This window comes from Cyprinus carpio, chromosome B25 (assembly GCF_018340385.1).
Source record: "Cyprinus carpio isolate SPL01 chromosome B25, ASM1834038v1, whole genome shotgun sequence".
NCBI classification, from domain to species: Eukaryota; Metazoa; Chordata; class Actinopteri; order Cypriniformes; family Cyprinidae; genus Cyprinus; species Cyprinus carpio.
Window position 1 is genome coordinate 12,334,311 of NC_056621.1, and position 68,928 is coordinate 12,403,238.

Below are 68,928 nucleotides of genomic sequence, written 5' to 3' on the forward strand. Positions count from 1 at the left end.
CTCACATCAGATAGGGGGATGAAACTCTAAAAGTGCTTATCTCCTTAGCTGGTAAAACAACTGTGTTGAATCAAATTTCAAATCAAATCAAATATATATATATATATATATATATATATATATATATATATATATATATATATATATATATATATATATATATATATATAGACAGACAGATAGTTTGTTTATTTTTATATATAAAAGTTATTTCGGTTGAGCAAAACAAAACTGGCACATCTTACCCCACTCTCCTCTACTGCAGAGTGAAAATCTCTCTGGTTTTGTTTATTATGTTTTACCTCTGAGTATTTCTTACAGAACAGTGTTCAGTGTCGACCTTTGACCAAACCCTTGCACTCTTCTCCTAAGAGAGTGTTATTTAATGGGTATGTCCGCTCTATGAACTAATGCAATGTCATACCTCTCTGATAATGATTTCATCTGTTATTACAGCGTTTTCCTCTTTCTCCTGCTCTCACCAGGCTGTCACGAGTTTCTCTTCACCTCCCCTCGTGTGCACTAGCATCTGTGTGTGTAGGAGGGCTAACTTAATCTGCTTTTATTTTCTTGATATTGATGTAACTTGAGAGGATCAGACAGAAGGCTAATTTTTCACTCCATGACAAACATTAATTTAATCAAACCGCTGAAATCTTGCAATTTCACTTCCTACAACACTCAAAATGCATCATCATTTGTCCCTCTCGAGCAAGTGCATTTCTAAGAAAACACAGGGGCTTCCAGACTCTTGAGAGACATCTTTTAGACCTCCAGGCCCTGATGACTGTCTGTCTAGTAATTTATGATTCCCACTAGAGCTCACTAAGCCTCTAGAACATGTGTAGGAAATTTTTCAGTGATTAGGAGGATATGTTCGTTTGTTGTAGGGTCACAAAAAAATGCAGAAAACGATAATAAATAAGAATGGCATGATAGTGTTTAGTGTTTTTTTTTTTACATTTTCAAATAAAAGTCTCTCCAAATATTCTATAAAATAGTGTGCAGATAATTTTCACTCAAAAATTGCTAGTAAATTTCACAAATAATTACAAAACAGCAAGTAACAGGTTAAGTAACAGAACAAATTAACATTTTACTAAACATAAACTTTAATGAACTTTTTTGATCCACTTCAAATATTGACTATATATATATGTATGTATCAGTGTAAATTAGTATTGAAATACTGTTATAGTTTTTATAAATATTTTGAATATTTTTTTTTTACATTTTTATTTTATTTTAGTTAAAATAGTTGTAATTTTGTTGTTTGTCTAGCATTTTTGTTAGTGTTTTTTATGTATTTACAATACATATATATATATATATATATATATATATATATATATACATATATATATATATATATATATATATATATATATTATATATATATATATATATATATATATATATATATATATATATATATATACGTATATATATATATATATATATATACGTATATATATATATATATATATATACGTATATATATATATATATATATATATATATATATATATATATATATATATATATATATATATATATATATATATATATATATATATATATATATATATATATATATATATATATATATATATATACTGTTGTGCTCATAAGTTTACACACCCCTTGCAGAATGTGCAAAATATAGGGCTGTCAAAAAAAAAAGGTAAATTGCTCAGTGCAAAGAAAGTGAAGTAATGGAAACCTGGTATTTGTTCTTTTTTTTCATGTGTCTAATAGACATGAAAAAGTTATTTGAAAAGCATTTATGGCCTTTGAAGCACTCTTCATGCTTTATGTTGAGTATGGTTTCACTAATAATAAACATACTTGTGAATTAGGCATCCATATTTGTCCATGTCCTTGTTGATTAGATTATTAAAAACTTGAAAAGTATTAATTTAAGGTACATTTAGAACAGATAAAAATGTGTGATTAAGTGATTAAGTTGCGATTAATCACGAGTTATCTCATGACAATCATGCAATTAATCATGATTACATATTTTAATCAGTTGACAACCCTAATATATATATATATATATATATATATATATATATATATATATATATATATATATATATATTATATATATATATATATATATATATATATATCACACAAGTAAATATATTTATTTTTTCTAACTTTATGTAAGAATATTTTCATATAACATATATAAATAGTTTCTAAACAAATTATTTGATGGAATATATATATATATATATATATATATATATATATATATATATATATATAGAGAGAGACGAGAGAGAGAGAGAGAGAGAGAGAGAGAGAGAGAGAGAGAGAGAGAGAGAGAGAGAGAGAGAGAGAGAGAGAGAGAGAGACACTTTTATTTGAAAAAAACATTAAGAAAGTATTTTTGGAGATGCTGGCCCTATTTTATGAGACCAAAGCCTCTCTTAAGCTACTGCATGTTCCCAGTAATACATCAGAATTTACTGCTATAAGCAATACCACATTTTGGGAGGGCTGGAGCAGGGTGTTACCGAAGAGGAGGAGAGCGCTGATAGACAAGGGCTGGTATGCACAGCACTGCTAGCAGCAGGAGCGGTTCTAGACCAAAGTAACTGGTGGGGGCAGACAGGGGCCACTTGTGCTTTTAGAGGGCACAATTTTAAAATTCATTTTAACCTATGATGATTAATCTAAAAGTATTATCATTCAGTCATTTTTTCTCCAAGTCATGTATCACTGCAATATCTAGAAGTAATCTATAACGATTTCAGCTAAAATGAATGTTAAATCATATTTCATTCATTTGACAAATAATTTTGTATTGTAGTGTCAGGGTTTTCTGGTGTGTGACATATTCCATTAGGATTTATTGGTTTTAACAAGCCACCAATAGAAAGAAACAAATTTCCAGTAGAGACCAACAGGGTCCATTACCAGTAAAACCAATACAAGTACCATTATAACCAGTAAAACCATTATAAATTTTCAAATTGTGTCTATTGTTTTTTTTTTTCAGCAAGGGTTTTATAAATTTTTTATTTTTATTCGAAATATTCGCAAAATATATCATGAAATATCTTGATTCTCAAATATGTGTAAGTAAATGCATTTTGCACCTTTATAAATTATGTAAGTTGATCTATAATGGGTGATGGGCAAAGTAGCCCATAATGTAATCTATAACTACTGTAAGTGTCTCTCCAAATCAGCGTAGTGCCATTTTGGCAATTCTGAGCAGTACGCAAGCAGCGTACGCTCTTCTGTGTCAGCCGCGTTGTGCCATTGCGCTGTTTGCTTTCAAACCAAAGCGTAAATACACGTAAAAAAAAGTATCCTTGTGGCGCGGCTGATACAGAAGAGAGTAAGTTGCATGCGTACTGCTCAGAATTGCCAAAATGGCACTACGCTGATTTGGAGAGACACAGAGGAGAGCTGAGCTGATGTGGAGTTATTTTTGTTTTCTTTGTGTACAAAAAGTATTCTCGTCGCTTCATAACATTATGGTTGAATCACTGATGGCAGATGGACTATTCTGACAATGTTTTTCATACTTTCCCGTACCTTGACAGTGTTATTTTTTTTGCCAGTCTATGGGACAGTCTCAAGCCTCCCTTTTTTCATCCAAAATATCTTAAATTGTTCCAAAGATGAACAAAGCTTTTACGGGTTTGGAATGACATGGGGGTAAGTGAATAATGAGAAAATTTTCATTTTGGGATGGAGTATCCCTTTAAACCGTGTGTATCTCTGGCTCTGTGCCAGCCAGGGAACACGGATATGAATTTTGCAGCTGGTGACGTTTTTCTTTTTTATATAAAGTTTATGGGATAAACTGCACATTTCACCCAAAATTTTTGGTGTGATATGATTCCAAATTTAGGGGGGCAAAGGGGGGGGCAAGCTTGTTGACGGGGGGCACTGGACTCCCGATAGAACCGACCCTGGCTAGCAGAACAACTAAATCTGACAGATACAAAACACAAGAAGATATAATCTGCTGCCCATCAATCTATGAGACATTTCATGAGAAGTTCATCAATGGAATCCACCCAAATAAAAATCCATATCCAACCGTCTGCTCCCAGGGCCTTTGCCATGTCAATTGGTGCACTGTTTCTGCTTCAAATATTGGGTCAAGATCAGAAATTCTTAGATTCGAGGCATAAAATAGAGAAACCGTCAGAACAACACTCCTCATTCATGACAAGAAATACAAAATAAGCGACAGACAACAGCAACACTGTCACCTCCAAGAATAATTCCCATCGTCTTTCCTCGAAAAAGAGGTCTCAACGAGTCAAACAATTTGCCAATTTATAACATTTCTAAGCAATAAAACTGAATATCCAAATCCAAAAAAACAACAGTTTTACTTGGTTCTTGCCGGCTTATTGTCGTACCTTAATTTACCAGTCTGTTTATTACATTGTTTACATTTTCAAACACACTGGTTGTGTGGCTGGTTTAATTTGGTTTGCATGATCCAAAAAAAAAAGTGATCACAAGTGCTCAAATTGATTTGTGTGAAGACCTCCCTTATCCACATAATGCAAGGCACCAGCATAAACCACTGATCATAAACTACTTTAATGACTCTATCTCTAGAGGAATAGGCTTATAGCAGGCAGTTAGTACATTTGGGGTGGTGTAGACACAAGAAACGCTTGATGGCAATACATGAAACACGCTATTACAGCTATTATACTGCGTATTGATACAAGCTTAGAAATATTTAGTTAAGCGAGCATCAGAATTTACCTACAGGTTTTTTTGTAGTAAGTGCCATAAAAACTAATTACAACCTACTATAAAGGTTGTGCACTGTTAAAAAACATCATTAGTGCTTAACTACATCAGTAATATAGTGGGAAGTTGTGGCCTAATGGATAGAGAGTTTGATTCCTAGCCCTAAGGTTGTGGGTTTGAGTCTCGGGCCGGCAATCCCAGACTTGAGCAAGGCAATGAACCCCCAACTGCTCCCCGGGCGCCGCAACATAAATGGCTGCCCACTGCTCCGGGTGTGTGTTCACTGCTGTATGTGTGCACTTTGGATGAGTTAAATGCAGAGTACGAATTCTGAGTATGGGTCACCAATCTTGGCAGTATGTCACTTCACTTCACTAACACTTACAATAATGAAAGGAAAAATTGATAATTAATTAAAGGGGTCATATGATGCGATTTCAAATTTTCCTTTCTCTTTGGAGTGTTACAAGCTCTTGGTGAATAAAGAAGATCTGTAAAGTTGCAAAGACTAAAGTCTCAAATCCAAAGAGATATTCTTTATAAAAGTTAACACTCCACGCCCCCCTGAAACGGCTGTGAAAGCGAAACTACTTTCTTTGGCCTTCCAGAAGAGGACGATATCCGCTTCGTCATGCCTGGAGCTGATCCATGCTGGTTGCTGAGGAAATACATCAACTTTGCACTGTGGATTGCTGAATCGGCTTTCACCGTGGACGAAGTGGTGTCCAGCCTGGGGTCGTTACATGTGGTTGCTGCAAGACCAAGGTACGCTCCTTCGTAGAATCCGCTTGCCACGCTGTTCTCAAGCCACCCACCTCTGCTCACTCAAGCCGGCCGCGGCTCACTCTAAACCGCGGCTCACTCTAGGCCTCCAGCCTCTGCTCACTCAAGCCGGCCGCGGCTCACTCTAAACCGCGGCTCACTCTAGGCCTCCAGCCTCTGCTCACTCAAGGCCACAGTGTGTGACGCTGTTTCGCTGTGAAAGCGAAAGTACTTTGTTTTTGCCTTCCAAAAGAAACACGACTAGAAATCATGTTTATATCACGTTTATAATGGGTTTTATGTTTTTTGTCTCATTGCTCCGCCCGGACAAGGCATCACAGTATGTTAAGAGGCGTAACATTTCCGTCACACGCTTGAAGGCATTCGGCCAATCACAGCACACCTCGCTTTTCAGAGGGATGATTTGTGAAAATCGATGCGTTTCAGAAGGTGGGGCATAGAGGAGAAACAATAATGTACAGTATGTGGAAAATAATGTGTTTTTTTTTTTAACCTTGAACTGCATAAACACATTTCATTACACCAAATACACAAAATAATGTTATTTTTAGCAGCATCATATGACCCCTTTAACTCTTACCAATAGGACTTTGTTTAGTGTAAGATTAAACCAGGGATATATCATTAATACCGTATCACCAATACCATAATTATTTTCATGTTAACTGCCGAAAAATTTCCAATATTAAATGTTATACTATTTGTTATACTATTTTTAAAATTAATTTCTACATTTTGTTTAGTATTTAACTAAAATATATAAGAACTAAAATACTATATATATATATATATATATATATATATATATATATATATATATATATATATATATATATAGTCATCAGTGTAAATTAGTATTGAGATACTATTAGTTTTTATAAATATTTTGAATTGTTTTTTTATTTTAATTAAAGTGTTAGTAAATTTGTCATTTTTATTTGTATTCATTTTATTTCAGTTTTAGTTTTAATGATCAATTTAAACTAAATGACGTATATAATTTAAAGCATATATGGCCTTAAACACATATTTAAAATATACCATCTTTATGTTGTTTCTATACATTAATATGGAGATTCAATGGAGTTATGAAAATATAAATATATTAATATGCAATTAATCACAATTAATTACAGAAGAATGTGTGATTAGTTATTTTAGATTATGTTTCATGTTAATACTATAATAAACATTATAATGTACAGTAGGAAAAATGCATATTTTGATTTTCTAAAGACTTGCATTTAACAGTGTTATTAAATGTATTATTAATATAAATGTATCAATAATTATTGCTTTTAATTGACTTTAAATGAGTATTAGATGACCCAAATTCCATCTTAACTGAAAAATAGCATTTAGCGTCACATTAAAAATCATTCAGAACACCTTAGTAACCGTATATGCCCTAGCAACAACCCAAATCACCCTAACGAGCTTTGCATGCAGGCACTGCTCTCATTTTCTTCAGAGAATGAAAAAAAATTTTAGTTTTAATTCAAATCATGCAACTCTAGACTTACAGTCATGTATAAACATTACATCTCATAAAAAGTGATGGATTTCTCTTTTTTTCAGATTTAATTATGCTATACTACTCTGCCAGCACCCAAAGCCACAAAATGAAGGATTAACTAAATCAAAATGACACTGAATTGAGAGATTCAGAACACTCACGCTATATCCTAACCAAATAAAGCAGTGGCCTCAGTTGAGCCAATAGAACATGGTAAAACAGATACAGTTCAACAGGTGTGCACCATGGACAAAACAATGTATGTGTTATTAACACCCTGGCCAAAAACAAAAACAACAACACCAACAACAATAATAATAACTGAAAAGAAGTGGTAATATCTGTACTTTATTACATGAAATATTTCCATGTACCTCCTGGAAGCTGCTTCCATACCCTGGTTGAAAATCACTGCACTACATCTTGTAAAGCTATACTGGAATGGGGCAACTGTGGTGTTCAACTCTTAACTGGATCACTTCACTGGCTGAATGAGTGCCAAACGCACTGTCCCATTTCAGGACACAAGCACCAGCTGGTGGCCATTTGGTCCTCTGGTGATAATTCAATATGATGTACCTTTGGCTAAAGCTGGATCAAGGGACTTATTGGAACAGGTACAAGGCAAGAGTCGCAACAATGTAGCTTTTAGTTTGCCTGGGGAAAATTTCTTGTTTCATGTTTTATGAGATTACTTAATAAGTCAATGGTGGGCCGTCAGGGTCAGCAGGGCCTTCTCTGTTGGCCCTATAAAAAATAAAATTGTGTGAAAAATGTAATTGTTATTATTATTATTATTATTATTATTATTATTATTTATGATTTAGCATTTTCATTTGTGTAATGTCCACAAAATGGCCTATGGTTAGTTTCGTTGAGGTTGAACTGGAATATCCTACATAAAAAAGTCTGGGCCAGCACTACAGATAGTGCTTCCCTTTTGTTCAAAGACGTCACATCTGATTTGTAAAGAACATTAGTGACAGAATCATCAGCCAATCAAATTTTGACGTTCAATGACAGCATGCCCTCTGGGTCTAGCGAAGTGCGCAGTGCAACCCCCCACCCAGGATTGCCAGGTTTTCTCGACAAAACCCGCCCAATCGCGTTTCGAGGGGGTCTCCCGTTAAAAATCGCGTTCCTGGAGTAAAATAAACGTTTTTGCCGGGGTTCCCCTGGCAAAATTCACATTCCATGGGCTAAATATAACATTACTGAGGTCGCTTCAAATCAGCGAACATGATAAACAACCTGCAGCAACAGTGTTTAAGTAGCCCAATCTGGCAACACTGCCCCCTGCGTTTAATTGGGAATTTCGAAGGTATGACAGTGAAATTAAACAAAAAGAAAATGACAGCTGCAGTCACTGGCGCCTACACCAGATCTTGTTGCCGATCTACTAAATGCCTTTTTCGAGGCGTTCCTTTGCAGACAAAAGAGGAATAACTGAGAAAGGATAAACTACTTAAACTGAATTCGCTAACAAAGGTTTTGTGCACTGTTATGAGCCCAAGTCATTTGTTCGTTGTTTCCATTCTGCCCTCTTGTGTTCTCTCTGTGTATGTTTGTGTTTCAGATGGGCGGGTTCCTTGAGATAATTTGCTGGAGGCTGCAATTGGTTCTCCTCTTCACCTGACCCAGATATAAGGACTGCCCCAAACAATCAATCGGGGTCATGATTGTGCCATCGTGTGTCACGCTGTAGTTTGCCTTTGTGCCTTGTTGTTGTTGTTTGTTTAAGTCTTTGAGTGTCTGACCAGAGAGATAGTGTGCTGGTGTTTAAGTTTGTGAGTGTAATTGTGTTCTGTTATAATTCTGTTATAGTGTTTTTTTGTCTCCATTCTGTGATATTCTTTGTTAACTTGACCCAAGCCTGATTGACTACGATTTTTGATTCTGATTGTAAATTGTTGGTTGTTAACTTGTATATATCTCTTGTAAATATCTTGTAAATCATTTTTGTTAAGTTGAGGGATGTAGGGGGTTAGCCACCATTTTATTTTGAAGTCACTTTTCACATTGTTTTTGGGAGTAAGGTAAGGTGAAACTGTATTTTTTTTGTTTGTTTTCTTTAATTTTGATTTAGGAAGTGTAGAGGGTTGAAAAAAGAGAATTTTGTTTGTTATTTTGGCCTTGTCGGCCTCCGGTTCTGAGACTCTCTTCTTTTTCCTGTTACGGCTGACCCCTAGTGGTTGTAACAGAAATTTGGGGCTCATCTTAAAAAAGAGTTTTCCCCCCATAAACCAATAAGAGTTTTGCGGTTGCGTGTTAGTGATAAACAAACTCATGAAATTTGCTTTGCATGTTTTTTTTTGCTAGTGTTTTCACTTTATGGGGAGAGAATTCGGTATGTCCTCAATTTGAATTGGAAAAGTTCGCAATTCAGCCTACTGCTGAACAATTGGATATGTCACAAAGATGATCTGTTTTCAGTTGCTGATTTATATCAAATTACAGTTCCTCATGGTGCAGTGAAACGAAAGATTGGGGATGTGATCTATAAGCATTTGGTAGAAAATGAAGTTTTGTCAGAGGTGAGTGAAGTGGGTGTTGCAGACCAGTTTCCATGGGTAAGGGGGCGGAGCATCCCAAACCCGAGGAGATGGCCAGCATGGATCCCGTCGATCTCCCTTTTCCGAACGATCCTCAGTTGGCAATCAAACTAAAAGAGTTAGAGGTGGAGTTGAGCAGGCAACAATATCAAAGTCAGCTGCGGCATGCTCGCACAGTTGAGCTTGAAACTAAGCGAGCAATAAAGCTCAAAGAATTGGATCACCTGTTCACCCCTCAGCTGCTGATGCACCTGGTGTGAGCGTGTCTGTGTCGTCACCCATCAGTGCTTCCACTCCAAGTCCCATTCCTGCACCTCGACGCAACCCACAAGTCAACCGGAATTTGATGTTAGCCGCCAAATTGCACTAGTACCACTGATTTGAAAGAGTGAGGTTGACACTTATTTCATCGTGTTTGAGCGAATCGCTGCCACATTAAAATGGCCACGTAATGTTTGGCCATTGTTGTTGCAATGCAAGCTCATCGGTAAAGCCCAAGAAGTCTGCTCAACCTTGACACTTGAGCAGAGCTAGGATTATGATGTAATGAAGAATTCCATTTTGCGTGCTTATGAGCTAGTTCCTGAAGCATACCGGCAAAAGTTTCGCAGTCTTGTGAAAACCCCTAGTCAAACGTTTGTTGAATTTGCGAGAGACAAAGCAAATTTGAATGATAAGTGGTGCACCGCGAACAAGGTAGACATGTTTGAACAGCTTAAAGAGTTATTACTGTTGGAGGAGTTTAAGAATTGCTTACCAGAGAAAATTGTGGTTTACTTAAATAAGCAGAAAGTGTAATCTCTTTCTGAGGTTGCCATTTTTTCTGATGAATTTGTACTTGCGCACAAAGTAGTGTTTTCACCCACAAAGCGTAATTTCCCTGATCAAGTTCGTAGTTCTAAGGATGCCACAGTGGCACCAAAGAACATTTCGAGTGCAGACAGTGGTGATAACCATGAATGCTTTTATTGTAATGAGTTTGGGCACCTCATTGCAAATTGTCCCACCTTGGAACAAAAAGTTAGTAGAAAAGCAAACCCTTCGCAAAGTGTTGCGTTGATTGAAAGACAGGTTTTGTCACCTGAACAAAATGTGTCTCTGAATTCAGTGGTTGAGTCTACTTTTGAACCCTTCATTTGGGATGGTGTAGTATCATTGGGTGAAGCTGAGTCTGAGATGAAGCATATTCGCTTCCTCCGTGATACTGGTGCTGCCCAATCGTTTATCCTACAAAATGTGTTGCCATTCTCTGAACAGTCAAGCTGTGGTTTCAATGTGCTGATGCAAGGTATTGATCTCACAGTAGTTAAAGTTCCTTTACACCAAGTGTTTCTACGCTCTGGGATCATTTCTGGGAAGGTTAAACTGGCAGTCCAAGCTCAGTTACCTGTTAAAGGTGTGTCGCTCATTCTTGGGAATGATCTGTCTGCCTGAGGTAATAGATACTCCTATTGTGGACGAGGGTAATGTGCTGCAGGAAGAGTTTCCTGATTTGTTTGGTACATGCATAGTGACCTGATCTCAAGCTCGCAAATTTAGGGATACTGTTGATCTGTCTGATTCATTTATGTGTGCTGACAATGCTGTTAATGCAAAGGAGGTTAGTACAGTTAAGGTAGAGGTGTGTGCACTTCCAGGTTTTAATTTACCCATTGGTAAACCCATGTTAATTGAGGCACAACATGCTGATCAAACTTTGACTCATTGTGTAGAAGCCGTTGTTGAGCTGACTGATTTGTCAGAGCATCCTGTTGCTTACTACTTTGAGGATGATGTATTGATGCGTAAGTGGTCTCCACGTCACACCAACTATGATTGGAGTACTGTTTTCCAAGTTGTTGTCCCGAAGCCTTACAGAGAGCAGGTACTGAGTGTTGCGCATGATCATGAGCTTTCTGGCCATTTTGGCATTCGTAAAACTTATGATCATTTGATGAAGCATTTCTTTTGGCCTTTCATGAAGTCAAATGTAGCCAAATTTTGCATATTCTGCCATGCGTGCCAAATAGCGGGCAAACCAAATCAGGTGGTTCCTCCAGCTCCATTGAAACCTATACCTGTATTAGGTGAACCGTTTGAGTGAATTCTGATTGACTGTGTAGGGCCGTTGCCCAAAACTAAGTCTGGAAATTCTTATCTAGTAACATTAATGTGTGTCAACTGGGTTTCCTGAGGCAATACCGCTGCGTTCCCTCAAAGCTCATGCAATTATCAAGGCAATTGTAAAGTTCTGCACTACTTTTGGAATGCCAAAATACATTCAGTCTGACCAAGGCACCAATTTTATGTCCAAAGTGTTTGCAAAGGTAATGAAACAGTTAAACATCAAACATCAGGTATCCAGTGCATACCACCCTCAGTCACAAGGCGCTATCGAACGTTTTCATCAAACCCTAAAGTCGATACTCTTTTGCGTGGAACATGAAAAAGAATGGGATGAACACATCCCGCTCTTGTTATTTGCAGTACGTAATACCACTCAAGCATCCCTTGGATTTAGTTAATTTTTGGGCACACTGTTTGTGGTCAACTGAAAATTTTGCAAGAGGAAATTCTTTTGTCTAGTCATTTGTCTTCAACTACCAATGTCTTGGATTATGTCAGTATGTTTCGCGAACACTTGCATACAGTATGGAAGTTAGCAAAACATTTGCTCAGTTCGCTCAGCCAAATGAAGTCTCACTATGACCAGAAAGCTGTATCGCGATCATTTCAGACTGGAGATAAAGTCCTTATCTTACTTCAAGTGCCAGGTTTAGCACTCCAAGCCAAGTTCACTGCTCCTTACAGTATCAAGGAGAAGCTAGGAGACACTGACCATGTAGTTGATACCCCTGACCGAAGAAGAAAGTCACGCGTCTGTCACATTAATATGCTTAAAGCATATGTGTCACGTTCTGATTCTGAAGTTAGTATTCTCGTTGCTACTGTTGTACCAGTTACTCTGTCACTGTCAGATTATTCACCCGAAAGTGATGGTTTGGAAATTAATAGTGCTTCATTCTTGTCAGCTCGTTTGCCAAAATCTGAGACTGTTGAATTTGTCAGAAAAGTTCCCATTTGCCTGTGTCCGCTCAGGTGGATATTTCCAGTCTTATTAATAAGTACCTGACTTTGTTTAATGACGTCCCTTCAACTACCTATATAATAGAACACGACATAGATGTTGGTTCACATGCCCCAGTTAAACAGAATGCCTATTGTGTTAACCCAGTTAAAAGAGAACTAATGAAGCTGGAAACGCAGTACTTACTAGAACACAATTTAGCAGTCCCTGGTGTTCACCATGTCTACTTGTCCCTAATCCAGATGTGACCTCCAGGTTTTGTACTGACTATTGTAAAGTTAACGCTTTAACTAAAGCTGACTCTTTTCTGCTTCCTTGTATGGAAGATTGTATTGATCGGGTAGGTAACGCTAAATTCATGACTAAACTAGATCTGCTAAAAGGATACGCAGAGCAAGCGTGTGAGATCTCTGCTTTTACCACCCCTGACGTATTTTTGCAGTACCGTGTTATGGCTTTTGGCCTTCGAAATGCTGGAGCTACCTTTCAGCAAATGATGTCCACAGTGTTGTCTGATGTGTCCAATTGTGAGGCTTATTTGGATGATGTGGTGTGCTATGCTGACACTTGGAAAGACCATCTCAAAACTTTGGATGATGTCTTCAAATGCTTGAGAAATGCTAACCTAACCTTGAATTGATCAAAGTGTGAATTCGGTTGAGCCACTGTCACATACTTGAGAAAGGAGGTTGGGAATGGTCAAGTTCGTCTTCTTAATTCCAAGATACAAGCCATCTTTGATTTCCCAGTTCCTAAAATAGGAAAGGACTCCATCGATTTTTTGGAATGATTGGCTATTACCGATGTTTTTGTAAGAATTTTTCAGATGTTGCCAGTCCTCTCACTGAACTTTTATGTAAAGCAGTCTCATTTAAGTGGTCTTCGGAATGTCATTCCGCCTTTGAAGCCTTGAAAACTTTGCTTTGTAGTGCCCCTGTGCTCGCTGCCCCCTGTTTCGAAAAGCCATTCTTTCCTGCTGTCCTGTTTCAAACAGATGCTGCTGGCTTGAATCACCCAATAAGTTTCTTTTCGAAAAAGTTCAACAACAAATTAACTACAGTACCATAGAAAAAGAAGCCCTTGCCTTAATTCTCGCTCTTCAACACTTTGAAGCCTATGTTGGCTCCAGTTCTAAACCCGTTATGGTTTATAGTGGCCATAACCCTCTTGTATTTCTCCAACGCATGTTTAATGCTAATCATCGTCTTATGTGCTGGTCACTAATCTGCCAAAGTTACAACTTGGTGATCTGTCATAAAAAGGGTATTGACAATGTGATTGCTGATTCACTGTCTCATGTTAATCAGTAAAACAGGATGTTTTATTTTGTGGGTGGGGGTGTTATGAGCCCAAGTCATTTGTTCATTGTTTCCATTCTGCCCTCTTGTGTTCTCTTTGTGTATGTTTGTGTTTCAGATGGGCGGTTCCTTGAGAAAATTTGCTGGAGGCTGCGACTAGTTCTCCTCTTCACCTGATCCAGATATAAGGACTGCCCCAAATCTTTCAATCGGGGTCATGATTGTGCCATCGCGTATGACTCTGTAGTTTGCCTTTGTGCCTTGCTGTCGTTGTTTGACTGAAACCCCACGGTACACTACTGTAATAAGTCATACAGGTTTGGAATGACATGAGAGTAAGTAATAAATGACGATTTTCATTTTTGGCTGAAGCATCCCTAATTAAGTCATAAAAGTGAAACATTCAAAGAAAGGGTGCCAATCCTCTATTGAACCTGTAAACCTCTTGGCAGGTGGGGAGAAACTTTCATTAATACACAGTTCAAGGCCTAGCAGGTGATTTGTTGCTTAGTCAGCCTATACATCTGTTAATGTAATCCACCTTTTAAATCCAACTCAGATTAGGAAACTGAGTTGTAATGCTGTTAGATTTATGCCAGTACTGCTGAGAGTCAAATTACCACACTGGCTTCCCTTTAAGAGTGAACATAACACAGTTACAACTAGAGGTGTCATATATATACCAGTATATTTCTCTCTCTCTATATACAGAAAAATAAAATCAGTTTACAGCAGTTTTATAAAAGTATATATTAAAAGATGACTAATTTCATTAAAATTTTTTGATTATAAATCGGACAGTGTTCAGTAGGGAAAATATTTTTTTTGATCCCCTGCTTATTTTGTAAATTTGCCCACTTACAAAGAAATGAAGGGTCTGTAATTTTTAGGTTTATTTTAATGGATAGAGAAAGAATACAAACCAAAAAAAAAAAAAAAAAATCCAGAAAAAAACATATTATATAAAGGTTAGAAATTGATTTGCATTTCAGTGAGTGAAATAAGTATTAGATCCCCAAGCAAAACATGACTTAGTACTTGGTGCAGAAACCCTTGCGTTAATATGTTTTTTGTAGTTGGTCACCAGGTTTGCACACATCGCAGGAGGGATTTTGGTCCACTCCTCGTTACAGATCCTCTCTAAATCCTTAAGGTTTCTTGGCTGTCATTTGGCAACTCGAAGTTTCAGGTCCCTCCACAGATTTTCTATAGGATTGAGGTCTGGAGACTGGCTAGGCAACTCCATGACCTTAATGTGCTTCTTCTTGAGCCTCCTTTGTTGCCTTGGCGGTATGTTTTGGGTCATTTTCATGCATCTTCGGTGTTCTGGCTGAGGGAAGGAGGTTCTCGTCCAAGAATTTAAAGTACATGGCCCCATCCATTTTCCCCTCAAGATCATTAACAAGCTCCTCCCATGTAGTTTTGGGCTGATCCCTCACCTTTCTCATGATCATGCATACCCCATGAGGTAAGATCTTGCACGGAGCTCTAGACCGAAGCCGATTGATGGTTGTTTTGTATTTCTTCCATTTCCGAATAATCGCACCAACAGTTGTCTCCTTCTCACTAAGCTTCTTGCTGATGGTCTTGTAGCCCATTCCAGCCTTGTGCAGATCTGTGGGAGCCAGAATTCTTGCTGGTTGGTAGGGGATCAAATACTTATTTCACTCACTGAAATGCAAATCAATTTCTAATCTTTATATAATGTGTGTTTTTTTTTCTGGATTTTTTGGTTGATATTCTATCTCTATCTGTTGAAATAAACCTACCATAAAAATGAAAGACCCTTCATTTCTTTGTAAGTGGACAAACTTCAAATAAATATTTTCACCACTGCATGTGTTATTAACTCCCTGTCGAATAAAAAACAAATAATAACATAAAATGAACAAGATAAAGAAAAGCAAAGGTTATTCTGAGTAATTATTTTTATTTTTGGACCTTTTTATATGTTCTGCTACAAGGATCATCCATAAAAATAAAATAACAAAATAAATAAATTAATATTATATATTATATTTTATATATTTTTTTTTTTTTTATTTATATGTTTTGTTATTAATGGTATGGTTGATTGTGTGTTATATGGGGATGGATTGATGGATTCATTAAGAGAAAGCATTCCATTGCTAATATGATTTTCATTTGAGCATTTTCTCTGCATCTATTCCAGGAAGACCCATATCTTGATCAAGTCAGTAAACCGATGACGTCCCCAGTCAGGCCAACTGATATCAGCTGAGAGGCCACGTGAATGATTGAGTGAGCGAGCTGAAAGAGCAGAAGCCAGTTTTTAGCCAGGTCCCATATTAATGGTTTTTAATAGATTTATGAGGTTTTTTTTGCCTGGAGGCTATTCATAAGAATTTCAGCAGAATGTGTATACGTGGGTGAAACTGGAAGCTGAATGGCACGCAATACTTAAATATTTGACTGACAAAATTTGTATTCATGCACACACACGTTGATTAGACATTGGCTCCGGATGTGGCCTGCCTTTCACGTATGGTTGTTTCAGAGACTAGAAAGTTTTTTTTTTTTTTTTGCCTTATAATGGCACTAAACTAAATTGTGTTATAAAAAAAAAAAAACTCAAACATACATAACAGTAAACTCATTCCATCCAATTTTATATACGGCATATGAGATATTTGTGATTAATTGAGGGTGACTTTGAATTTGTTGCTTGTTTTAGTTGTTTAGTCAAGCGTGGCCTCCCAAAGTCATGTTAAACAAATGTTGTTGGATGAATTCCCTTGAAAAAGGGAATGAGAACTGGCAGTGCTATAATTTCATTTGGCACAACTAAAATGTCATGGCAAACTCTGTCTTTCTGTTTACTGATACTTTGACGCAACTACCCTATATCAAGGAATCAAGATGGCTCTTAGGTAAGTGAGCTAAATATTGTGGTGCCGAGGAGTCAAGATGCACTAGTGACCAGCATTCATCCACTTATCTAAAATGCTTTAGGCCGCAGTTTATTATCCACCAGTTCTCATTTCTAGACTTTTCTTCATTCTTATCTATCTTAAAGTGACAGTTCACCCAAAAAATGTATATTCTGTCATTACTTACTCACACCCATGTCGTTCTAAACCTGTGTAGAATAAAAAAAGATGATAATATAAAGAACTAAAACAATATTGGACTTAGGTACTTGAATTTAGGCATTTTTCAAAAGGAGTAATAATATTAGTTTCCAAGATAAAAACATAAATAAAAATTAGGGATGCACCGAATCCAGGATTCGGCTTGATAGTGGTTTTTTTTAGGGTGTTCGTTTTATTTTTTTTCTTAGGTTTTTTTTCCTAGGATTGGAATACTATGGTCGACGTCATGCGGCCGTTGATTACGTGAAGGTGTTTACCAGTGTTGGGGAAAGTTACTTTTAAAAGTAATGCCTTACAATATTGGCGTTACTCCCTAAAAAAGAGTAAACTAAATATGTTACTTAGTTACTTTTTATGGGAAAGTAATGTGTTACATTACTTTTTGCGTTACTTTCACGTTACTTTTTAAATATGAGCAGGGCTTGATTGTTTTTAATATAAGAAGTTCTATTTATAGCAAATGTAAAAAGCCCTTTCACACCAAAAAAGTGTAATGAATAAACCTCAGGCTGAAGGAAAAGTAAATTCTCACTCTGTACAGTAGAACACAGGAGAAGAAGGTTCAACACTCTTCAGCAATAAAAAAAAACAATGAAGCACAATTTTTAATTTATCTAAAGTCATTTTTGATTATTAGTATGGTTGGACACTGGATCAGTAAAGGTCAGCAGCAAAGACACTGTTAATAAATGGGAATAGATACATTTGTGTTATTTAATATATTTAGTTTATTGCAGGTTTGCGTCATATTCTGAGTTTTGCATTTCACTTTTTTGAATAATTTTTGATGAATACTAAATCTGTTTTGTTTTTTGTTTTTTTTGTGAGTGGGGGGATGAATTAATGCACATTCACATTTAGTCTAGAACTACAGTAACATCATGTTCGGGGGCTCCACAGCGCACACAACGCCTCCATACTTCCGATTTCTCACAATATGCGAACAGGAGGCTTGTCAGTCAAAAATGGGAATACAAAGTAACCTGGCGTTACTTTTTTTTGAAAAAGTAACTCAGATATTTTCTTGTAAATTAAAAAGTATTTCCTTGCGTTACTTTACTAGTTACTTGAAAAAAGTAATCTGATTACGTAACTCGCGTTACTTGTAATGCATTCCCCCCCCAACACTGGTGTTTTACATGTGGACAGTTCGAATGTATTAGGCTGTGAGAATCTGTTTGGCAGTACTTTCAACCAAAAGAAGGCGATTCAAGTCGAGCTACATGTTCAATTTGCAAATGCCGATTTGTCTCGTTGTGGCAAGGACCCTAAGCAGGTACACAACATCGTCACTGTTAAAAACATTTGCGTCTAAAACATCCAAAACGAATATGAGTTGTACATGAAAGGAATCTACAGACAGCAGCCAAAATGCAGTCAAATTCAGGTACGGCAGAGGAAGGACAGTCACAGCTAAAAACGTGTGCTAAACCAGACGATCCATTACTAGCTTTGCAGTTAAAATAAAATAAAATGAAAATACACTGCTGTGGACGTTGTTTACTTTCATTACTTGTGTGTTTTACTGTGTTAATGGAATAAGGATGCGAATAGTATTCGGTTTCGGATTCGGCCGAATCTTAAACAGTGGATTCGGTATTCGGCCAAACCCAAAAAATCTGGATTAGGTGCATCCCTAATAAAAATACAATAAAACTTAATATAAAACTACAAAATAACTGGAAGACAAGTCATTTATTTTTGGGTACCAATGTAAAACTACATCCTCTGTGTCAAGGAAGATGAAACCACACTGAATGTTTTTATTCACAGGCTTTCTTGTCTTTGAACGATAAATTCAGATTGGAAAAGGACATGTAGCTTTTGTCTTTTTTTAGCACACAGTCATTTAAATGCAGCAACTTCAGGTATGGCAGAGGAAGGACAGTCACAGCTAAAAACGTGTGCAAAATAATAGACACACTTGCATTTGAGGAAAGGAGTCCTGCTGAAATGTTATAAGTCTGTTTATATGCACAGACAGGTAAAAATATATTAATCATTACATTAATCATAAAACTACTTTTAAATGTATTTAATTATTTATATTACTTCAATATTGTGCACAAAATCACAACTCTAATATAAAATGCATCTAAAAATGGATTCACATTGCTATAATTGTGTAAATATTAATCAGGATAAAAGGTGTGCGTGCCCTGAGGTGACATGTTATTTTACCTGCTACAAATAATGAGCGCGACTGGATTTCACTTACGCAAAAGGGTTCATTTTGATTTATTATCAGTATTGTGAACTTTTTGAAATCTAAATCTTAGCGTAGGACTCAGTACGTCACTGAAAAGTGATATACAGGCATCATGATTACATGCTCAAGAACTCAAATAACACAAGCTGCCTAGATTTGCCAAAATGGAAGCCAAAGGGTTTTCAATTGTATTTGTCGATAACTTAAAGGATTAGTTTACCTCCAGAATAAAAATATGCTGGTATTTAATTCACCCCCATGTCATCCAAGATGTTCATGTCTTTCTCTCTTCACTTGAAAAGAAATTAACATTTTTGAGGAAAACATACCAGTTGAGGAATAAGGGTATATGCAATAATTTTATTAAAAAAATCTATTCAATTTTATTAGTTTTATGAGAATTTTTATAATTTTTAACTACTTTTTTGTGTTTAGTTTGATATGACCCTTGCTTATTCCTCGGCTGGGATCATGTAGAGCCCTTTGAAGCTGCACTGAATCTGCAACTTGGACCTTCAACATGTTTTGAAGTCCACTAGAAAAATCCTGAAATGTTCTCCTCAAAATCCTTATTTTCTTTTCGACCGAAGAAAGAAAGACATGAACAAAAAGTAATGTATGAATAAAAGTAATGTGTTACTTATTTGAAAAAGTAACTTTGATTTTATGGTTTAAATTTACCAATAGGTTACATAATGAAGTTTGTAAAGCTGAATGATTTCCAAGAAAAATAGCAGCAATGTAATGGTTTATTTCATTCAAATATAAAAGCTGTTCTTTTGCTGCTATGATAATAAGCATGTAGGCGGAGTTGCTGAATGTTAGACTGGTGACGTGTATTTGAGAGCCTTCATGAACCGCCTTCCTCCAGCTCCATATTCCTCTTTCTTCTTCTGTTCCTAAGAAAAAAACATGATTTTTATTAACTATACCAACACTGCACTGACACAACTAGAAGACAAAGCAGATATTTAAATCTTATGACCAGGAAATGCATTCACTGAAAAACATTTCAGCCAAATAATATGAACTTTTAAAAATTAAAGGTGTTTTATTTGCTTTGATGGTTGCAAGAGGAACCATCCAATGAACCTTTCCATTGTTCTTCACATTAAAAAAAAAAAAGGTTATTTTAAGAACTGATCACTGGAAAGTTCTTTGAGGAATCAAAATTGCTTCTGTAAAAAAAAAAAAAAAAAAAACCTGTTGGAAACTTTTTTTTTTTTTTTATAAGGTGCCTTATGTAATAAATGTAATAAAAATGTCTGTTTTTGTTTTAGTCTGTGTGATTCCACCCATAAGCATAGCATACTGCAGCCATGAAAGCCAGCAAATGAATTGGGTCAGAGATCGCAGATTCTACCTGACCTAAAATTCCTCAGCATCCATATGAAAAGCTCCATGACTGGAGGCTAATTAAAATAGATAAATTAAAGAGATAGTTCACCCAAAAATTTAAATTACTGACTAAAATTAATGATTTACTCACCATCAAGCCATCCTAGGTGTATATGACTTTCTTCTTTCAGACAAATACAATCAGATAAACTGTCATTTCTAGCCTTTTGCTAATTGTCATACGCTCGTTCACGAGAGAGTGGCGTTCCAGCAGATGATGGAGAATGTAGGCATAGCGTAAGCTCTGGTGAGAATATGCTAGTCTCTCGAGAACCCAGTTTTGTTTACAGCAAAGGAAAATCAGTCTCCTTTTGGCTTTTATCAACAATTTTCCTTTATAAATCCTCATTTTGTACTTCGTCACTTCTTACCAGAGCCTACGCTATGCATACATCCTACAGCATCTGCTGGAACACCACTCTCTCACGTCTGACAGTTAGCAGAAGCTAAAAATTATGGTTTATAAAGTTTTAAATATGGATATTTTCTTACACAAATGCATAGATCTGTGTGGAGTACTTTTTACGTTGGATGGATGCACTTTATTGGACTTCAAAATCTTGACCCCCATTCCCTGCCATTATAAAGCTTGGAGAAGCCAGAATATTTTTAATACAACTCATACGTGAAAGTCATACGTGACCCTGGACCACAAAACCAGTCATAAGGGTAAATTTTTCAAAATTGAGATTTATACATCATCTAATAAATAATAAAGCTTTCCATTGATAATAAGCTTTCCATTGATGTATGGTTTGTTAGGATAGGAAAATATTTGGCTGAGATACAACTATTTGAATATTTGGAATCTGAGGGTGCAAAAAAATCAAAATATTGAGAAAATCTCCTTTAAAATTGTCCAAATGAAATTCTTAGTGATGCATATTACTAATCAAAAATTAAGTTTTGATATATTTACAGTAGATAATTTACAAAATATCTTTCATGGAACATGATCTTTACTTAATATCCTAATGATTTTTGGCATTAAAGAAAAATCTATAATTTTGACCCATACAATGTATTTTTGGCTATTGCTACAAATATACCCCAGCGACTTAAGACTGGTTTTGTGGTCCAGGGTCACATATACACCTGGCTTGAGACCCAGTAAATCATGGGGTAATTTTCACTTCTGGGTGAACTATCCCTTTAACTCATTAACTTACAGTGTAAGGCTTGTCGCCTTCCATTGCCTCAGTCTGTCAACCCACGTGAATGTCGAGTCTGAGGAGGAGGGGGCAGAAGAGACAATTCTCTTCAATATTTGTTGAATTTGGACCACAGTACCTCAGTACTGTCAATATTACACACTGCACCTTCAAGAGAGTATATTCCTTAGCATTTCCAGTTATGTTCACAGATGTACAGTATATTGAATAACGACTTTCATATGGCTTCCAAAAAGTCGTACAAAGAGCTTTTGACCATGAAGCCTCAAGTATACATCATTTTTTTACACGTACGCTAGCATATGCATACAGTCGAATGTGTAGCCTTTCAAAGTATACTCCATTTGATTTTGTGCACAAATGAGGGCGGTTGACATGTGCTCTCATACCCATGCAGACACATGCAGTCTCCTACCCTCTCAGGCACAAGTGCTTGTCAATGAGGCTGTCTGTTGTTTTTGCAGTCGTTCCGTCACTTTAGTTATGTTTTCTACTGTGCAACAAAGGCCCGGGACAGTGTTGCCACCTTGTGGAACAACTGATTAGTGCAAAACAAATTCAATGCACATGTGCGGTTACAAAAATCAGGCGGTGCACGTACAATACACGCATACTGTTCTGATGATGAAATTTGCATCATGCACACTGTACGCTGTCCCTCGCGAACGCGTGAAAAGTGAAGTATACTTTGGGATTAACGTGCCCCTGCAGATTAACATGCCCAACAGTCATGCGTTTATATGACTTACCTGGTATTGTGTTGTCCAAAACAAACCCAAAGAATCCACCAGTGAACATGTGGGTGGTGAAGAAAATCATTATGAGCTGATCCAGCTCTTTAATGCCTGTTGACAGATATAAAACCATTCGGATCACAAAGAACCGGGCGGACAGTGACAGATGTCCAACGCATGCATATAGATGTAAAGCAACGGGTGGGCGTAAAACTCTTGGTATAAGATATCTTATGATTATGTCTTAAGAGGGTGGATGTTCTAGGGCCAATTAACGTCCATCTGACGAGACCCACAGAGCAAGCATTGGTCAAGAGTTCAATGTGTCAGCTTAAAACACAAATTCCTGAAAGCCTGTCAATTAACTGCTTAAAAGAGCCCCTGATAAAGCACTACTGGACTTTTGTTGATGGGAAAGCCCCCTCATTTTAAGCAGTGCTAACAGATAACTTGGAACAAGATAAGGACAAAGTTCATCCAAAGGGTGCACTAGCCTGAATGTCGAAGGAGCTCTGTTGGTTTTTACATGAAGAGGGTTGCACTGAAGTAAAGGGAGGAGATTACAGCAGAGTCAAATGGAGACTTGTAAAGAGGATTGGCAGATAAGTCGCCCTAACCTCAGGAGTCCAGACAATGCTTTTTGCCAATGTAGATAAGCTTGGGATGTGCCACTTGCACTGATTGACCTCCCACATAGCATATCTCAAACAACTACTGTTTCTTGTCCTGTTCATTTGCTGAAGCAACATTTGCATCTAATGCACAGCAAAAGAGTTCAGCCTGGAATTGTTCTTTTAATATCTTTGTTCTGTTATTTTTTGTTCCGGATTTTTTTTACAATGAAGCGATGTAATAGCAATAGTTCATTTGCTGAAGCAACTATGATATAATGTGATTATGAAGTGATTTTGATTGATTTTATTTCATGTTATTTTTATTTGTTTATATATGTTTAGAAAATGTTTGAAATTATTTATTATAAGACCTTTTGGAAATAGCACTTCCCTGAAGACGTTAAATAATGGATGTTTAAACATTCCTCAAAAAATCACATTAATGTCATGTGTTGCTTCTTCAAGAATTAATGATGGCTTGAAGCTGCTCGTAATAGATGTGGATGAGTCCCTCAATTGTCCTAAATGGGTAAGAGTTCAAAAGTGCAGAGGATGCTGAGAAACCAGAAGAATTTACAGGACCTGGAGGATTTTTAGAACAGTGGACACCTTCAACGCTCAGGACTCATGCACAGGAACGATCACAAAAGGTACAAATAGTCATTGATGTTTGAGAAGGCAAAACTCAATGTTAAGATCCCAAACAGCCTGAACTTTAAAACATGTTATCTCCAGGATGATTTGCAGATTCTTTAGGGTAGAAACATTTTTAACTGAATTAATTATAATTAATTGATCTTTTACTTCTCTCTCATTTTTCTGAAGTGAAACATTATGATTTTGGTTATCTGGAATATATGTTATTCCAAATTGTCAGTATTCATTCCTTTACAAATGTTTTTCTTATTGCTTTGATAACAGTGCTTTTGGGAAACATGTTATATAGCATTCTATATAGTTAAATCTTGGCTGCATGATTATTTATATTGTTGCAAAATGCAAAATATATTAATCACACAGCTAAGTTGGATATAAGTAGCTTATATCCACCTTTATCTGCATGCATGTAGTATACTCACATAAAGCTCATAATATATAGCAAATCTCAACTGCTTGATTGTTTATAGTCACAAAACGTTGCTTTTCTGGTCATGCTTTTTTTTTTAAGCACATTTTACCAATTACAAACCACAGTTAATAGTTTATAATTTATATGTGATTTGTAATTGTAGTTTGGGTGTGGAAGTGTAATTATCCTTATATTCAGGTGTGCAGAATTATTAGGCATGTTTTTTTTATTTTTTATATATGAGCCAAAAAAGAGGTTTAACTATAATAATAATAAAAAATACTATTAAATAAAATAAAACTGACTTTTCAGTCTGAGTTAAACTGAGTTAAAGTTTTTTTTGGCTCATTTTATATGTAAAAGAAAGATTATACCTGTAATCTCATACCATCTTGATAGAAAAATACAAAGACTAAGAAACTATATTTCATTCATTGTTAGTAACAACATGAAGTGCATTAAACATTAAGTTATGTAGAAGTTTCAAACACTTATTAAAGTCAATCAAACACTTATTAAAAAATATATTTCATTTGTTTGCCTGCATGTCATATGACCATTAACCAGAGAGCTATGAACATGCAAATGTGATACTTAATTATTAAAGTATTTATTTTAAAATCTCACCGTACTTTAAGTAAATATATCAGGTGAAAGAGGCTCAGAGAAAAAGGGAATCTCTGCATTACATGTGCATCAGAAATATCATGAATTTGTGCATTTTAATGTGTTTGAAAGACAAAAGCCTTCCAAAGACATAGTAATACATAGTTAAGTAATCTACTGAGTGATAATTTAAATAAAAATGAATGTGTTTATCAGTATGATGCAATGTTGAAACGCTTCTTAAACCTGAAATTATTTTTGTAAATCCGTTGGTCAAATGCTGTGTAATATGTAATCATGTAATCAGTAAAAAGTAACTGTAGTCTGATTACGAGTATTTTAAAACGTAATCTAATCTAATTACAAGTACTTCATTTTTGAAATCTGATTATGTAATCCAGATCACATGTAATGAGTTTCTACCAGCTCTGCTAGACATGCAGTATGGATGACTACTACACTACCAGACAAGAAAAAAAAAAAAATATATATATAAAAAAAATTATATACAGTATATATTTATACTCACAATATTAGAGTTTTACTGTATTTGTGATCAAACAAATACAGTCTTAGTGAGCATAAGAGACTTCTTTCAAAAAGAAAATTATGTGTGACTTCAGGAGAGTGAAAGTTTTAGTTGAATAGCAGCATAAAAGTGTTGAAATAAATAATGTGCTTTGTTAATGTACAACAGAACTGAATTTGAACAAGGTATTGGTGGCAAGCAACAACAATGAAGATAGTTATATGTATTATTATCAAAACAGACAAATCCTACCCTTGCAATTCCCAGAGTGGCGATATTCTGACTGTAGGAGGTGGTGCCATTACCACTACCCCACAGGCCAGCCAAGATGCAGCCAATGCCTTCCACCGCAATGCCACGGTTAATAGCATGAGTGGGTGGTGGAGGCGCTCCAGAGAGATGAGCGCATGCATAATAGTCTCCAATGGATTCCATTGTTGAAGCCAGTACTCCAGCCATCATGCCCAGTACAGACGACACACTCACAGTCGGCAAACCCCATTGTCCTAAAAAAAGCAAGAGTTAAGAGTTCCTTCGCAACAGTAAGATGTTCGTTATTATACTTTATGATGGAAATAAAAATGATAAGTATTTAGTTTTTATACTGGCATGCTGAGACTAAATACAGAACTACATGTTTATGAGGTTACGTGTAGGAAAATCATTTTTCAATCCACTTAAACTCAAGAAACATTTGGATTGATTTGTTTTTCTTTTGTTATAGTGTCACGGAGGTATGTTTACTTTGACTCCTATCCAAAATTGTACAAGATTTTAATCAGCCTTTCTAAGTAATATAAAAGTGTGTTTTTCAAGGCTGTAAATGACTTTAGTAATTAGAAATTAGAAATTAGTTATTAGTCAAAGCCAAATTTAAGGAAACGTTATAGAGGGTCCATTTGACAAATGCAAAAAGTGTGCTTGTATATTATATATTTCAAATAAATGCTGTTCTTTTGAAATTTCTATTCATTAAATAATCCTAAAAAAATTCATCATGGTTTCTACAAAAATATTAAGCAGCACAACTGTTTTCAACATTGATTATAATAAATGTTTCTTGAGCACCAAGTCAGCATATTAGAATGATTTCTGTTTGATCATGTGACACTGAAGAGCAGAGAATTTATGCTTTGCCATCACAGGAATAAATTACATTTTGAAATATATTAAAATAGAAAACAGTTCTTTTAAAAACATTTAAAAACAAACATACTACAAATAAAAAAAATCTACACTATTCAGTATATTCAATAGAACAATGTATTGCCAAAGGATGGCTTCAAAAGACATCTGCTATCGTTCAAAGTGGATGGTTGAGAGGGCCATAATGTGGAACATGCACATAGTAAAATGAGGCCCATGCTTCTGTATTATCATATATCAGCCCGAAGCACATAGATGTCTCAAGGGATTTAAGTGGGTCAGGCGAAACGATGAATTCTCCTCAGTAACATTCAAACACTGATGCAGTCAAACCTGAATTAGCTATCTGAGGATTAAAATACCACATTCCCCAACATGAAAGCCTCCAGGCGTTACATCTTATTGGCTTTATCTAAAGAAGTCAAATGGGATGCTGTGCAAAGTAATGCTGGAAACCTTAAAGGGGTCATTGGATGCAAAATTCACTTTTACATGTTGTTTGAACTTAAATGTGTGTTGGCAGTGTGTACACAACCACCCTATAATGATAAAAATCCAACCAGTTGTTTTACACTACAATTGAAAATTTTAACCAAAGTATGTTATTGATTTTTCATTAAGACCCTAAAGAATCATATCAACTTGTGGAAAATGGGCATCTGATGACCCCTTTAAGCTGTTTCAAATACATTTATTTGCAAACTGATTCATAGCAGAGGGGCATGGGGTGTTGAAAGCATTTCTTAATTTCTTAACAGAGCTGTTACTGGGCAGAAAGCTGAAACAGGGGTGATGAATCATAAGTCTGACTGGCAGAGAATGATGCTTGTGAATGGGTGTTGTTTAATATTTCTGATTTGATGCATGTTAATGTCAGTTTTTGAATCTTCCCCATTCAAGAGACGTATCTCTCATCTGTGGATTCTGAAAGAAACACTGCCATTCAAGATGGCTCATTCTTTTTTAAACAGACATGTATTTTGATGGCAAATAGCACTTGGGAAACAGCTGTGACAGTACTGTTGAAACAGTTAACGTTCATGTTTGTTGACTATGAAAATCTTTCATGTGACATGTATTATTCATAAATGACAGACAGTTGACAAAATGTTTTTTTTTTATGAGTTCCAGGGAAACCATATATCTTTGAATCAAACTATTTGTCTTTTTGTTGTTGTAATTTATGATAAGATTCATTTGATTATTTCTTCTGTAATTTTTACAGTTAATAGATAATAGATGTGCATGATTTTTCAACTATGGGAATTTTTGGTTGTGTGGATTTTAGACAGTAAACTCTTTTAAAATATATTTGAAATCTCATTTCCACCACATCGCAACTTGTTTTTGTCAGATAGAATCTGTGAACATTTTAAACATTTTTGGAAAATGTTTTTGTAAAATTCCAGGAAAACAAAATTAAATAATATTTTCACACTTAATGGGGGAACATTGAGATATAAAATATTACCTATTACCTTTTTTATATATGTCATCTCAAAATCTTCAATGTTGAATGTGTATTATATTATTATATTGTATTGCATACATTTCTCATTATACATATATATATATATATAATGAGAAATGTATGCAACTCAAAATAATAATATAATACACATTTTTGGGGGTAATGCATTACAAGTAACACGAGTTACGTAATCAGATTACTTTTTCAAGTAACTAGTAAAGTGACGCATTACTTTTTAATTTACAAGAAAATATCTGAGTTACTGACTATGGTGGAAACTTGCAAATGCATCATATGCATATCAATGTTTAGTATACCATACCATATGTTTATATTGATCTATATTGATGATATAATCCATTTTAGTGATCCTGACAATTAAGTTTGACACCTCAAAATCACATTGGCACTTTTTAAAAAAAAAAAATCGTATTTAATCCTGGAAATTAAATTTTCAAAACATTTTAATCAATAAAAAGATAAAGAATAAAATGAATAAGATATTTTTGAGTAAGAAAGTTTCTGCACTATTTCTAGGTCACTGATTTTACTGAAGGACTCAAAAACATGAGTGCATGCAGTCACTAAAGTAAAATGAGAACATACCCAATTTTAAGAAATGTACATTTCAATTTATTTTTTCACTCAAATTGTTATGTTATTATATCACTTGTAATGACAATTTGAAAATGCAATACTGAACTCATTTTCTCTAGTGGTCTCAGACCTTTGGTTGCCACAGTAGATATACCTATGCAATTACATTATACAGACATAATCAACCCTCTATGGACACCTTTGCAAATGAATCAGCATTGGCTACTAAATTCTTTAGTTTACTCACCAGACTGATAAAAAAAAAAAAGTAAAATGGCATGTTTTTTTTTTTTTTTAATATCTGAAAGTATACTCTTAACGCCAGTCAGTCAAACATTATAATATGATAATCAATATTATTTAATGATAGAATTTAGTAATTAGAATTAAGACTTGATAACCATGTATGAATGCATTTTAGTAATTTTAACTAAATTTCGGACTGGTGGTGGTGCTTTTTTTGTCATTTAGTGTTTATGTATAAAAAAAAAATAAAAAATTGGTAAAAAAAACTAACAAAACTACTGATAAGATAATAATGATATGAATTCTATTAGTAAGTACAATATAAAACGCACTAAGGATTAATGAGCTGCTGGATTCATGAATATTAATCAGGTTGTGTACATTCACTCAAATTTATTTGCTGAAATCAAAACAGGGACAATAATAAGTGAGCGCCAGCCAATGAGATTGCCGTTTGCGCATTATTCCACCCACTACCGGAGAATGCGGCAGTTCTGAAGAATTCCAAAGGAACACTGTTATTTTGATAGGAAAATGCAACAAAGAATATCGTTTACATGTAGCGCGTCAATTCTCTCTCTATCTCTCTCTGTGTGTGTGTGTGTGAGACAAAGGGACGGCGATTCATGCACCTTCACACAAGAGTTTACAGTACGTTACATACAGGTGCGTTGCACATCCATTCAGATGAACTGAAAGATAGCACAGATCGCTAGACAGAGAGTGAAACTCTGAAGTGCTCAGTCAGAGTGTTCGGCGAGTTAAAAATATATCTGTGCTAAATTTATACTTAGCCTCCAACTCGTACACTGGTGAGTAAAATCTGATAATTTATTAGCCATTGACTAATATTAGACATCATTTAGTAGCCCAGAGTGAAGATTTAGTCACACATGCGAGTGATTTACTCACAATGTAGAGAGTTGATGATAAAAAATAATACAAATAAAATACACTCACAGAAAACAGTTTGAAGAGAGGGTACTGGAAGACTTTCCACTTCTTGTCCTTGTTAGCAATGAGAGGAAGGTTAACTTTGCTCAAATACTGGGAGAAGAGAAGGATCACGCAAACAGTTCTAGAGAAAGAAGACATCATTATAGACTTAAATAAATTGTACTTAATTAACATTATCATTCATGTTAATAAACTCACCAATATAAATTAATACCATAGGTGACAAAAAAAACTAAATATCCCAGTACAAAATATACACACAACTTGATGACAAAAACGATATGTGTGATATAAAAGTAAAAGATATATAGTGCAGTGCATAGATACATCTGTAGATGCGCTGGGACACAATCATCAGTGAAGTTTCCTGTGATCATTGGGTTTTTCGGGTCTTTCAACATCAGACACCCTCCCTCGGGCGACCCAGCTAGGGTTGATCAGGCTCCAACTTGTGTCCCAGCAGTGCTAACCCACTCCTCTGACCTTTTAATCCAAATCCACCTCGAGGCTCTTTCTGCGGCTTCTGTGATAGACTTAATAGCTCTCCTCTTTGCAGCTCCTGTGATGCTGAGCAGGGTGAAGCTCTTACACAAGGAGCGGGCAAACATGCCCCCATCCAATCTCAATGGGTTCACAGTGAGCCCTCCAACCCCTCCTCCGGCACTCCTCTATGAGCTCCTGATACTTAAGCTGCTTGCGCTCATTGGCCTCTTCCATACGGTCCCCCCAAGGGACTGTCAGTTCCAACAAGAGAACCTGCTTAGACAAAGCAGATGTCAGCACCACATCTTGTCTTGAACAGGTCGATGTTACAAAATCTGAGATCTTGAGCTGCTTACCCAAGTCAACCCGCAGTTCTCAGTCTGGTGCTGATGAGAGCAAGCTGGCTACTAGTGTTATCTGCGGTCATGGCTGCTCTCCACCCTTTACAAAAACAATTCTCCTCTGGCTGCAGACATGTTTATTATTGGCCACTGCACTGGAAATAGCCTCTGCCACAGACTTCAGGGCCTTGTCATGTCACCAGCGATAGCGACCCTCTCCAAGGGCTGACGGGCAGCTGCTCAGAATGTGTTCCAGGCTCCCTCTCCCAGGTCGGCGAGGACAAGTTGGAATGTCACTCTTGCCCCAGACATACAGGTTAACTGGACTGGGGAGCACATCATAGACAGCTTGAATCATGAACTTAATACATTGTGGCTCTGCCTTCCAGATGTCATTCAAGGTCAGTTTCTTCTCCAGTGCTCCTTCCCACCTTGTCCACGCCTGCTGCTAACGCAGGCTTACCATCCTGCTGGTCCTCACCTCCTCTGTGCCTGCTCGCACCTCCTGCAGGACCAGATGACACCTGTCCTTGCTGCATGTCCCAGCCCTGCTTACCCCCTGCCACCGTTCCCACAAGCACTCTGTATCTCTGTCGGCACTCCGCCATCTCTAGCCCCTCTTTTGCTCTCCACTTCCTACCCATCCATACCTCAATGCCCGCTGACGCCACTGTGGAGTCTCTGGAGCCTTGGTAAACCAGTGCCTCTCTTATGCGAGAGACCTTGAACTCCACCTCCAGACTGCTGATAGGAAGCTGGAGCTTATTGCTTCTGCCATAAAGCGCTGCACTAGTAAGTCTCTACTGTTGACATTGTCACCTCATATGCCAACAAGGGCCAAAGAATACGGGGCAAACTGCCATGCTGGTATAACCATGCCTTGAACCTGCCAGGTAGGCCAGATTTGTCCACTGCTGACAACCAAGCTTCGAGCCTCTTGATGGTTGTTTGGACTGACTCTGTAACACTTAGGCTACAGTCAAAAACCTTGCCTAGACTAGTAACAGGTTTCTCAGTGATACTGTAGATGGTATTAATGTGCCATCCACAGCAAAGCAAAATGTATCCACCACTTTCCCTCTCTTCAGGACCATTGACCTAGATTTTGTTGCTTTAAAGCTCATTCTAGCCCAAGAAATGAGCTTTACTAGGCCCTGAAGGATCCACCTGCAACCAGGCACTGATGTAGTGGTGACTGTAAGCTCGTCCATAAAGGCTCTGATGGGGGAGCTGCCGGGTTCCAGACTTGGACAGGGGGCCTCTGCACTCCACCTCAGCAACCTTTACCAACATATTCATGGAGAGGGAGAAAAGGATCACCGAGATTATACAGCCAGTTATGATCCCTTTCTCGAGCTGGTGCCAGTTCGATGTTATGCTCCTGATGTAACTCTCAGCCTGAAATTCCCATAATAGTCCAGGATGAGATTCTTGATTTTACAGGGTATGTAGTTTCAGTCTAGGGTGGTCTTAAACAGTTTGTGGGGCATCGACCCATATGCATTGGCAAGGTCCAACCAAAGCACTGCTATGTCTCCATTTCCCTCTCGTGCCTCCCTGATCAGTTGTGTGACCACTCCCATATGTTCCAGACACCCTGGCACTCCAGGAATACCCCTCTTCTGTACAGACTTCAGTAGGAATTCTGTCATCCTTCTGGCTAGGATGCTAAAGAAGAACTCTCCACACTTAGGAGTGAGATAGATCGAAACTGCTCCAGCTTAGCTGAATTCTCCTCTTTGGGGATCCAGACTCCCTTTGCCTGCCTCAATTGTTCTGCGATGGTCCCTCTACACCAAACCAGCAACTTCCAAAGAATTCCGCAGAGCCCTGGGCAGCGCTTGTACACCTTATAGAGTACTTGACTAGGCCTTGGAGTAGAACTGGCTCTGGCTGCTGTCACCACCTCCTGAACTTCCTTCCAGGTGGGTTCTGAGATGTTAAACTCCACCATGGGTGCTGGTACAACTAGGAGAGCTGTCTGTGGTCCTAGCTCTTGCTCTCTGTCTGGATCACTCAGGGTGTTGTGCAGGAAGTGATCTACCTCTTCCTTAGAGCAGTCCAGACGCTCTCTAATAGCCGCTTCGTAAGGCCAAAGGGGTCGCCTAAAAAGGAGGTTTGCCTCCTAGCTCTCTCAATCCTGCGTCTCCTGAGCCATTCAGCCCTTCGCAGGGTCATGAGCTTTTTCTTGATGGTATATCGAAGCTGAGAGGTGGCTGTTCCTCTTCAGCTGCTGCCTTGAACTGCTTCGTCAGCATCCGCAGCTCTTTTGGAAAATGCTGGATTTTATCTGCCTTGCGGTTCTTCGTGTAGGTAGGCTTGCTGGACTTACACATATACACATATATATACACATATACAGTGCCTTGCGAAAGTATTCATACCCCTTCATTTTTTTGTTATGTTGCTGCCTTATGTTAAACTACTTTAAATGACTTTTTTCTCCACATCAATCTACACTCCATCCACCATAATGACAAAGCAAAAACAAAAATATCACTTTGTAAATTTATTAAAAATAAAAAACTAAAATAAGAACATTGCATAAGTATTCATACCCTTAACTCAGTACTTAGCTGAAGCACATTTACAGCCTCAAGTCTTTTTGGGATGATGCAACAAGCTTTGCACATGTGCATTTGGCAATTATCTGCCATTTTTCTCCTCACCTCTTCACCTCTTAAGCTCTGTCAGGTTGGATGGGGGCATGTTTGTCCAGAAATATTTGACTGGGTTCAAGCCCAGGCTCTGGCTGGGCCACTCAAGGACACTGACATAGTTGTCTATACTCTGCAGGTGATGAGCAGTGCCTGGTTTCCTTCAAACATGTTGCTTGGAATTGAGGTCCATCAGACCAGAGAATCTTTTTTTCTAATTGTCTGAGGGTCCCTTAGGTGCTTTTTTGCTTTTTGCTTTCACGTGTCTTCACTGAGGAGAGAACTGAGTCTTGTCACACCACCATAAAGGCATTGTGTTTTGTGTGTTTAGGTTATTTTTGTTGTTGTGTGGGTTTCTCCCATCTCCACATACTGTATGGTCATGGAGCTCAACTAGAGTGACCATCAGCTTCTTGGTCACCACTCTAACCAAAGCACTTCTCCATTAATTCCTCAGTTTGGCTAGGAGGCCAGCTCTAGGAAGATAGCTGGTTGTTTCATATTTCTTCCATTAAGGGTAATGGAGACTAAATGCCTCTGTGAACCTTCAGTTCAGCAGATTTTATTTTGGACTCTGCAATCTTGTTTCTGAGCTCTAAAGGCAGTTTTAGACCTCAGGGCTTTGTTATTGCTCTGATATGCACTTTCAGCTGTTAAACCCTTTATTAAGACGTGTGCCTTTTCAAATCTAACTCATTCAATTGAATTTGACACAGGTTAACTTCACTCGAAGTGTAGTAACATCTTCAAGCAATATGAATGCTCCTAAGCTAAATTTCAACTGTCCCAAACAAGGGCATGTATACTTATGAAATGGAATCAAGTTTTTTATTTTTAATAAATCTGCAAAGATGTTAAAAACCTGGTATTTGTTTTGTGTAGACTGATGTCGAAAAAGGGCACCTATTATGCAAAATGCACTTTTACATGGTGTTTGAACATAAATGTGTGTTGGCAGTGTGTGTACACATCCACCATATAATGATAAAAATCCACCCAGTGCTTTTATTTAAATCCCTGTAAGCATGGCCGCGTTATCCTTACGGGCAACTTGGGCTGCAACCTAGGGCCCCAAACACTAGGGGGCCCCTGAGACAATTCTCTTTTGTGTCTTAAATAGGGTTGACAACCATTGCGTATAATATGGAATCATCTGTATTTAAGGCATCAGAGAAGTGTTCTGTGTGAAAGCTAAACGGAACGCAGTTTGTCCCGTATTTGCAGGCATACGCCGAATGACCTCCTAGACCATACAAATAACAAATTAATTATTATTTTTACAAACCATTGTTTAAATTGCAAACGGAGCTCTTCCAGGAAGGCTTTAAAGGGATACTCCACCCAGAATTAAAATTTTGTCATTAATCACTTACCCCCATGTCATTCCAAACTCGTAAAAGCTTTGTTCATCTTCAGAACACAGTTTATTCAACAATTCATCTCCTCTGTGTCTTTCCGCATCACCGTAGCGCAATTTTGAAGACTATGAGCTGAACGCTGGCAGAGTATTCTCTTCTGTGTCAGCCGCGCCACAAGGATACATTTTGATAAATTGTTGAATAAAATCGTTACTTTTGTTTTCTTCGTGTACAAAACATATTCTCATCACTTCATAATGTTATGGTTGAACCACTGATGGCAGATGGACTATTCTGACGATGCTTTTCTTACTTTTCTGGACCTTGGCATTGTAATTTACTTGGCAGTCTATGGGACAGTCACAAGCTTCCCGGTTTTCATCCAAAATATCTTAAATTGTGTTCCGAAGACGAACTAAGCTTTTATGGGTTTGGAACGACATGGGGATAAGTGATTAATGACAAAATGTAATTTTTTGGGGTGGAGTTACCCTTTAAGACCACGCAGAATCCTCTGCCACCGGCTTAGACGCTCCCGCTTCACAGTGAGTGGGATTTCTGCAAATCAGTTTGGGCGAATGCAGAGATGTGATTATTAATCCTAAGCACAACGTCCAGCAGCAAAACATACAATCTACGTAAGGGAAGACGTCTTCCACTTTTGTAAGTGAATGTTGTTAAATAGAGAAACAAAACCTATACATTTTTTTTTTAAAAATTTACTTCTAGTGTATTAGCTATTTAACTTGGACCTCATTATTGAAAAACAAATTCAAGCACTAAAAGCAGCCCACACTCTATGTGTTCTCTTTCATTAAAATAAATTTTAATTTTCATGCATACATTTATTTATTTATGTATTTCTATATTTATTTCTTCATATATTTATTTATCTATGTATTTCTACATTTATTTATTTATTTCTGCATTTATGTATTTTTACATACTTTTCTTCTCCTTTTTTAAGCATCTCTTCTCTTGTACATTAGTTAATGCTGCTAGGAGCCACAACCTGAATCTAATTTACACAGTTTAGGATGAGACGTTTACTATGAGTCCTAATGATTCTCTGACACACATATGTGCCTTAAACCTTTGGCAGAAGCACATGGATAGGGAGGGTCTGAGGGGCTAGACACTTGAACCTTATCAACATTAACGTATTTTCATAGGAATGCTTGAGAATGAGTAATGAACAACATTTTTCAACAAAGCATCTGAGTGATAAAGAGGATTCATCTCTACAAATATACACTCAACCCTGAGGGACGTTTTGTTTTTAAAGGGTCCTTGCATTGCATAGTTTTCAGAAGACATACAAGACCAGAAATACAAATTACTGTGTGGACTCGGCTCTTAAATTTACCCATAACTCCACAGTAAATCACAAAGCTGCAATTCCCCAGTGGGCTCCTGACTTCTGCACTGCCTGGATGAAGAGCGACAGTCCAGTGAGGTTGATGGTGGGAGCAATGCCCAGCGGCCTGATGAACCTCAGCACTAGTCCCACGAGACACGACAGACCCAGAACAAGCTGAAGCACTGAGGCCACTAGAATGGCCCCCTGGATCTATGAAAAGACAAGGTCAGAATGTTCTGAGAAAATGCATGAAAATGTTTCAGTTTTAGTCATTAAACAAGGTAAATAAAAACATTTTTTTTAACTCTAATATATTTTCTGCTCTAAAACAATAATATATATATATATATATATATATATATATATGTGTGTGTGTGTGTGTGTGTGTGTGTGTGTGTGTGTGTGTGTGTGTGTGTGTTATAATTTAGAGACGTGCAAATATTTTGAATCCTTTTTATGAATTTTATTGTATTTACCGTAAATTAAATCAATATGTTTAATACAATTTTTTTGCTCTACTGTGTACATAAATCAACAGTGTATGCATAAATTGATGACAAAAGCATCCACCAATGCATAAATGTAGAACTTCAATGAGAGTATCGTTGAGGATTAAACTTGCTCGTAAAGCTTCCAGCAATTTCAGGCTTCGTGAAGATATGCAAGTCTCTAAAACTCACAAAAATTTTGCACCTTCCATATGCATATGAATGAGATCACCCTGTATAAATTGAGCACAAAGTGGATCATTATCGTCTATCGGTCGCTGGTGACTCAGAGTTCCTTCTGACACATGACTCACAGCCACACTTGTTTCAAACTCCAGCACAAAGTGAACGCTGCAATTATTTTGATCAGCTTTGAAATTACATTTCCTACATTACCTCACGGATGTGGGCTTTCCACAACTCATGGCCATCCACGAGCAGGCATCAAGCCTATTTTATGTTTTATCGTAAAAGCATTGGCAGTAGTCATAGAAAACAATGTAATATTCCTTTCATTGACTTATAGAATAAAATCATTAAAAGCAAATGTTCTGGCTGAAAAACACCAGAGCCAGAATGATTTTAAGGTACTCGTGTTAATATTCTGTCATTATTTACTCACTCTCATGTCGTTTCAAACCTGTATGACCTGTCTTCTTTAGAGCTGCTTTATAGCTAGATAAAATATGTTTCGTAATATTGACACTGCAATTGAACTGACTTGACCTGAATAATGACAGATGTCTTCTGTAGAGCAGAAATTATACATTTATGCATTTGGCAGACACTTAAATCTCATTTACTTTACACACTGCTTTTCCTGGGAATCAAACCCATGACCTTGGCATTGCTAATGCCAGGCTGGGCTGTTTGAGTTAAAGACGTATTAGAATTGAACCTGAAATGTTACACCACTGCTGTTTTCCTGTTTATTTCTGTGACGTTGCTATGAAACATTCTGTATTGTATAATGCAGCATTGCTATAAAATAAATGTGACTTGATGTGACTAAAGACCTTTTTTGTCCATACAATGAAAGTCAGTGGGGCTCAATGTTTAAGACCTTTTTTGTCCATACAATGAAAGTCAGTGGGTTTAGGTTGTGTATTAATCAAATCAGTTCCATTACAATGAAAGTCAGTGGGGCTCAATGTTTGTGAAACATTCCTGAAAATCAGGCAGAATAATTATCAACTAACTGTACATTTCTGCACTTTTTCTTCTGGCAATGTATATAATTCACACTCTGAGGAATGTTTATCCCAGTACCTGGTCCCAAGGGTGGTCTGTAGCAAAGTGCTCATGCCTGAGACGAAGAAGATGGTGGAGATGAGCTGACTTTTAAGTGGCTCCGCTAAGATGAGAGGAATTGCCAGGATGCCACCGAACGCCAGTATATAATGCTGTGTGACGCAAGAAACAGGAATGAATAGCTAACATGATGACACTGGGCTTAGGTTCATCACAGACAACCCCATAGACATGAGGGAAGACAGATGATCACAAAAAATTTAGCAAATCTTAAATGTGGCCTGACTGAGCCAGGGAGACGTGCGAAAAATGGAAGACAGATGTTGGCCTATCTGTTGTGAATTGATAGCCCCTTTTTACTCTCAGCAGTAAGCTTCATAAATTTGTCGGGTTCGGAAAAAGTAAAACTTGGCTGAACGCTTAGCATCTTTGACAAGAGATTACGGGGCGGATATGGAGACTATGCACAGGAGAGAATTTACACAGCAGGAGAAGCAGGGAAATAAACTTGTTTGCCCACACTTAAATTCCTGTTGTTTTATTGTTCTGGTTTATGCCTTCACAGCTGCCTTTTCCCAGAAGTCAAGTAGAGCCAGCAAAACAGTTTTGAATTGAATGTATTTTCATAAGCCTAGAAGGATTGTATTAGTGTAAAAACGGTGGTAATGAAAGCAGAAACGAGTTGGGGGCTCTTGGGGAGTCCGCGCTGACATGAAATACCAGGTCTCTCCCTGCTTTTTCCTCCCCTCTGTGAAGCCGGAGAGATGAAAGCGAGTGTGCTGTAGGAATGAGGCTTCTTTTTTGTACTTTGCGCTCGGCACATAATCTTAACTCACATGTCGATGCAAGTCCCTAGTGTACCTTACTGCTCTTTTTCTCCCCACACCCAGCTGCCTTTGATCTCTATGTGCATTCCGGACGAAAATTGTAACACTCATGTTCCTCTCATCTTAAACATCAGATTCATATAATAAGGAATAACACTGTCTAGAGAGCCAGCAAAGCCTTGATGTGCTCACAGATATCATGATGATTTTCAAAGCAACCAGAAGTCATTCATTTTACTGAGAATTGGCGATTTTGAGTGAAAAAGATCATTGGATGCAACAAAGTTGTAAAACGCAAACTGTAAAAGTCAAGAGTGATTACTATAAACAAAAAGTTTTCAAAATCGCTCCAACTCTAAAGGGACAGTCATCAACGACATTTGCTGTTGTTTGGCAAAATTTTGTGGGTGAAATGCGGTCATTTAAATAAGAATCTGCACAATTGGGAGATTCTGGAAAAGTTCCTCATGCAGAGTTCACTAGTTTTTACATCTCATGAATTTGCTACGCTGACCAAGAGAAAACTGTGAGATATCAGGTGTGTCCAAGCATCAGGGCAGCATTCCTGGGTATTAATAAGTTAAACTTTATCTTTAGTGACCCTGATCGTGCTCTTCAAGGCAACTCTAAAATCAAAATATAAAAAAGTTGCACACATCCCACGAACCCACACAGGGCTCAGGTGCAGGACAAAAAAAGTCAAACTATAACAAACTATAGTCAAACACATGCACAGTGTGTGGACAATACGTTTGTTTTTTTTGCTTCAAGGCAATTCACCCGGATGATTACACATCCACTTTTTGTAGGCATGCTAAGTAGAACTCTAGCCTCAAGCTGTCAGTTTAACCCTAAAAGCCCATTAAAGATCCCCTGTGTCAGTAGTTCAAATCAGGAAAGACCTGTCCACTTAGGAGATGTGTGCTTTAAGACTCTTCATATGTTGTTAAGCCGCATTTGTTGCATGCCGTCTCTCACCTGGAAACCCAGAAGAATGCAGAGGTACCACGGTGGGTGATCGTTGATGGAATAGAAAAGGTAGCCTTTAGGCCTCGAGTCCAGATCCTCTTCCAGACTGTTGGCATGGGGGTCAGCAATGACGACCTTCTCAGGATCATGGCTGCAATCTGAAATCTGAGGGTAGTGAAGATTATTCCAACATATTCTAAGAGACTGTGGAAAGGACAGTGACCATTAAATCCTTCTAAGAAACAAGATACGGAGACCTGCAATGTCTAAAGCTCTGTTCCAAAACCTAGGGGGTTTCTTTGTTCCCTACATAGGCAGCTGCCTTCTAAGGAACTATCTGAACCATTATGGAAACACCATTTTGGTGAACCTTTTGGAACACTACATGGCAGCAGTTTTGTTTTTTCAGTTTTTTTAAGTGTGTTATTCCTCATCCTCATTTGTATTGAAATCTCTTGTGAACATCTAAATTAACTGGTTTTATTCCACTCAAAAATATTATTTAATATGGACAAATGACCCTAAAATAAATTTATTTATACAAACAAAACACATTTTTATGGGTTAAATCAGGTAGAAATAACTCTTTAAGGTAACAGTTGCAAGTTAGCACTTTTCACAATACACAATACTAATAAGCATAAATATACTTTGATAAATTTATGTAAAAACTGTCCATTTTTTAATTTACTCAAATTTTTTTTTTTAAATAAATAAATATTGATATAAATATACTTCTAATTAACATTTCTCATAATCTTCTCAGGATTATGTTCTATTTGATGTTTCAACAAGCAACCATGCACTACCAATAAAACATTTTTCTTTTTTCTTAAAATATTAATTAAAATCAAGTCACAGTGAAGTCTCATTAAACTGAACACTAGCTACACTGGATGAAATAGCTACAATAATACAGATCATATTTCATCTGTTACTTCTAACTATTGTGACAGGAATATTACAGGAAACATTTAATTAAACAATTTGAGGGCTCGCTTACAGTAATTTCAAGATAACTGCAATTCAGACATGACAGTTCGGTCTGTGATTAGATCTGTCCAGTTCCAAAAGTTTGGCCCATTAAGGCTGATTTGCGGTGGATGTTAACATGATAAGCCAACGTAATCCTGCTCACACTGTAATCAGCCAATAAAAGTGAAATGGCCGCACCTTTCACCAGTTTTTTTGCGGTTTACAAAAGAGATACAACCTCTCTTTGACAGTATATACACTTGTGTCATTTCAGAGAAATGTGTCATCTTTTTTTTTTTATCTTTTTTTTTTTTTTTTTAAGGTGGCACGTGTTTCTTTCTATCTTTATTTCTCTTATATCTCTTCTCTTATATCTCCTATATCTTTATATTTTTTTTCCAAATACTTACTTTCTTACATGACTCGGTCAAGTCAATGAGTTTCCCAGTCACTCTTTTTTTCTTGTGCTTCATTCTCATTGTGAAGTTCATTCAAATAATCACTTATCAGCCAATAATGGGCCTGTTAAAAAGTGTTCGGTGTGTGGTTGATCTGCTGTTAAGAAAAACCAGGACAGAGCACCTCACGGGGGATATACAGTACAATATAACAAACAAGTGATTCGTTATAACGCGTTATGGTCCAGCGCATATGTAAGCATGAACAATTTTCTTTTCATAAGCAACATGCCCTCAGCTTAAATTCAATACATAGTGTTTATTTAAAATGAGGGAATCAGGATTCATTCATGCACGAACAAAAAAGCCATTATGATCATGTGAGATTGATGATATATTAAAGGGATAGTTAACCAAAAACGAAACTTCTGTCATCAATTATTCACCCTCATGTCATTCCAAACCTGTATGGCCTTCTGTTTTTTTTGGAACACAAAAGATGATTTTGACAGAATGACACTGTCAGTCACCATTTCGGTTACTGAATAGAGAGAAAAAAATGCATCGACAGTAAATGGTGACTGAGGCTGTTTGAATAACAACATCTTTTTGTGTTTTCCACGGAAGACATAGGGATTAAAAACAACATCAGTGTGAGTAAATGATGACAGATGAATTTCCAGCTTTTACAGAATTGACAGACAGACTGACAGACAGACAGACAGATGGACAGACAGACAGATGATAGATAGATAGATAGATAGATAGATAGAAAATAGACAACTAGATAGAAACCTAGATAGCTGAATAGACAGACAGCTAACTTAGCTACAGTAGCAACATACAGATGGACAGACAGATAGATAGACAGATAGCTAGACAGACAGACAGATAGACAGGTAGATAGATAGATAGATAGATAGATAGATAGATAGATAGATAGATATTTTAAAGACCTAATTAATGTCATACACGTGCCCAAATGATTTTACAGGAATGTATCAGCATGTATTTTGGCAAACATATGATACATCTAGTCACTATAATTCCTGTCAAGCGAATAACTTTGATAAGGAACTGCAAATATGTATGCAAATGTTTTCAAAACTGTTTCAGTGAGAAGATATGTGGTTTAAGAATTGATATTCAAATTCACCTAGTAAACATACCAGTTTCCTTCTGTTTACGGTCAAGGGCGTGAAATTGGTAAGAACTCTGCTGAACTCATCAAATGAAAAGCAACGCCGCCTCAGGCTCTCGACAGACACGCGAGCCTTTTCTGAACGGTACAGACTGCCACCTACTGCTTCTTATCAACAAGAAGCTACCGCCTTCTATTCGGAATCACTTCTAGCTGGCTCATGGATTGATCCGTCTTGGTGAACTTGACTTGGATACCTCTTCTGGCTTAGTCTAGAAGAAATTTGTGTGCTAGTTTTACTAAGTATAACACTAAATTAAGTCATTTGTGTTATTTCACAGCCAGAGACTCGCAACTAGCTACATGCTGTTATGCACTATTGGTTACTAATGCTGCATTTAGGTTTGCAGATTTTATGCAAATGTTAAATCAAGGGTTTAGTTACTCATGACATGAAATTCCACATGCTAGTGACTGATCTTTCATAAAACTCAGTATATCAGCAAAATATTAAAAGCTGGTTGAGGGAGGAGGGTTTGTTGTTGTTGGGCTATGGTGGCTATTTTTGCACTTAAAGAAGTAAACAGAGAAGAGGATGCAGTGAGAAATGGTGTGTTTCCCCGAAGCCATTTGACCTTTATAAATCTGTTTTCAGTTTGTAATTAAATTACTCTGGTGGTCTTTATCAGTCTTTTCCTCCACAGCATATGAAACAAAATGACAGGAAGGAGCTTATTCATATGTTATATATTTTATAAGATGTAATGTTATATAATATGTATGTTAAATAAATAAACATATTTAAATTATTATATATTCTCAGAGAATGAATGACTAAATAAATAAATAGGCTAGGTATGATAACTGATTCATTCTCAGAAAATATATCCTTAATTTTTAAATATATTTTTTCTTACCACAGCTTCGGATTTTATTTATAAAATGTATAATTTATTTAGTTCAATAAATGTGTGATATTCAGTAATAAAAAAATAGATTTTTCTGGTTTGCAATCAGACTTTATTTTTGAACATTTTCTCACCCTATCGGAAAGTTTTATTTGTAAAATGTATAAATTATTGAGGTTTATACTTCTTCTTCATAACTACTTCTATACTCTTACATCACATTGAAATCAGACTGTATAACATCTGATGCAGTTTCATTGCATTCGACATTTTTCTGATTTTGTGGTTATGTGTGTTTGGAAACTGGCACTGTAAAGCATATTAATAATGTGGTGGCAACAAGAATTTCACTAAAACTTACCATATGGGGCCTCTCAAGAATGTTATGTCTTATTAACTTCTCAGATTACTCGTACAGTGCTGCATAACTCCATAAAGACGAGATGGTTATGATGATTTGAAAATGATCCTTAGAAGTTTGGAATCCAGTTTGAACTACAACATTTGCATTCAGTTATGTAAAGTGTTGACGTTGTTGTTCAATAAGCATGACCACAGATGTATATTAACCCCTGTTAACCCATAATCCACCAGAAAACAATGCACACTAGTATTGTTTCACATTCAGATAACTAACTACTGACTATAACAGACAAAACAAGACCCATGGAACAATTCCAGGGCTTTCCGTTAAAACACGTGATGAAGAGAAACAGATAGCAATTGATAAGACTGTTTTGTTTTCCTCAGGATCGAGCTGTTTTTATTTAGAACAATTTTGGCACTTTTAAAGTTGAGTCTGTGGTGCCCTGGTTTCTCAACACTACGTCAAGCTTTTGGCCCTGTTGAGTGAGGTGCATAGCTGACCTGTAAGCAGTGCCACACTTCTGAGAAGTTGAGAGAGAGACACTGGCCTTTGCAGTCGACTGGTCAGGCATAGTCAAGGAAACCAGAGCCATACGTTACATATGCCTTGAACTCAGCATTTGTGTAATCGACAGCTTGACTGAGGGTTTTGGAGTCATGTGCCTGCCGCTGTGGACACTGATAGGGCTTGCGTGCTCCTAGTGTTTGCGTTGATTTCAGGCATATTAAAGCAAAGGAGGACCAGTGGAGCAGGAAACATGCTGACTAGAGCAGTGAAAATCATAAATCTAAGCTCCAATTTTAACCAGAAACCATGAGAATTTACCCAGCGTTTATCAAGTACTGAACAGCAGTCCTTATACCTACCTAAAGAAAACTTGTCTTCATAGCCAACAGCTCATTAACTGATATAATGTTAAAATATTAACGTGAACTACTTTAGTCTGCTTTGTGGTAAAATAGAACACAGGATGAATTAAAGTTCATCAGTATTTAAAGAATTTTTAGTCTTTAAATTATTATAATGATTTAAAACAGGCCTTTGAAGGGAAAACTGAAATATAATGTGATTTGCCATGCCAAGACTTCTGGGAACATCCTTATTTTTTTTTTCTTTATTTGTTTGTCTTTTAAATTATTTTAATCTAATCTATTTTAAATTAATTATTGAATCCTCATTACATGCATTTTGTGCGTAATGTCATTTTGATTATGACAGTTCAGACCACCTTTGCTTTAAATGCCTTTTCACTGTCACAAATCTGACTGATTAACAGTGTGTCATCAGGATCCCTCACAGCAGCTCATATTAAACTGTCTTGTCATTATGACTTATGAGTATGTGTCTTCTGGATTGATATGTGAAAGGATCAATCGATCTCTTTGACCCCTTTTTAGCAGACCTCATTTTTCCCCCTCATCAGCCAAATAAATAGGCTATTACCAATCAATAGATTGCATTCAACAAATCTTTATAAACTCATCAGAAGAGGTCGAATGACAGCCGCTCTGAGTTTGTCATCTTAACCTGGTGTAAAGAAACAGCAGCTCTGCTCACAGGGTCATTGTGATACATTAAAGTTTTAGGATGTGATTTGCATAACTTTTCGCCTGGAATTTTACTGTTTGTGTCTTTTGCTTTTTCAAGCGTGGTCAACAACCCCCTATGCCGAACAGCTGGACAGATGTCTAAATATACAGAACATTTTTTTCCTTGGTTAAAAACAAAAAATCTTCAAGGTTATGCTATTTAAACTTTTGTTAATAACTGCAAATCCTTCCTTTTCCCTTTTTGTTAATTTTTTCCAGAATTAGCTTTTTTAATTATTATAATATATGAAAATTCTCAATAAATTATTAATGATATAATATAAATTAATATATGAGCAATATCACATGAGTAGCAGTGTGATATGGCTGTATATTGGCACGGCTGTGATTCAGCCATAGGCACGAGGAGCTGCACAGTGAGTTCGTTGGCTGCGTCTTACTCTCCCTGCATTCCATTTGGAAGGGCACATCCCTATGCCCTAATCCCTTCAAAGGATTTACCCTCTGGAGTGAGAGCTTCGAAGGGTTGAAGGGTGTAGGGGACCAAACAACAGTTTCAATTGCCCTTCTGCATCATAATTGCATCTGCGCAAAGGATCATGGTAGCCCAAAGTGTCCATCAGTTGTACCCTTCAAAATCCTTCATTCCGATGGCCCCTTTGAATTTCCAGTTTTGAGAAGTTTTGAAGTGGCCAGTACAAGCCTGTTTCAATCTCTTTCAATATAAAAGTCTTTATTGCTGTCCCATTCTCTTGCCACCATCTAATGGTGGAACAATGCAACTAAAATCACCATCATGAACACCCATACCATTTCTCAATACTAAATACTATTAATAAATACTACTATTATTTATATAAATATTATTTATTCAACAACAGCCATCATAAAAGTTGCTAGTGAATTCTGTCTAAAGTACAAAGTCAGTACTCTGATATACAACATCACATAAGTTACATTAAATATAACGTGATTAAATTTTTCCCTCAGCCAAAAATATTTGCTCTTGAACAAATAATTGATTAATGAGACCAAAGACTACCTTCGAGATTTACCCAAAACTAATTATATCTCTAGTTTAATCCAATTGGTGGTGTATGTGCGCTTAACGGCCGCTGACATCCTGGAGCTCACATATCGTTAAAGCAAATTTTCAAATAGACGTTATCTTTATTAACAAACCACAAATCTGAAGTCTAAACAACTACATTCTCGCCTAAAAAACTCTTAAAACTACATTCCGTGACACAAAAACAGTATTATTTATACAATTATACTGGATTTAGGCATCTGCCATCACACTCACTGTGAGAAATAAAGCAAGCAGAGTGATACAAATGATGAAATGCTCGGAGTTCTGTTATCACTAGAATATCATACTCATCTCAGCCAATCACATTTGAGGACCAGAAAGAACTGTTGTATAAATATAAGTCACTTATGATCACAATGGCTGCATATATTTGGTCAAAATAAGTATATAGATAACTGTTTTCTAATATATTTTAAAATGTAATTTAAAATGGCTAGTAGAAAAAAAAAGGAGTCTAGCAATATGGTCTCGTGAGGGAATCATTTGACCAAAACAGAGTGGGGTTATGAAACAATGAGTAGACCACATCCATGAGTGCCGACCCTCAAAGAGAGAGTTCAATCAATTTAGACTCTGACGGGGCAGAAACACAGTTTATCACACAGAATGAAAGGTTCAGATCTCTTGTCATATAAGCATGATATAGTCATGCCTTATCAATGATCCTCTGTTCATTCGCAGAACATCTCAATTCGACATATAATAACTCACATGAAATACACATGACCTGACTGATATTTCAATACTATATAGAGTAAAATATAATATGAAATATATTAGATAACAAAAATAGATATGTAACACTCTATAAATACTCTAAGGAAGTTCTTTTCCACTCACTGGAGATCAGTGTGGTTTAAGAAGAAAACTAACATATCAAATAAGAACAAACATATTCCTCCTGTTTCATGCCATTCCATTTCCCCTTAAATGAACGTGATCTTAGCTGAAATGAAATACTGATGTTTTCTCATACAACTTGCCAGGAATGGTCAGAGTTTTCATATGGACAAGCTGTGATGGAGTTCAGAGGCCCCCAAGCTAAATGGGGTTGTGTGGGGAATTTAAGAAGTCAGTGAACTTGAGTAGAAAGGAAACGACAGAACGCTAGTACTAGTAATGCTATAATCCCCACAAACATGCTCAAATAATTTGCAGATGATTTATGGCATGTTTGTGGTGGAATTGTTTGCATGTAGTGATATGCGGGCCACAGTAGCCTAAACTATGCATCATAAATATAAGTTATTAATGTTTCAATGAACATATGTTTTAAACATTCATTGCATGTCCATATTGCTCCAGATCAGGTTTTACATGATTACGCTACATGATTCTACTAGGGTAATATAGGGGTTATATTCAGAATGAATATAATCCAACAACACAATATAGAATAATAAAGTATAACACTTTATGAAAATCTGTTCAGCTATTTAACTTTGGACATGAATCAGAAAAAAACAGAGACTTAAGGACAATGTTTTTAAGCCCCTCAAATTCCCATTGAAACAAATAAATTTTTTGTCATTTTGTTCCTGCTGGATTTTTAAAATATATTTTTATTTATTCGTATATTTTTTGTATATGCTCTTTGCTTTCACAGGCTGTTTTTTTAGTACTGTGATATTGTTCTGTAAAAACAGTTTTACAAAAAGTTCACACATTTAAAACATTATTATTAAATTATTAAAATCAGTTAAAATAATTACATTTTTTTAAATTAATCAATAATGGTTTAATCAAAACATTTTTCTATGCGTAAAAACTACATAACAGTACCTATGTCATGGGCAAATCTTGCAGGTAAAAATGAACACTGGATGTTTCAGCTTGAAGTTAGTAATTCCTTAAAGGTACAGTATCAGAAAGGTCAATGTAAAATGTCTCTGTTGTGTATGTAACCCTTGTTCCCTGATTAAGGAAATAGAGACGTTATGTTGTGATGACATTAGGGGTTTACTTGGGAGCCCATAATAATCTCTGACTGGCACCTCATGGAGGGAACGGAGACGTTATGTCCCCATGCCACAACCTTAAACCAAACGCCGGTTGCCAGGGAAACATTCTCGGCTCCTCAGCGTAAAACCTGAACGAGCGGATGCACCTGCTGCCTCTTTATACCCATATGCATGAGAAGTGGCTCAGCATGCAAAATCCACTAGCCAAATTTCATTGGCATTTTCTCTTAAAGCCAGAGATGATTGAGGCTTCCAAGTAAACCCCTAATATCATCACGACATAACTCATAGTGACTGACAGATGGGGAACTACATTAACATTTTTGCATTTTAGGTGATTATTTTCATGGAAAAGTTAATTTCAGTAATTCAACTCAAATTGTGAAACTTGCGTATTAAATAAATTCAATGCAAACAGACTGAAGTAGTTTAAGTCTTTGGTTCTTTTAATTGTGATGATTTTGGCTCACATTTAACAAAAACCCACCAATCTCAAAAATTTTTATTATGGTGACATGCCAATCAGCAAATCAACTCAAAACACCTGCAAAGGTTTTCTGAGCCTTCAAAATGGTCTCTCAGTTTGGTTCACTAGGCTACACAATCATGGGGAAGACTGCTGATCTGACAGTTGTCCAGAAGACAATCATTGATACCCTTCACAAGGAGGGTAAGCCACAAACATTCATTGCCAAAGAAGCTGGCTGTTCACAGAGTGTTGTATCCAAGCATGTTAACAGAAAGTTGAGTGGAAGGAAAAAGGAAAAAGATGCACAACTAACCGAGAGAACCGCAGCCGAGGATTGTCAAGCAAAATCGATTCAAGAATTTGAGTGAACTTCACAAGGAATGGACTGAGGCTGGGGTCAAGGCATCAAGAGCCACCACACTTAGACGTGTCAAGGAATTTGCTGAACCACAGACAAGGTCAGAGGCGTCTTACCTGGGCTAAGGAGAAGAAGAACTGGACTGTTGCCCAATAGTCCAAAGTCCTCTTTTCAGATGAGAGCAAGTTATGTATTTCATTTGGAAACCAAGGTCCTAGAGTCTGGAGGAAGGGTGGAGAAGCTCATAGCCCAAGTTGCTTGAAGTCCAGTGTTAAGTTTCCACAGTCTGTGATGATTTGGGGTGCAATGTCATCTGCTGGTGTTGGTTCATTGTGTTTTTTTGGAAAAAGTCACTGCACCCATTTACCAAGAAAATTTGGAGCACTCCATTCTTCCTTCTGCTGACCAGCTTTTTGAAGATGCTGATTTCATTTTCCAGCAGGATTTGGCACCTGCCCACACTGCCAAAAGCACCAAAAGTTGGTTAAATGACCATGGTGTTGGTGTGCTTGACTGGCCAGCAAACTCACCAGACCCGAACCCCAAAGAGAATCTATGAGGTATTGTCAAGAGTAAAATGAAAAACAAGAGACCAAAAAAATGCAGATGAGCTGAAGGCCACTGTCAAATAAACCTGGGCTTCCATACCACCTTAGCAGTGCCACAAACTGATCACCTCCATGCCACACCAAATTGAGGCAGTAATTAAAGCAAAAGAAGCCCCTACCAAGTATTGAGTACATGTACAGTAAATGAACATACTTTCCAGAAGGCCAACAATTCACTAAAAATATATTTTTTTATTGGTCTTATGAAGTATTCTAATTTGTTGAGATTGTGGGTTTTTGTTAAATATGAGCCAAAATCATCACAATTAAAAGAACCAAAGACTTAAGCTACTTCAGTCTGTGTGCACTGAATTTATTTAATACACGAGTTTCACAATTTGAGTTGAATTACTGAAATGAACTTTTCTACGACATTCTAATTTATTGAGATGAACCTGTATATTACTGTATCTACAATAGATTATTTGATTATTAAAATTTCAATTATAATTTAGATGATAAAAAAAAAAAAAATCCCAAAAAGTTCCATTGTTCCATAACTGATTTCAATTTCTTTCAACTGTACAGTAGTTTGACCTTATTTAATCACATAGTGCAGTTTGTCCAGCAGATGGCAGAATGTCTCTTCTTATGCACCAATGCAAACTCCTGACATCATCAACCTTGGGGTAGACATATCCATGGTAACCCATGAATGAATTCACAAGGCTGACTGTAATGAATGAAATGGACCAAAAGCTGAAGAAAATATGCAGCTCCTGTGAGAGACGTGTCACATGAACACTTAAACATTAGGATTTGCTCTTGGTGAATAATTAACATTATGTATAAAGCTCAAGATTTGCCTGGTTCATTGTCCAATTAGCCTCTGCTGGTAGATGCAGTAACTACACCATTCTGTCTTTCTCCAGGTCACCACAAAGACCTCTGAAAGAACACAACATCTGGGCTTAATCTCCAGTACGGTTATATGTCCAACAGGAAGAGGCCAATAACACGTCTGTTCAACCGAATCAGGCCAATTAGCTTCCTGTGAACACAGAGTGGACAGTCAATAGTGACATGGAGGGGTCACTGGCCACTGGCTTTTAGTGACATGCTGAAAGGAAGCGGGATTAGCGAGGGATGATGTCATCGCCCTGAATTACATTTCTACTACTCTGTGTTGGCTTATAAAGAAACACACTGCTGGTTTAATGTCACAGAGACACAGAGAATGAATGTTTGCAGGTGACGAAAAACGGAGGGGATACAGTGTGCTTTTCCTCTGAATTATTTGCTTATGAATCATACAGTGGATGGCTGAATTTATATTGCTTCATGCAGCAAGAATGCACAATTTGTTCAAGTCTCAGTACGACTTCTCAAAGACACAACAGATTCCAATACATCTGTGTTACATTACATCTGCATTAGATCACTGTATGGCTAGCCTTTTTTGGAAATCGGCATATTTAGCCCTGCACACAAAATTCACTACTTTTCTTATCCCAGCATAAATGAAAGCTTGGTTGCTGTAGAAACAGTTCTGTTTGTTGTTTTTATCAATGGGCATCTGGCTGAAAAGACTCGTTTCCAACCAAGAGCTATGGGGATATGTTTACATTAATATTAAAAGCATAGTTCACCCGAAAATGAAACCAAAACCTGTTTGTTTCTTTCTTCTACTGAACTCAAAAGAAGATATTTTGAAGAATGTTGGTAACCAAACAGTTGACGGAAGCCACTGATTTCCATAGTACATGAAAAATGGAAGTCAATGGCTAGCATCAACTGTTTAGTTTAGTGATGGATTTCTCATTGTCGGTGAAAAGCAATTTCAGAAAAGCACAGAGGATTTTTTTTTTTCAGCTGATGAACTAATAAACACATTAAAGGCCAGTACACAAAGATAACTATAATAACTATATATAAGCGTCCGCACCAACACACACAGTAATGTTCTGTTTCATAAGTGTGCGTTGTCTGTCGCTTTAAATGCTCAAGCTCTTTAAAAAAGTCGGATGGATTCTGATTGGCTGTCAATGTTTTTATTATTCATGAGTTGGAAAAAATCACTCTGAAAGTGATTCCAACAATATCGTTCCTCTGTGTCATTATCGTTGAAGTTGTGGTGTGGGCCTCCCTATTTTCATAGAATTAGAATAATTATTAAAACTTCATAATTATCATTATAATTATCAATCCTTGTTGTGGCCTTAATAGCCAATTAGAAATAAACTTTAAAAGGCTTTAAACAAAACTGCAGCATATTAATAAACAGAATTCTACTGTCTGTTGGTGTGAGTGCTAATATAATTATCATTATAATTATCGGCATAGTTATCATCCTTTTTATGATCTCCCTTTTATGGTCTGTTTTTTGCTCTGTCAACCAAAATTGTTCCAAGCAATGCCAATGCATGCCTCCGTGCAACACTGTAGTGGTGTTTTGTTTTTAAATGAATCGTTTTTGATTAAATCAGTTGAGTGAATGATTCAATGACTCACTCATAATGACAGTTTACTTGTTTCATTCCAGCGTTTTGAACAGATCAGTTGAGTGACTGATTTAATGACTCATTCAGTTGAGGGAATCAGCATTTTGCATGCTTTGGTTAAGTTAATAATCACTGACTGAATTAATAAATCACTCACTCTTAAAAAATAAGATTTGTTATTTGTCACCACAGAAAAGACTCACTGCAAAATCCCTGTTACTAATTTACATTGCGTGGCAAACCAAAATAAGGAATCGTTGTGTACTATTATGTAAAATGGACGTCATGACAGTGGAGTGCACATGGGGGGTGTGGGTGTCGAGCCCCTGCCCCTTTGAGGTTGAACGCTAAAGTGCTTTTGCGGTCCCGGTCTGCCCTCGGTCTGGAATTTCTGCCGTGGGTAGGATATTAATATATTTGATCGTGGATGATAAAAATGTCTCCACGATCTGCTTTTGAAGAAATACGTTGTATTGTGCTGCAGTGCACATTCTATCAGCTGCAGTTCTGGCACTGCCGAATTAATATACTGCGACATACATTAACATCAGTGTTAACTCAGCGGTAGAGTTACTATCAAGGGACACTGCACTTACTCACAAAATAATTTTTTTTTATGCATCTGCTTTAAAGCCTTACTGGTTATTTAAACGTTTCATTTGTGTGCTTTTCTTACGTGCGTTTTTTCTGAGCACACTCAAAGCGCGCACACGAAAGTGAAAAAGCCCGTCAGACTGTGCCTGATTACTGAACTAAGTTATGTTTTGTGCTAATGCTGTCAAAACACATAAGGTTTATTGGATATGTCTAAAATGAAAGTAAACAACTGAAAGAAACGGATGCATGTCTGTATATCAGATGTGTGCAGGTATTAAAGGGACAGTAGGCTACATGCTGCCGACTGTAATTAAAGGGATAGTTCAACCTAAAATTAATTTAATTAATTTAATTAAATTAAATTAATTTCTATCATTGTTTATTCCCTCACTTGTTGTCCCAAACCTATATTAACTTCTTCCTTGTGCTGAACACAAATTAAACCCCCGACCCCGGTCCGCAATTGTGCCCTCGTAACGCCATTTCGCCCCTGCCCCTCGGGAGGTCTGTGCATGCCACTGCATCATGATGTTTACTATCTATAAAAAGTAGTCATGATGGCTGATTCAGTCAGGACTAGAACTCAAAATCTGTCATTGTGTTTCATCCATCCATTTTCTTTTGTCTGCCTGCTTTCATTATTCATTATGCTTTCACTCATCGCTCGTTCTTTTGATTCGCCTGCCACACTCAATGCTAATATCTGCTGAATCCATTAGGTATTATTTTTAGCTCTGCTATACAAAGGAAGAAAACGTGGTCTAAATCTAGACACATTCTCTTTACACAGACTCTCTTTTTTCCGTTGGCTGGCTTCCTTTCAGTCATGAGTTGGAAATTGAGTTTGCATGCAACCACAGGTTATATATGTGTATGAGAACTTGACATTTCCTTCAATAAACTTCCAGATTCAAATTCCAGGGACAGTTCTGCATCCTCAATTTAAATTGGATTTAAATTAGTTCTCAATTCACTTGTGAATGGTGCACAACCCTGCCTCTCACACACACCTTTCCATTCACAATGCGACTCTCTCACACACATGCTGCGGTATATGAGCCACCCCTTCCCCCCTCGAGCTGGCTTTTTCCTGAATGGATGCTGAAGCTCAGGGACCTGCAGCCTCCACGCTGCGGATGTGGCTCAGAAAGGGAGGGATGCTGGAGAAATTAGTGGCTTCTGTCACCAATACATGTGCTGCAAGCTTGAAACATCCAGCCTCCCATTTGATGTAGAGGAAGAGGGGGGTGTAAGGGAACTCTGTCATTCACACTCACCCTGCCTGAGGATTACAGCACATAATCTGCACGGCAACAGCCCCGCTCTCGCTCTCTCTCACTGAGATGATGGAAGGAAAGAGGGAGGGGGGGTCAGATAGAAAGAAGAGATGAGATTAAGAATGGCTGCTGATTCATTCATAATTTCCTCTCTATTCACATTCCCGGCCTGCACCGAGGGGCAGCGAAAACTGAGCATCACTAAGATGAAGGAGGGCGAGTGAGGACGAGCAGAGCTTAATCCATCCACACCCCCATCTTCATCAGTGGTGAGGAAGAGGAGGGAGCTAATGACATCATTGCAAAGGCACCGCAGTAAAAAGGCAAAGTTCTGCGGGCTGCAATGAAATACAGACGTGCACTCGTTCTGCCAAAGATCCCACAAATTGACGCTGGTGTGCAGAAATAAATCTGAAGCACAATTCTGAAGTTGTGTGTTTGAATTGGCTGAGAATGGTTAAACGCATTTGTAGGATAATACTGTGGAAAGTCTTTCCATGCGCAAGATGTTTTTAGGACCGGTCGTTTCGGAAAAGGGGGGCAGAGCACATGCCAGTGCAGTGGCTCGGGCTTGACGTAAGCACGATGATGTCATTGATTCAGGGCGCAGAGAATCAGGTGCAGTCTTGATTTTTTTTTTCGCTGTAGTTGTCAGGACAGCAGTGCTAACAAAGAAAATTCTGGAAATGTGTATAAACTCCTACAGACAAAATGGTGTATACATGTGCTTGGCATTGCACTAAAAAATTTACTTTTTTATAATGTGATTAAAGACCTCTGTTAAGAATAGATCCACAGATGAGCAGGAAGTTCAACCATCAGTCAGAGAAAAGGATGAATTATGAATTCTAATGAAGCAGAGCTTGATGATCATAAAGCACTGGCTCTCAACCAATGGGTCAAGGTTTGACCTGTTGGTAGATGCCATAACTACATATTACAAAATCTTTCTCCATTGACAGATATCCAAAAGTAACTGTTTATCCTTCAGTAATGTGTTTTTTGCAAACAACCTACTGCATATTTCTTTATAGTATAGATTTTACTATTGTGTGATATCCTTTTTAGAGGGCTTTTGAAATACATTTATATTACTTAAAATATATAATATAATATTTAATTATTATTATTTAAATGATTAATTAAAATACACTACCTTTCAAGATATTGAGGTCAGTATTATTTGACTTTTGGTGTTTTGGTCTCTTAATATTATTAAGTATTATTACAATTTAAGAATTTTCAGCAGTTATTACTTCAGTCTTTAGTGTCACATAATTTTTCATATATGCCTATATGGTGCTCAAGAAACATTTCTTATTTTTAGCAATGTTGAAGACAGTTGTGCTGCTTAATATTTTTGTGGAAATACTGATCAGAATTCGCTAGTGAATAAAAAGGACAACATTTATTTTAAATTGTATTTTACAATAGGTTGTACTTAATAATAATTTTACTACAATTGCTATACATTCATTGTTTATGGATTAATATTACTTTATGGATATATTTTATACAATCATCCATTTAAGAACCATCATAAAGGAAGACCTGTTGTGATGTTTAACCCTGTGTCTAGTCTGTACATGCTTCATTATAATCAGAATCATGTTTATAATAGTGCATGAGAACAGATAAACCTCTTCCCACTCTTGCTGAACGGGCATTTGACCAGCCTATCCTCCACTGACCCAGAACAGCATCCTTTTGAAAAAGAGGTCAGCACCCCCTCCGTCTCATAAAAAAATAAAAATAACAGAAGAAGATTTCAAACGGGGGAGTGTGAGAAGAGAGAGAGAGACAAAATGAATCATGCCAGGATGACTAATGTCTTGCATAACTGCCTGAGAATCCCTCCTAGTGTTTATCAATGGGCGGTGGGCTGGCTGGATTTCATAACCCTCCCACATTCCCTTCAAAACGATCAAAATCTGTGGATATTCACAGCCGCCAATCATCGCAAGCGGCCATAGGTAAACGGCATTACGCAGTCGAAAGCAAACAGATTCTGTTTATAAAAGAGAAATGCAGGTTGATGCATTATTGTCGTCAGATGATTTAATACTCAGTGGGTACTTAAACTCTGACTCTGACGTCAAAATTTTAAATTTCACTTGACCTCGTAAAAATTCACAATATTAAAGGCTTCTTGGAAATAAGAATGGCATTGCTTGGCTTGGAAGGGATTCCTCAAGGATGTCATGTCTGACAACTACGTGTCTCTTTATTTTGTCCTACTTTGTTTGTGATGGAGAATCCAGCTCGCTTCCGCTTTGACGTCATCAGCCATATCTGGCCTGTATTATGTTCACTCTCTCTCCTCTGCTTCCCCCTCGAGAGTTTGTTATTCCACTGAACCAAAATAAATTGCCTATGAAACCGGATGAATCAGTCGACCCCCTCTTCCCTCCTCCCTATTCCTGTTCCATCCTTTTTCACTCAGTATTACGTATTTGAAGGGAGTCTCGATGCATCTTTCTCTTCTCCTTTCTTCTTTTTTTCCAAGTGGGGCATTTCTTCCAGCACCCACTCTGTTTGCTCTTTTTAGCATCTCGCTGCTTTCCGGTTGTCATGCCTTATTTTGAGTCATGAGTCGTGGTGTTAGAGAAGTTAGCGGGAGTTTGAGGATGATGTGCTGACAGCAGAAGAGTTGAATCATCTGGAATCATCTTGAAGAGGCTGGTTGCACAGGGACTGAATTTTGAGAATAAAATAGCTGTAAAAGTGGCATACAAGAACATCAGGAATAGCAGCATTTTAAAAATGGCGTAATTGTAGTTCAGTTGCGTTATCTACATACACATAATGTGTTTACCACATCAAATAAAAACTGGACTGAAGCACATTTGGAAACAGAAGAATCCCCTAGAGTCCAATACCTTCCTCGGTTCATGTTAACGCTACGCTAAGCTAATAAGCAAAGTTATTAACCAAAAGCTAACTGAAAATATTTATATCTTTCTTTTTTAATTGAAAGTGCTGATGTTACACATGAAATGTTACACATCTCCCTTACTCAATGACTCCACTAAGGCTAAACTTTTAGCGTGCTAAATAAAGGCTAACTAAAAAATATTTGTAGCCTATCCCTGATTAAATAAAAAATAAAAATAAAAAAACAGCCTAAGCTGGATTGTTTGGGCTGGTTGGTCTTCCAGCCTGGTCATAGCTTGTTTATCAGGCTGATTTTAGAGGGGTTTTGAACACTTCTTTAACTGGCCAGGCTGGGAGACCAGCTTAAACCAGCTAGGCCAAGCAGCATAGGATGGTCTTAGCATTTTTATTTTATTTTTTAATTAAAAAATGCCAGTGTCATACATAATACGATGTTCCTTTCTCAATGCCTGATCAAAAACGTGCTAACCAAAGGTTGACAGAAAACATTGCTTGCTTTTTTTAATTAAAAATGTCATACATGATACTATCTGTGGTTGAAAAGTATATACATTTGTATTTTTCTTAGAAAATGACTAGATAAGACCCTTATTCCTCAGCTGGGATACTGTAGAGCTCTTTGAAGCTGCACTGAAACTGCAATTTGGACCTTCAACACGTTGGCTCCTATTGAAGTGCACTATTTGGAGAAAAGTCCTGTAATGTTTTCCTAAAAAATTAATTTATTTTTGGCTGAAGAAAGAAAGACATGAACATCTTGGATGACATGGGGGTGACTAAATTAACAGGGAAAATTTTATTCTTGAACCAATCCTTTAATTCCTGATTTAAAAAAAAAACTTAGGGTGTTATTGGGATATCTTGTTCTAACTCGACAGAGCTGTTGAACTATACTAGTAGGCTATAAGCTACAGAAAAAACTGAAAGTGCCCATTTCATACAAATTTTCATCTTGCTCAGCTAATACAGTAGGTTAAGCAATTGTTATTAATATTTCATGTCATTGAATAATTAATAATAATAATTCAAATTTTTGTAATTAAGACTTAATACACTGTAAAGCAATTTTCTGTCATTTTTATTTAGGCACCATAACCATACAATTTTTTTAGAAGCCAATGAAATTGCATGGGAATCCATACTTTAGCTATTAGCTTTGTTCCCTTTCTGAATCTTTGCCTATATTGTTGTCTGTTAAGATAAATCCCTTCATTCCTCAATGTTTACAACAATCCAGAGGTCCAATCTACTAAATAAGAAATACTGGAGAGGTGTGGGAACACAGGAGTTTGTGGAGCCAGCAGGTTAATAGTGGACTGAAGGAATGCGTTTGATGCCTGTTTCACAGGAGAGGTGTAATATTTCCCTCACAAATTCAAAACAAGAAGCATAGAAGATACACTGACGCCACACACTTCATCTTATCTCCATCCATCATTCCCAGAAATAAGAAGACAGTCATCTGGTCAGGTGAAGTTCAAGATTGTTCTCGATTTTGTGGGTGATGGTGGTTGGCATGGTTTCTGTTTCACACATGAAAGTCAAGTTGTAGGCGGGCATGAGGTGGCTGAGGCCTTAAAATCCTCCAGGCCAGCCAGTGACAGGAACACCGAGCGCAGACTAAGAATAAAACCTCACACGCTCTTTCTAATCTCACGTTTCAGAATGTGTGTCATCTCAAAGTGTCAAGAACACAGCAACACAAAACTTAAACCCACATTTGGTGTGTGTGTGTGTGAGGCTGATGCAGAAGACTGCTGTAATCTTCTATAAATCCCAATAGACACTGACGGAGAAAGGGAATATAGTCATATAATTGAGACTTGATTTTCTTGAACAAGTAAACAATCACCCAGAAGACCTTGATGACTACATATCAATGTCCTAGCAATAGCTAAAACACCCTAACAACTGTCCAGAACAACAAAGGAATCATTTAATTACCCTAGTAACTGCATAGATTATAGTATAGACTTTTTTAATGGTGCAGAAATTACACACTTCACCTTTAAATTTGTGATTCTCATAATCCACTTTGGTTAGTCTGAGTAGAAAGTGCTGGTTTGAAAGCATGCAATGACTGATGTTTTAAAATGCAAAAGTGATCTATATTATTAATGTGCTTTTGGTAAGTGCTGGGAGCTTATTGTGCATTATACAGTATGATGTCATTACACGTGTAGTGAAGATCTCATGAGGGGCTCGTAAAATCTTTCGCTATGAAATCATCTTATCAAAAATCAGGCAGATGAGGGAATATTGGGGGAATGAGTTTATATGCAGCTCCCTTTCCTATGATGTCAGAATTTTTAAAGATGTTAGAGAGATCGAATGAACGGAGGTCATAACCTGAAGTATTCATTAGAATATTACAATTTTAATGTGCAATGTGGCTACAACTATATTTTATTCATTCTCAGTCTCTTTCTTCAGGCTGATGTAAACTCAAATGAGACAGTCATGTATATTTGGTCGTTTTGTTCATGCTTTGGCTGAATGACTAAGTCTCTTGTATTCTGTAGTTTATCTTCTTCCTGCTGGCTCAGTATCCGGGAGAAGCCTGATTAAATAAGTGATTATGTGTCCATGCTAACTTCAGTTTAACTCAAAATTAGTGGAAAGAATTAACTGATTTTAGAAGGATGCTTTCTATTTGATTTTAGCCAAGTGGTTCAAACGGCCGAGCAAGAATGTATTGATGGCTCTGTCAACAGAACACACATAGCACATTATATGACACAACACAATTTAAAATATTTGTATATTTATAAAATGAAGCACACAGGTTGTCAGATTCATTTTGAATAAGGTTGTCAGATTCATTTTGAAAATATAGAGTAACGTGAAATATAAGTCATTGTGAGATAAACAGTCACAATCATGAGAAATAAAGTAGCAACTAGGAAATATAATCTCACAACATTAGACATGAAGCTGCTATTATGAGATGGCTGCAATTAGGGAATATAAAGTCACAATGTGAGATCTAAAAATGTGATTACAAGAAACAGCTGCAACTTTGAGAAATAGTGTTGCACTTGCAACTGTAAGATATATAGTCATATTGTATATATATATATATATATATATATATATATATATATATAGATATATATATATATATATATATACACACACACACACAATATGAGATATGCATTCGCAATTATGCGAAATAGAGTTGCGAATCCAAGCCGCAGTTATGAAAAACAAAGTCACAGTTGAGGAATAGTTGAGAAACAGAGTTTCTGAGTTTGTCTGATACCATAAGGAAGGATTAAACAGCTTGTTTAGTGTTGTTCCCTGACAGGATGAAACCTGAAGCTTCGGCACACACCTCTCTAGCGATCACTGCGACAAACACTGAGCTCATCTGCGAATCTTACCGCGAATTATCTCATCTCAGAAGTGCGACATGAGACTGTCACGTCACCTCCTGCCAACTCAGGTGCACCAATGCTGTTTCACGGCCCATTGTGTCCTAAAGATAATCAACCATGTATCCTTGAGTCAGTGAGGGCACGGAACACGTCAGCTTCCCCAAATAACAGTCACTACCACGGTACCCTTGTTAAAGATTCAAGTGTTTTCACTGTGTACTAAGCCAAACCTTCAGAAGGAGTAAATAATACATGTAACTCAATGCAAGCGCTCGTAGCATGTGTGCACAAGTCACATTGAGTCCTCTTGCTTTGTCATTGTTGTTGTTTACTATCACACAACACTTAAACTTTGAGGTGAACATCTTTCCAAATTCCTAATCATATAAAATCTGCCACTTTTATCAAATAAAATGATAATCAGTGACTCCTGTGTAAAGGACTTTCTCATTTGCGATGACAAATGCACACAAGATGATCCATTAAACTGTCTCTGGTGACCTTTTAGAATAAACTTTACATTTTTTGCCAATACGGGTGTAGAAGTTGGTGGTAATGGGAAACCATTGCTGGTTGAGAGCTGAGGGCGATTTAGCATGAAAGGGAGTAAACAGCTCCCAGTGGAGCAGTGACTGGCAGTAGCCACATGGTGTCATAAGTTTTGCTATGGTGTCATCTGAGCATGAGTTTTTTCCTTGTTGTTAAACAGTTGAACCCCAGCCCTCCTTTTGTCACCAACAGCCGCAGACCACATCCTGAACTCTGGTTTAGCGCTCTTCCTACTGATATGACTGCTATTTCACAGTAGACAGTCACATACACAGCGTGTGACCTTTGCTGTATTATAGTCAAGCTAGAGGACGAGACTACACACCAAGAGTAATATATTAACCAGGCAAATCTCACAAAGAGATTTATGAGTCATATTAAGACCATAAAACAAAAGAAAAAAAAGAACTTGGGTTTTAGAACTATTAAGATTATTGTTTATGACCATTTGAGCACATTCCCCCCCTACATTTTCATTACTGTAAAAAAGTGCATTACAGTAATAAAAATGTAATCTTAATAATAAAAAAGTATAATCTGTTTATTAATACAAATATATGATTAAGGAATTATATCTATCTATCTAATTTATTTTATTTACCTCAAAACTTTCATTTCTGTAATGCATATACTGTCTATCTATCTAATTTATTTTATTTACCTCAAAACTTTCATTTCTGTAATGCATATACTGTGTATACAGTGTATATATATAACATTTATTGATATATATATATTTATGTATAAATCAAATTGTCAATCAATGCATATACTGTGTATACAGTGTATATATATAACATTTATTGCTGTATGGCAAATTTATGTGTCTAATTTTCTGTTTTAAGTAAAATTTTTGTCTTGGATTAAAATAATTTTGACTTAAAAATAATTATATTTATATTTTTTAATTAATTTATTTGTATAAATATCTAATTTCAATTTGTTTGTTTGAATTGCAATTTTGTATTCTATATAGATGATTTTTTTTTTATATTTTTATAGGGGCAAAATGGATGTTTTGAAACCCTTTGTGTAACTCTGAAAGGAAAAGACCTGAACAGTTTACTGAGCACGGCATGACTGTTTTAAACTCATCAATATTTAAGCAGGCCAGCTTTCTGCTTCTCTCTCTCTCTCTCATGCTTGAGTGAAGGTAATTCACGCATAATATGACTTTAATGCATTCTTAGCTCAGCAACAGGAAGACAGAACAGCAAATGCGAAAAAGAAGTATTCACATCAACATCAAATACTACATCACTGACTATGTGATAACATTTAATTTTATACTGCTAATTAGACTGTCTCTGACTGAAAGAACATGCTACTCTCACTTCCTGTTTGGAGCTTGTGTGGTCGTCTAGTCAGTGCAAACCTCTTAACCTGCTACTCATATCAAAAGGTTCAAAGCGGCCTGTGGCCTCCTGCATCTCTTTCTTATCAGGTACGACTCTTCCCCCTCCTCAGCAGTAACCTTTTGAACTGCCTCTTCAAACCGCCTGCTTTGATGAGTCTCAGTCATCAAGCTGCAACCAGAACACAGTGGAATTTTTATAACAGGATATAATTATGGTGAAGTGTGCATGTTTATGGGAGGAGCCAAAGGTTTGACCTTCATCTAAGCTGCCGTTTACACAACAACGTTTTCAGCCAAAAACACGAAACTTTTTATACGTTTTGCCAGTTCGTTTACATGACAACGGCGTTTTGGGGACTGATAACGTATATAAAACGCCACCGTTATCATTTCCGTGTAAACACCCAAAACGGGAATCTTTGAAAACGGTGACATCATGCGCCATGTAGGATGTGTTAGGTATGTAGATGTGTAGTATGTGTCGATTTTAAATGTAAGCGCGAACAAACATATACAACAATGGTGGAGTATATGATACTGTTGTTGCTGCTCAAGAGTTTGCTAACGCTTCTTTAGAAAAGGGTTGATTTACTTCACCAATATTACCACCAGCAGCGGAGATAATATACATCATATAATCGTCACTTCCATAAAGGTACTGTTTACTAACAAGGTAACAGCGCCAACTACTGGCCTGCATGTGTAATACAGCGTTTTTGGCCGTTTTCGCGGATATGTCTAAATGCGAATCGTTTTGAAAATGTTGTTGTGTATATGTGAAACTTTTTAAAAATGCAAGGGAAAAATTTTCTGTTTTTCACTACACCATTTTCATGTAAACATAACCTAAAGCTTCAAATGACACCCTGATAGGAAGATTAGGTGTTCCATTTGTTTACAAAAAAAAAAGCCTATTTTGAGGAAAATCACCTCAGTCTGCTTTGGCGAATCCATTAATTCTCCCTGTTTTGACTCTCTTCATTTGTAACTTGTTGACTAATGACTTAATGTGTAGGATGTTCACGGTAGTTCATTAATAAATGTCTAAACCAATGAATCATCTCTCACAAAAGATTACTTAACTGTTAAGCATTGATGTGACACAATGAAACCTAAATAGAGGTCATACAAGACTAAACCCTCTGAGGCAGTAAAACCCAGTCTGCAGTTGTAAAGTAAGTTCTTCTCTCGCCGTGAAAGCTAATGAATAGCGGCATTTATCTGGTGGTCATGTGGACCTTGACAGAAAACAGTAGCAGTTATATCTAGTCTCCTCTTTATATCTCATGATACCGTTTGTACAGAAGATGAGGAAGCACAGAAAGCATGAGAGAGAAATATTCTAGACTCCAGAGGATGTTTTATTTTTAGTTCATGTCAAACTGTTTATGCTCTCGGTTTGTTGCCTGAAACGATCATTCTCACAAGGACAAATGGGGATATGTTGGAAAATGCAGCAGTGCTATGACTAAAACAGACTTTGATAATCAAAAAATATATTTTTTACTTTGGTGTTCTACACTGTGTCCAAATCAGGCGCAATGTGAAGAGTTGTCTGCGGTTGAATATACAGCGCGAAGGATACGATGCGTTCAGTGTAGACCAGGGATCCTCAAATCTGGCCCACGAGATCCACTTTCCTGCAGAGTTTAGCTGTAACCCTAATCAAACACACCTGAGCATGCTTATCAATGTCTTCAGGATCATTAGAAAATCAAGGGTAGGTGAGTTTGATCAGGGTTGGAGCTAAACACTGCAGTGCATTGGCCCTCCAGGGTAAGATTTGAGGAACCCTGGTGCAGACTGATTCTCAAACGAATGACTCTTATGAGCTGATTCTTTTTATAGTGAATCATAAATAAAAAAATAAAAAAATAATACAGTAAAATAAGTGTAGCAAGATTTCAGATGTATGATTAAAATGATTGCTTAAAAATCGGTTATTTTTAGTCAATCAAAAACACATAGCGCGACATATAGCGCTGTAGTCTGACTCCTGAACGAATAACTCTTACTAGCCGATTCTTTTTTAGTGAATCAAAATCAGTTACTGACTGACTGTTCAAATCATGATGCGTAGAATTATATTAACACACCACGCGTTTCATCAGTAGTATTTTATAAATCTTACTAAATAAAATTCATAAACAGTAAATCATAAACATACAACTTACTTGAGACTTAAACCATTAGGCCTACTGACTTGCTGTTCATGTCATAGTTCAAGATTTTTTTATTCATCACACTACACGATTATATAGAGCATATATAGTTATATATAGTTAACAATAGCCTTCACCATGCATTTTGTCAGTGGTTTTATAACTGAATAAAATATGCTAACACATTTTTTATTAGTTATTAGTAATTTAGTATTGTTATTAAGGCCAATTATCGGATTGCATGTAATATAAAAAATATTTAATGCCTCTAAAAATAGTTTTAAATGTATTTTTTTTTAAATGATCATCATTTCTAAATTAAATTTGAATTTCTTTCTTCTGAATATGTGATCCTTACAAGTAGTTACTCAAAAGAATCCTTAATTGTAAAAAAAAAAAAAATGTTTTTAAAGCATTTTGCCGTAGAAGCTCCAGATGTGTGCAGTTATTATTATTAATCAGATTCACGGTTCAACATGATGTTGAATATGTGGAATCCACAGCATTCCACATCTTCACCCTCAGCAAGTCAAGTCAAGGTGTTCCCATAACACACTGCAGGATTATTTCCACCATGAAGGAATTTGGCTCATCCCTTTAACTTCACATTGATCAAACCTGAAAAGGCCTTTCTCATGTGACCAAACAGTCATTGTTCTGCACCAGGTGTTCGGCCTCCTAAGTGCTCAACAAGAGCAAGGTCACCTGGTTCACGTCCGGCAGAGCAGAAAAAGACGTGATGGCACCCGTTTGTGAAGGTGTGTCATCACTTCTCTGGAAACCTGATTATTGTGTTTGCGGGTTTAAAATCAACACCCACAAGACCAAACCTGCCACCACTCCCTGTTGAACAAATACCTTGCTCAAACATATGTAATCACTTTATATTTTATTTGGTTTGTTCATGAATTGAAGGATATGAGGAATCTACTCTTTTCCATTTACAACTCATGACTTAATATTTAGACAAAAAAATTAGTCATGGCCATTTCCTAATTCAGAAACCAGCGTTTTAACTCACTGATCTAATCTAATTTAAGCGAATCTGGCTTTTAACATCTCTTCAGATTAAGAGATTCTCCATTTCCAATGCACTCTGGTGTTAATGTGGAAACTGGATCTCTGTTTTCTTTGTTATGGGAGTAAGGGCTGTTTGTCCAGGTTATGCAACCGATGGCTGGTTTTCTGTCATCAATCACTCTACAGAAGCCTGGCTGGACTGCCTGTGACCTCCACCCACACCAAGTAAGTAGTCCGTTTGAGACTTGTGTTAGGGCATAATTGATATGTTTGGGAGATACTGTTTTTATGTCATTGAAGAGTGACATTGTCCTCTGGTGTTGACTGGAAGTTCATTTTGTGTTCTTGTAAATGTACATTTAGGCCCTGAAAATGCATTTTAAAGTTTGGCTTCCCAGAAACATGTCCAAATCTTCTAGAAAGCATGCTTAACTTAAACTCAGAGCTAGCTAGGCTACACCCAAAACTATCCCTTAGGCTTAGAGAAAGAATATAGTAACTTACATGAATCACACAAAATGAATTGCTCATAGATTCAGATTACTTTGCTAACATTTTTTACCAGTTCATTGAAAAGAACTGGTTTAAAAGAGTGATTAATAAAATAATTAGGCATTACTGTAACTTTATAAATTTCTTTACTGTCACTTTTCATCAATTTAATGTGTCCTTGATGAATAAAATAATTTATTTATTTAAAATAAATGCTTCTTGGTTTGATTATAATTTTTTTTAATGTAATGATTTTCATTGTAATTGTGGTTTAATTGTTCAAATATGATTTCTGTTCACTGTATGTTCAAACAGGAAGTTTGTGATCTGCTGTTTATTAAATTTAACAACTTTAAGTTACTCATTCAGCTTCTGGTCACCTGATCAGGAGCCCAGAATGAAAACTGTAACTAAAGACACAGAAACGAAGGCAATCACACTTCTTCTTTCAATCATACACTCTTTCTAATTATTCACTCTGTCATTGTTCCTGTTTAGCCGCTCTGTTATTGCCACCAGCCTGGAAATCACTGGCTAACAGTTGTTTATTACAGAGGAAACCCGTCCCACTCCCCTCATCTCCGGCGAAAACATTCTTGTGCGTCCATTAACTGGCATAAAGACTGTTGTGGCGTTTATGTGGGGGTCTTTGTAGAGGCTCCTGTGGTTTTGCCTCGTAACAGCTTCACCCAACCATCCTCTACTTCATTAAACAGCTGAACTGCTCCATCCAAAAGGGCCTCTAGCAGACTAATTCGTCCCCCCTGTCCTTCCTTCCTGCCTTCGCTAATTAGCGCTGGACACTCACTTTTATTGACCTCACAGCTAGCAGGCCAGACAACGGCACCTCTACTTCTCATTAGCACCCACGTAATATAAACATTTTCCTCAAGGTCAGGCTAAATAAGCCCCACAATGCACAAACACACACGCCAGTCAACTTTTAGTTGCCTGTTCGCGTAGTTTTATGATAACCGGAGGAGGTGGCGTGGCTGTTTCCTGTCTGGAGTGTCGTAAAAAGTCTAATTTTCTATCGCATTTGTTCTGTCTCCAGACAAAAGGTCATCAGGGTTCATACAGGCCCCTATAAATGTAGGTGAATGCCTGTTAATCTGTTAATGTGGCACTAGTACTGGAATTGGGCTTCGGTCATTTAGTGGAGAATTAAGCACTATTGGGAACTTATAACTTTAGAGCAAACTTCTGTTAGGTGTGTGTGGAGCAAAATTGCCATTGAAGATTTTTAGTGTATTAGACCTGCGAGGCAGCTGGATTTTCTCTTTTAAAGCTGGGTGATCATGACTGTGGGCTCACACAACATAGAACTGGCACACAGATGCTGTGGTGACAGCTACAATGTTATTGCCACCTTTTCAACACCCCGCAAGTCTTTCCGCTTTCTCCTGTACCACCTTTCAACTGTTCTGTTTAAAATGTTTAGGAATTGACAATATTTTACAGAATATGATTTTTTTTTGTTGTACATTTTAGTGTATGTATGAAGTCAGTTGGACAAATGGAAAAGATCTAAATGCTCTTTGACTTTATTTTGAACATTATACATTAATGTTCACTAGTAAACATTTTTTTATGTTTTTGAAAGAAGCCTTTTAAGGCTGCATTTATGTGATGACAAATACATTAACACAGTAATATTGTGAAATATTTTTACAATTTAAAATAACTGTTTTCTATTTTAATATATTCTAAAATGCAATTTATTTTTTTGATCAAAGCTGAATTTACAGAATCATTATGCAAGTCTTCAGTGTCACATGATCCTTGAGAAATCATTGTAATAAGCTCATTTGCTGCTCAGAAAACATTTATTATTATCATCAGTGTTAAAAAAGTTCTAATAATATTTCTGTGGAAACTGAAGAACCATATTTATTTGAAATAGAAATCTTTTTTAACATTATATAAATGTCTTTACTGTCACTTCTGATCAGTTTAATGCATCCTTGCTGAATAAAAGTATTAACTTCTTTAAAACAAACAGACAAACAAACTTTTGAATAACAGCATACATATTGTTTTATCATTTCAAACCCATCTTTTGTGAAAGTAATACCTCTTGGTTTGCATTTTACGCCAACATTGTTCATTTTAAGTGTGGCTTAAGTGTTCAGACTTTTTCTGGTCGCAGTATGTTCAAACAGGAAGCTTGTGATCTGTCATTTATTAAAGGATCAGCGCTGACACATTGACACGTAGCCTATCTGATGTCACTGGGAAACTGTTTGCATGTCTTTCAAGAAAAAACATTACAAAATGTTCCAGTCAAATGGACCAAGTGACAGCAGGGTTGTCAGCGCAGCTCAGAGGGTAGATTAAAGTGTGTGTTCATATCCGTCCTCTGTAACACTTCTTTCCCTCATGCCCCCTTCATGAACCCCAGATAGGAGTGTGATATGGTGAGCAGCTGGCATACCTTTCAGCGACGCGTTTACAACGTGCCTGCCACTGCTTTGTGCATTCCAGTTCTTGCACAGAGCATAAACACAAAACATACACATGTACAAACACAAGACTACAAATAAACCAGAAAGACCACTAACACTGAAGGTTTCTGAATGCATAAAATGCAAAAAAAAAAAAAAAAAAAAACCTTGAAAGGGTAATTCAATGATTCAGTGACATTTTGAAAGAGTCCACGTGCTCATGAGGGCTTTTTATACAAAACCCATGGCCAACCAAGCCTGTAAGGTTTAAATTTAATTCAGTTTAATTTAATAAACAAATAAACACATTTAGGGCATTTTTCCGGGTGCCCCAAGGCGTTGAATACATAATGATATAGGAAATAGCTGTCTTTTTAAATAAATAAATAAATTATTAGTTTGTTGTTGTGCCATCCCAAAGCTTTAGAATGTGCAGTGATATTATTTTGGAAATAAATTAGATAATAGAAAATAATTAGATACTTTCAAGTCACCATGGCTTTCTGTGTTTTAAACGTGTATGGATATTCAACGTCTATTCAATGCCATTTGAACGACTTGAATGAATAATGACTTCAAATGGAACAGCATTTACTACACAGAGCTGTAGTTCACTGACAAGCTACGCAATAACGCATTCATAATTACAGATGTATCACATTCGATTATGAACACGATATTGAGTAGCTTGTCAGCGAACTACGGCTTTGTGTAGTAAATGCCACTCCATCTGAACGCACATGGTTTACTACTAATCACGGAACCGGCTTTGCTGATAAGATGCGTATGACAATCACATACAATTTATTGTGCAGCCATAATAGATAGATAGATAGATAGATAGATAGATAGATAGATAGATAGATAGATAGATAGATAGATAGATAGATAGATAGATAGATAGATAGATAGATTGATTGAGAAACATTATT

The 68,928-nt window shown here is 36.8% G+C and overlaps 1 protein-coding gene across 1 annotated transcript; it reads right to left on the minus strand.

The window, feature by feature from the left end:
• Positions 1 to 23,659: 23,659 nt before the first annotated feature.
• Positions 23,660 to 43,836, minus strand: LOC109093343 (solute carrier family 23 member 2-like). Its single transcript, XM_042753336.1, has 9 exons — positions 43,762 to 43,836; positions 39,564 to 39,719; positions 37,777 to 37,910; positions 36,904 to 36,952; positions 36,048 to 36,229; positions 29,818 to 29,941; positions 26,009 to 26,021; positions 25,688 to 25,909; positions 23,660 to 23,754 (listed from the first exon to the last, which is right to left on the minus strand). The coding sequence occupies exons 1-9, from the start codon at positions 43,834 to 43,836 to the stop codon at positions 23,660 to 23,662; spliced, it is 1,050 nt and encodes a 349-aa protein (XP_042609270.1).
• Positions 43,837 to 68,928: the final 25,092 nt, after the last annotated feature.

Coding starts and splice junctions, on each gene's coding strand:
- LOC109093343 (XM_042753336.1), bottom strand. CDS start 43,836: ATGCACCTCACTCAACAGGGCCAAAAGCTTGACGTAGTGTTGAGAAAC. Junction 36,953..37,776: donor CAGACCACCCTTGGGACCAG/GTACTGGGATAA, acceptor AAAATAGGCTTG/ATGCCTGCTCGTGGATGGCC. Junction 36,230..36,903: donor GGAAAGCCCACATCCGTGAG/GTAATGTAGGAA, acceptor GTCTTTTCATAG/ATCCAGGGGGCCATTCTAGT.